At 35.0% G+C, this 70,304-nt stretch overlaps 8 protein-coding genes and 1 non-coding gene across 17 annotated transcripts; 6 read left to right on the forward strand and 3 right to left on the reverse strand.

Moving 5' to 3' along the window:
• The first annotated feature begins 2,047 nt into the window (after window positions 1-2,047).
• On the forward strand, window positions 2,048-3,695 carry LOC116012477 (glucan endo-1,3-beta-glucosidase 12). Its single transcript, XM_031252017.1, has 3 exons — window positions 2,048-2,200; window positions 2,308-3,354; window positions 3,449-3,695. The coding sequence occupies exons 1-3, from the start codon at window positions 2,077-2,079 to the stop codon at window positions 3,478-3,480; spliced, it is 1,203 nt and encodes a 400-aa protein (XP_031107877.1). The 5' UTR covers window positions 2,048-2,076; the 3' UTR covers window positions 3,481-3,695.
• A 1,025-nt stretch (window positions 3,696-4,720) lies between these two features.
• TRNAM-CAU lies at window positions 4,721-4,792 on the reverse strand. The gene has a single exon. It is a non-coding gene; the product is annotated as a tRNA-Met (tRNA).
• Window positions 4,793-22,432: 17,640 nt separating this feature from the next.
• On the forward strand, window positions 22,433-26,608 carry LOC116013659 (BTB/POZ domain-containing protein NPY3). Of its 4 annotated transcripts, XM_031253537.1 has the most exons (6): window positions 22,433-23,009; window positions 23,109-23,146; window positions 23,521-23,876; window positions 24,214-24,283; window positions 24,440-25,618; window positions 25,747-26,608. In XM_031253537.1, the coding sequence occupies exons 3-6, from the start codon at window positions 23,815-23,817 to the stop codon at window positions 26,323-26,325; spliced, it is 1,890 nt and encodes a 629-aa protein (XP_031109397.1). In that variant the 5' UTR covers window positions 22,433-23,009; window positions 23,109-23,146; window positions 23,521-23,814; the 3' UTR covers window positions 26,326-26,608. The 4 variants fall into 4 exon arrangements, with proteins under 4 accessions (XP_031109397.1, XP_031109398.1, XP_031109401.1 ...); XM_031253538.1 differs by having other exon boundaries at window positions 23,004-23,146; XM_031253541.1 differs by lacking the exons at window positions 22,433-23,009; window positions 23,109-23,146 and adding an exon at window positions 23,160-23,269.
• Window positions 26,609-27,090: 482 nt separating this feature from the next.
• LOC116013660 (casein kinase II subunit alpha-2-like) lies at window positions 27,091-30,389 on the reverse strand. The gene is made up of 10 exons (XM_031253542.1): window positions 30,061-30,389; window positions 29,832-29,961; window positions 29,415-29,609; window positions 29,067-29,224; window positions 28,634-28,724; window positions 28,409-28,474; window positions 27,816-27,898; window positions 27,643-27,706; window positions 27,495-27,563; window positions 27,091-27,381 (listed from the first exon to the last, which is right to left on the reverse strand). The coding sequence occupies exons 1-10, from the start codon at window positions 30,372-30,374 to the stop codon at window positions 27,322-27,324; spliced, it is 1,230 nt and encodes a 409-aa protein (XP_031109402.1). The 5' UTR covers window positions 30,375-30,389; the 3' UTR covers window positions 27,091-27,321.
• Window positions 30,390-34,813: 4,424 nt separating this feature from the next.
• On the forward strand, window positions 34,814-38,743 carry LOC116012842. The gene has a single exon (XM_031252518.1). It carries the CDS (start codon window positions 34,814-34,816, stop codon window positions 38,741-38,743), a length of 3,930 nt encoding a protein of 1,309 aa, XP_031108378.1.
• Window positions 38,744-39,210: 467 nt separating this feature from the next.
• LOC116014111 (queuosine salvage protein-like) lies at window positions 39,211-42,235 on the forward strand. Its single transcript, XM_031254108.1, has 7 exons — window positions 39,211-39,368; window positions 39,499-39,642; window positions 40,338-40,436; window positions 40,799-40,875; window positions 40,983-41,091; window positions 41,209-41,537; window positions 41,962-42,235. Exons 1-7 carry the CDS (start codon window positions 39,299-39,301, stop codon window positions 42,052-42,054), a joined length of 921 nt encoding a protein of 306 aa, XP_031109968.1. The 5' UTR covers window positions 39,211-39,298; the 3' UTR covers window positions 42,055-42,235.
• A 304-nt stretch (window positions 42,236-42,539) lies between these two features.
• On the reverse strand, window positions 42,540-47,462 carry LOC116014110 (formamidase-like). 2 transcript variants are annotated; one of them, XM_031254106.1, is made up of 7 exons: window positions 47,218-47,462; window positions 44,984-45,221; window positions 44,701-44,891; window positions 44,243-44,478; window positions 43,638-43,881; window positions 43,428-43,535; window positions 42,540-42,867 (listed from the first exon to the last, which is right to left on the reverse strand). In XM_031254106.1, the coding sequence occupies exons 1-7, from the start codon at window positions 47,434-47,436 to the stop codon at window positions 42,745-42,747; spliced, it is 1,359 nt and encodes a 452-aa protein (XP_031109966.1). In that variant the 5' UTR covers window positions 47,437-47,462; the 3' UTR covers window positions 42,540-42,744. The 2 variants fall into 2 exon arrangements, with proteins under 2 accessions (XP_031109966.1, XP_031109967.1); XM_031254107.1 differs by lacking the exon at window positions 47,218-47,462 and adding an exon at window positions 45,459-45,795.
• On the forward strand, window positions 46,635-50,687 carry LOC116014112. 5 transcript variants are annotated; one of them, XM_031254109.1, is made up of 6 exons: window positions 46,635-46,996; window positions 47,827-47,880; window positions 48,089-48,208; window positions 49,399-49,449; window positions 50,013-50,197; window positions 50,408-50,687. In XM_031254109.1, the coding sequence occupies exons 1-6, from the start codon at window positions 46,949-46,951 to the stop codon at window positions 50,436-50,438; spliced, it is 489 nt and encodes a 162-aa protein (XP_031109969.1). In that variant the 5' UTR covers window positions 46,635-46,948; the 3' UTR covers window positions 50,439-50,687. The 5 variants fall into 5 exon arrangements, 3 of the variants coding, with proteins under 3 accessions (XP_031109969.1, XP_031109970.1, XP_031109971.1); XM_031254110.1 differs by lacking the exons at window positions 46,635-46,996; window positions 49,399-49,449 and having other exon boundaries at window positions 47,697-47,870; XM_031254111.1 differs by lacking the exons at window positions 46,635-46,996; window positions 50,408-50,687 and having other exon boundaries at window positions 47,697-47,870; window positions 48,147-48,208; window positions 50,013-50,196.
• A 1,641-nt stretch (window positions 50,688-52,328) lies between these two features.
• On the forward strand, window positions 52,329-53,574 carry LOC116014381 (LOB domain-containing protein 37). Its single transcript, XM_031254428.1, has 2 exons — window positions 52,329-52,741; window positions 52,838-53,574. Exons 1-2 carry the CDS (start codon window positions 52,558-52,560, stop codon window positions 53,317-53,319), a joined length of 666 nt encoding a protein of 221 aa, XP_031110288.1. The 5' UTR covers window positions 52,329-52,557; the 3' UTR covers window positions 53,320-53,574.
• The last annotated feature ends 16,730 nt before the right edge of the window (window positions 53,575-70,304 follow it).

The raw sequence follows: 70,304 nt of genomic DNA on the forward strand, positions 1-70,304 counted from the left end.
CCCCATCTGCTCTTTGTTTTGCGTAAGGTACGACGTCGTTTTGCCATTCTTCTTGTCTTCTTGACCACTGTACAGCTGGTTTCAACGAAAGGAACAAACAGAATTAAATATTGTATGTGCTATCGTTTTTTTACGTGTTTTTAATTTACGTGTCTGATTCGATTAACAAAGTTTACGTGTCTGATTCGATTAACGTATTTTACGTGTCTGATTCGATTAACAAAGTTTGATTGAACTTATTTTTAATTTAATTTTTCATAATGTTAATTGTTAAGTTTAATATTAATATACAAAATTTATATATTTAAAAACTACACTAAAAGTATTATTTAACACAAAAAATCAAATTTAAGAACAAGTAAAAAATAATAAAGAAAATAAACAAAGAAGAAAAAGTTAGTTTGACTAATGAATAGTAAGTAGGACAAATAAAATGGGAAATTTTTCTAGCTTATGCTAGACTCTTCATCCTATTAGCAATGAGGGTAACATTTGTATGAGACTGTTTCACGGGTCTTAATTCGTGAGACGGATTAGATTTTGATTAATGAGTCGGGTCTTGATTGATGGGTTCAATCTTTGATCACATTAATCAAAAATCCGACCAGTCTCACGTATTAAGACCCGTGAGATGGTCTCACACAAATTTTTGATTAACAATGTTAACTTTATTCTCAACTTATAGATTTCTCGCATCCCCATCTCAATGGGTTTCAAAATACTCGCACGATTTGAGTAATAGGTGCGGGAATAGGAGAATTTTGTATACTCTCACGATTATGGGGAGAGATATTGCAACCTTGCACTCGCACCCGCACTTTTATATATATATATATATATATATATATATATATATATATATATATATATATAGATGAGTTCAGGTGCGAGAACCCCTACTCCCGTGCGGTTAACTCGTTTAGACACACACACACACACACATATGATTACTAGTATTCACTTATCATATAAGTTTATGTATCTTTTATAATTAAAAATAAAGAATGAATTAAACTTCTTTATGGGCTAGTGCATCGGGATTCAATTGCATTAACATCTCATTGTCAATTTTTTTTTTTTGGTTGTTTATGTAAAACAATAAAATAAATAACGCAAACACTTAATACAACTTATATTATCAACACAATTTTAGTTCCAATTAAGGACTAACGTCACATTGTCATTGACTTTTATTAAATTTTAAAGTTATGTTCAAAGTAATAAAAAGAATTCATGTGATAATTAAATTAGATTATAATTTGTTTTATTAGATTTAAGTGTAATATTATTGATTAGAGTTAAGGGTTGGGTATTACTAAAAAATTCCCGTGGGAGACAGGAATGGGGTAGGAATTTTATTACACACGCGGGTGCGGGTGGGAGGAGTGGGTTGAGAATGCAGGTGTTGGGCAGATCTCTCGCCTCGTCTCTTTGCCATTCCTACATCCTTTCACTTTCATCTATGACTTAAGGTTATCAATCATTATGCTAGCCTCAAGGAGTGTGTTATTGATTTTTAATCTCTATATATTTGTGTAATGTTTTGGTTCATTCAAATGAAAAGTATGTCACCATTTTTTTTTTGTATAATATTAATAAAATTATGACATATATGACAAGAGTTTTATTGTGTGAGAGTTTTTTTTTTTTTTTTTAGAAAAAGAAATGAAAACATTATTTTTATTTAAATGTGTGCTTGAAGTGAAACTCATATTATGATTAAACTAATTTAAATTGTTTATTATAAACATACTTAAATTAATAAAAATCAGTAAACAATTTGACAAAGTTAGCTGGAGTTCGCTAATTAAAACTCCCGAACTTGTGAGTGTTTTGCTGTACAACTTTTTTTTGGGCCTTGGGCATGGCATGGTGCATTTCCAAGACCCTATGCATTGTTTTTGGTCCTTTTACTTGTCACTGCACATCACATAAAAATTTACTAGTTAGTCCTTGAGTTAATTTAACTTGGTAATTTTGTCCCTCTACAGTGTTGTATTGCCTTGGTTTGCACTCCAGACCCTTTATTACCTTTCAAGCTTTACTGACACAACTTCAGGTACATAAGACTGCAGAATGGCAAAGAAATTTCAGCTTTCAGCTTCATCTCCACATTGTGCACTCCCTTCCCATTTCCCCCAAAAAATGTTCAATCTTTCTTGCTTCTTCCTCCTCTTCCTTCTCCATTTTGCTGTCAATGGTAAACAAATTAATAGCATGCAATGCTGACATTTCATTTCCTTTCCTTTCCTTTCCTGCTTTAATTAGTTTTTGTTAGTTTCTGAAGCACTTTCTTGGTTTTTGCAGTGGGTGGTGATGAAGCAGTGGGAGTGATAAGTGTTGAAGATTCAAGCCCTGTGGCTCTGCAGGCTTTTTCTGGGTCTGGGGTTCCTGTAGCGGTGTCTGTGCCTGTTGAGAGTGTGGGTTTGGTTTCAAGAAGTGTTGTTGAGGCTGAAAGATGGGTGAGAAGCCATGTTCTTGCTCACTATCCGGGCACCAACATTACTACCATTGCTGTGGGTGAGAGTTTTTTGTGTGGGGAAGATAGGGAAGAGAGGGTGGGGTTAGTGTTGCCATCCATGAAGAACATTCACTATTCTCTTACTAGGTGGGGTTTGGGAGGGGAAATTAAAGTTTCCACTTCTTTCTCCCAAAGGTGTGTGAAGTACCAGAGATTTGCAGAGAGATATATTAAGCCTGTTCTTGAGTTTTTGCGGGAGATTGATGCTCCTTATTTGGTCAAACCTTCTTCTGAGTTGTCCATTTCAGAGTTTCTCAAGAATCTTGGAGGTTTTAGCCTCAAGAAGATCCATTTAATCCAGGAAAGAGCAAAACCCAGAAGGCTTTCGTTCTTTGAATCTTTATTTGCAGATTCAGTTCCGGGTAGGCCATGGCTAATAGCGCCGGCTCAACCTCCGACCGGTTCATCTTCACCGGCGTTTGCTGCAAAAAGCCCTCTCCCGCCACTTATAGGGAGTTTTCCGCCGCCCCCATTGTCTCTTCCGGCTCCGATGTTCAACCCTGCGACTCCGCCGTACGGGCCGCACTTGCCGCCGTGTAAGCCGTCCGGGGGCGAAGTGTCGGTGCCGGCGCCTGCGGCGGCGGCGCACGGTGGGCTGTGGTGCGTGGCGAAGCCGAACGTGCCGCCGGAGACTCTGAAGGAGGCTCTGGACTACGCGTGTGGAGAAGGCGGCGCGGATTGCGAAGCCATTAGACCTCACGGGAGCTGCTATTTCCCTAACACCATTGTCGCCCATGCTTCCTATGCTTTTAATAGCTACTGGCAGAGATCCAAGAAAGTTGGGGGCACTTGCGGCTTTGAAGGCACTGCTATGCTCATCAACTCTGATCCAAGTAAGCTTATATTTGGTTCAAAGTTTGAATCTTTTTAAGTTTCTCTGCTCTTATTAGAAAGCTACAATGTAAAGTGGGCTGGCGATAATTGCAGGTTATCGCCATTGTCGATTCATTCTTGCATAGTGAGCCACCAGAGAGGTTTGATTTTGGTGTTGAAGTGAGGATTTGAGATCATCGTTCGTCCGGCCGGGAAAAGGTGTATGATTGCCCCACAGTGGCATCCTAGTATCGTAGTTGTTAATAAGTAGGACACCTGGGAATTCTATCGTATGTATGAATGATTCAATTATAATCCTATGATTTTGGTAATTCTATCATTTTGCTTTCCTTTTTTTTAATGAGGAAAAGTCGCACCCATCGAACCCACCTTGTTACCCCTCGGCTCATGATGGTTAAATTAATGGCAATAGAAGATTATTAATTGATCCACTCAAAATCTCAAATCAAAGAAGGCTAATAAATCACTCACATAAACATGAAACTTGTAGTTGCCAATGTCCAACCAACTTCGCTTTCCCATGTTTTTAAGTTAAGTTCTTATGAAATATTAGATTAGTATGAATGTTAAATTACTAGGAATATTATATTCTTCTGCTTGGTGGATGGGTTGTTTTTTATGTTATAATAGTTATTTTACCATAATATCCTCAAATTGCAAACATAGAAATATGCCAAACTATAAAGTATAATGTTATTTGTTTTCTAAATTTATGTTTTCTCTTGTCTAGTCCTCTTTCATAAACATAAAATAAATAAAATAAGGTTCACAATAGCAGCTAAATAGTATTTTGGCAATAAGGGTAAGTTTCAAAACAAAGGACTCATATAAGTCCCATGTTTTCTGTACATATATTGCTACCAATACTAAACAAAAAATATATTACCTAAGAAAACGTAGGGTAGATTTTGTAAAATGGCAAGGGACTGTTATATTACCTAAGAAAAAGAAAGGTATCACATCCCCTCAAAATTAAGGAAAAAACTTATGTATAGGGTAAATACCATTCCATGAGAAAATTTGATAACTTTAACCAAATATAGGAATTTTGTATAATTAGTCAAATATAACATTAGTTATCCTAGATAACCCGAACCAAACGCCCCCTTAAAACTTGTATTAAGTTCTTATGGCAAAAGATACAACTTAAAACTTGTAGTTACCAATCTCTAATCAATTTGGATTTTCCATGTTTTAAAGTTATGTTCTTATGGTAAAAGTTAGAGTTATGTTCCAAAAATACAACTTAAAACTTGTAGTTTTCAAAAAAAAAAAAAAAACTTGTAGTTATTAATCCTTAACCAACCATATCTGCGGAGGTACTGCCGGGTAGAGTAAAAAGTGAAACGTTTTGGAAGCAACACATATCAGAGCCAGGTTTCGATCCTGGGACCTGTGGGTTATGGGCCCACCACGCTTCCGCTGCGCCACTCTGATTTGTTGTTTCATTCTCTGTTTACTGTATAGAAGTCTTTAGGCGACAACGGAAGTTCAAAATGGGTTGCTCTAATTCAACATGGGCCTCCGCTACTTTTAGAATCCAAGCCCAATCAAAACAAATTTTTTTTTATTGGACCAATTTCAGCAATCGTTGCACTACCACTGAGTATATTGAATTTTTTTTTATTGTATTACAAGTTCATTTTTAGTATGTTTATTTAATATACTACGTAAATATTTAAAAATGAATTTATAATATATTAAATATAAATTTTTAATATATTAAAAATAAACATGTATTCATGGTCCATATTGCAACGTTGATTATGGTATAATTAGCCCAATTATAAGATCTCGTTCATTCCATGTAATAGTAAGTAGTAACCATAATATTCTTTTATAAGGTTGATCGAGATCAATACAAATAGAATTGAATATAATTACATATAATATATTAACTTATTTGAGGTACATTTGATACCGATGATGATAATATATATATCTTATTATTATTATTTATTATTATTATTATTATTATTATTATTATGAGACGTATTATACAATTGCTTAATTATGAATAATTTTGGATATAAAGGGCATAAAAACTCATAAATGCTTTGTGGCTACCTTGTCTACCAATTTTTATACAATGGACTATGGTTCATAGTGCACTGTAAATTCTAGTGTATATTTATATGTCTTACATTGTAAGATTTTGTGTATTGCGTTATGAAATTCTGTAATTTAAGAGTGTATTATGAAAATGAAAACGAAGATGGCAATGATAATGCGCCTACTCTGAACTATGATGTGCAATTTAATCAGTTTGTAGGCCACTTTCTGACGGTGTGTATCTTCATGCGGTGATATTGTCAATGCACAGAAGAATGGAAATGAAGACCCAATTTATTAATGAAGCTTCAAGCTCCTTCAAGGAGCCTAGCTTTCAAGTTGTGAAACAGTCTGCATTTCAAGTTTTCTATAGCATAACTAGAGAAGTTATTTTTATGTCTGACTGTAAAGAATGGTTCACCATTCCTTTAATCTTTGTTCCTTTAATCTTCGTTGTAAATCGTTTTATGTTATGATGTAATGAATTAGCTATGTTTACCTTCAAAAAAAGAGTATGAATTATGTACATAAAACAAATTAGTAATTGTGTCTTATGTTATGAATTTTTGTGTCTTGTGATATGAAATTTTGTGCTTAATGAACGCAAATTATGTACCTAAATCAAATTTAAAAAATAAGAAAATATATAACATGTGTATATGTACTATATTGTGATTTTTTGTGTCTTGTGTTATAAAATTTTGTACTTTACGAGTATGAATTTTATGTCTCGTCGTTTCGATGTATGATCCATAATGCTATATGAACTCTGATGCATGATATAAATAAAATGTGAGTAATTGTTTTCATATTGATGGTATAGCACTATAGAGTAGGCCCGGTGACAACAATAGTTCATAAGACAATATAGAAGTCTAGCCCAAAGATTTAATCTTATCAAATTAACTATTGGAAGAATAATTATTAGTAATTGCTGCAAACAAAATGAGGGCATAAATCTCCATTAGTTTTACGATAATGGTCATACCCTGTATTTAAGGGGCATGTCGCATGAAGGCTAGTTACTCCACCAGGAAAGGATTATCAAATAAGATATTATTTCACTATAATGCACCACTTATTATCTTCTATTATAAAAATGGACTATGATCAGCGAAATGGAAGGACCATGGCAATACTTCCATCCTTGGGCTCAACCAAAATTTCTATACACTCCCATAAATTATATGAAATTATTCTTAGTCCAAGCTTTCTAAAGACAAATTATAACATGGACCATGGTTTACCTTGTATTGTAGACCCTGGTTTAAAAATACCTTTTAGATTTTATATCTGTAGTTGACACATTCTGTACATGTAGTTATCATGTTATGTATCATCAATTATCAAGTTATTTGTTTACATGTACATACACTATTAACTGTAGGTACAGAATGTGTTAACTGAAAGTACAGAATTTTTGTATCAGGATTCACGATACAATATAAACTCTGATCCATGATACAACAATTGAAATGTACATGTACAAATACTCCAAATATTGTAATGAAATTCATATTAACATCACCCAAAAAGTCCAATGATTTTCACGTGAAAATTACTCGTGTTTATTTATTATTTATTCATATGTTATTTTTGAATTTATGTTGAATCATCCTTACTAAAATCAGCATTGAGTACAATAATTAAAAAAAAAAAAAATTTGTTACATGAACCTGCTTTTAATCTAACACGTAGAAAATGAAAACAGCACAACAATAAATGAAAATATCATTTTCTTTTACTTTTTTTTTTTATATAATGAGAAAAAATCGTAATCACTATTTGAGGGAGTATATTATATGTAAATCACGCTTATTTATAATAGTTCGTAAATCAAATAAGAGAAGTAAATTGTATTAAAAAGATTTTGTGTAATAAATTTAACTAAAATGATGCGAAAAAGAATTGAACTCATGATCTTTAAATATGATTTTTTAGTTGAGTGAGCATGATAAATCTTTGAAATATATTAGTGAAGTAACTTCATTCAATTGGACCCCTTTTTGATCTTGAAAGAAGGCAATGGTTGAGGTTGGCAACATCCTTAAATCAGGTAAGTGTCATACTAAAGTAAATAGCATAAGCCTAATGTTTAGGCTCAATCATTTCTACTTATTATTTGTAGACTTTGGACCACTTTGACTATAAAAAAAGGTATGGTATTGAGCCTTTCAATTATAAGTATAGTCCAAAACCTTTGCTCATGCCCTCTTTGTACACTCTTTTTATCGTTGAACTTTCGTTTTCCCCTTTGTTAGTGCTGAACTACCAAACTATACATCATGGCCGGGTGAATTATGACAACATTTTAACATGTTTATTAATCAAAGAAACTATTTATTTAATTGACATGATTTTTCAATTATTGAGATATCCATTTAACATCCACATTTGGTTCTCCAATTATCACATTGGTGGTCAGGTAACAAAGTTTGTTAAATATCTTGGTCGTAAATATAGTCCACCAATTGTTATCAAGGACGGAAAAGACTATATTCACCACTGAGATAATAATTGAGAGATTAAATGTGAAGGTCTCAATAATTGGAGACTAAATCAATTATATTTTCATAATTGAAGATTAAATAGGTCATTTTCCTTTAAAATAAAAAATAATAAAAAGAAAAGTATGTTTACATATATATAGACACACAGTTTATATATATATATATATATATATATATATATATATATATATATATAGGGAGTGGATCAGGTGCAAATATATCTTCTCGTGCGATTGTGCGGTTAACACAAAAAGAAACACCTTAAGCATTCAAATGGCGCACATTAAGTACACAAACCACGCACCTTATGCACACAAACAAAGCACCTTAAGAACACAAACCACGTACCTTAAAAAGAAAAATCATGCACCTTAAGCAGGAAAACCATGCACCTAAAGCTTTAGATCAGTGCACTTAAGTTTTCAACCCCGACGCACCTTAAGCCACATAGTACAAAAGCCACGCACCTTAAATTTGACTTAGATGCAAAAAATTAAATTGTCACCGCGCATTTTTTTAATCACTGTTAATATTGAACGTCGATTTAGGCAAGATCAATGGCTCAAATTTAACCACACAACTGCACCTGAGGTAGCCAACTGCACGAGAAACCATATATATATATATATATATATATATATATATATATATATATATATATATATATATATTATATAATGGATTAAATGCAAAACATTGCTAGGTAAAATAAAAGGTTTAATCTTATTCGTTGATCAAATTTAAATCGACAGTCCAAAATGAAGATAATTAAAAACAAATACGGTGGCATTGTTTTAAAAAAAAAAAAAATACGGTGGCATTATGGCAAATAACTCGAAGTAAGTTCAGATGGTCTTTATCTTAAGTGCATATTTTTCATTCTTCGAGTGTGCAGTTTTCTTCTTTTGAGTGCATATTTTCCCATCATCAAGTGCATTATTATGGGTTGTGTATATTATGTCTTTTGTCTTCTTTGCAACAATGTATAACTAAATTTCTAATAAATTTGTGTAATTTATAAACAATTTGTATGAGTAATTGCTTCAATAACACTTAAATTGAATAATTCTATTTTTAGTAGAATAATTGCTTCGATTTCGCATCTTTCTGCCTTCGTGTACAAAATTTTAACCTTCAAGTGTACATTTTTGTGCCTTCAAGTGCATTATTATGTGCAGTGTTTATCATGTCTTTTGTCTTTTTTTTTTTTTTTTTTTTGCAACAATGTATAACTAAATTTCTGATAAAATTTGTGAGATTTACAAACGATTTGTATGGTAATTGCTTCAATAACATTTAAGTTTTGCAACATATTTATGCCTTCTAGTGCAAAATTTTGGCCTTCACATGCACATTTTTGTGCCTTTAAGTGCACATTTTTGTTGCTTCAGGTGCATAGTTTTGTATAAAATTGATCATATTTGTTGCACGGAAAGTTCTCTTCGCACCTGATCCTTAACACACACACTTTTATATATATATATATATATGAAATAGTACTTTTTCATCTTTAAATTACACTTTTCGTCCCATGATTATCTGCAAAGTGAATTTTTTTATCACTAAATTTTATTAGGCTTTGGTTAAAAAAAGACACTTCATGGACTATAGAAGGACAAGAAGTGGTGACTATATAATTGAGTGGCAAAAATGTTATTTTCCTTGCCAACCCCTCCTTGGTCAAACCTATCGTATAAAATCTGTCTAATGTGACTTACCTCTCAAATGTGATTTATGCACTAGTACACAATAGTGAAGTTTACTTTCAAGTAATAGTTGCAGATTTCCTTCATCATCATAATAATAGTAATAATAATCTATTTTCATATAATTTATATGTGAAAAGTATCATTGGTGACCACATTTTTAAATTGAAAAATGTTATAGAAAATGACAACTTTGTCATTTAAGATAAGTTACTTAACTGTTGTGCACTCATGTTCAATAACTAACATAGAGAAACAAATTTGGTTACCGAAAATTAGACCGGATGGTCAAATGTGGCAAGATTTTAAAAATTGTGACTTATCAGACTAAATGTGAAAAATTAATAATCGGGGACCAAATAAGAAAACAATCTAATAATTGTGAAACTGAATATAAAAAAATTATTAGTAAGAGACTAGATATGAAAGTGATCCAATAATCATGAAACAAAAATTAGGCGAAAGAAAACCTCAAATTTATGTATAGTTTAATCCTTGAAGAGAACAATCTTTTCGGGAATAGTTTCCAAAAAAGCATATGGAAATATGGACAAAACACATATGCCCATCGATTTCATTTTAGCAGTTAGCACTCTTCTCCATATGCCTCTTCATTATATTTGAAAGGGAAAGGAAAAAAGGGAATTGAAAATGGTATACAGTTCAAATTGTATACCCTGTTTAATTTTATGTGATTGAATCAAAATATCATTTGTAAATAGAATAAGGGTGGATATGTCATCAACTATTCACGAAATTGTAATTAGATAATTTAATTTGTTTATAAAATGTAATTAGATACCTGACAATTATAACGAAAGTGACATGTTCTCATGATATGATTCATGCTGCCATAGTGATTATCCCATTAAAAATTAATTTAAATAATTTTAAATAAAATAAAATAAATAAAAACAAAAAATATTTTTAATTTTCTTAAAAAATTCTATTTTTTAAAAGACAAACCAGATAAACGAATTAGATTAAGGAACTCAAAAAGTCTAGGGGAACATCAGTCCACACGGAATGAGACAATCTAGCTCCCTCAGCTTTGGCTAAAGCATGGACAACTCGATTTCTATCTCTACGGATGAAACTAATAACACAACTATCTAAAGAACGGAAGAAACAATTACAAATTTACAATCAGCAGTAACCTGATCCTACATAAGAGCGGTCAGACACATAATTAGAAAGGCTTGAGCATAAGATTAAGCAGCCCGTTTTGAGCCGGACGTTGGTGAGACCTTGATCTTTGATCCACTTGAGTGCTTCCCTAGCCGCTATAGCTTCCGCCCAACAGAGAGGGTTACAAATACACTGCAATGGTCCATTCCTAGCAACTCTGAATTCACCATCCTCATAACACTTTCTGTTTAATTACATAATTTTGCATATTTGAAGTACCCAATTACAATTATTTTGAGTTGACAATTCAATTATATTTTTGCATATAGTTTAATGACATTTGATCTTTATAAATCATCAATAAATTTTAAAAGTTCATAAATGTGTGATAGATATTACGGAGCATCATTTAATATATAATTTTGAAAAGGGAGAATCTAGGAAGAAGTAAATTGCATGTGATACTATATGGTCAGGCAGTGTAATAATAAGAGGAAACGCATCTTTAGATATTCTTCCATCCTATAATATTGTCGGGCGAGTCACGACATTTGCTGCTCAACAATCTGCCCAGTAGGACCTCCTTGTTCCCACTCTTTTCTATATTATAAAAACTTTTCAGAAAATTAATATTATTCCATTTTTATTAATTAATTAAGGAAATATATTTAAGATGTCGGGAAAATTAAGGTGAGAATCCAACTTTCATCTCCATACTCGTTGGCTCACTCATAGCCTTTCGTTTTGAAAATTAATTTTTTTTTTTGAGAATTTTGAAAATTAAATTGATGTGTTGGGTATTGGCGGTCTAACACTCAATTGGCCTAAGTGTGTGTCTGAATAGAATGAACTCATCCATTTTTAACCAAAAGTCAATAGTTTGATCATTAACTTTGTTATATGAAGCAATCTTAAATCTCCAAGTCAGTTGTCGGGGATTGTGGAGATTACCCGTTAACTGAGTAGGTCGTAAAACCAACATAATTAATGCAACAGAATCTCAATGGGAACTCTCCTGCAGCTTTCAAGATTGTATTTCCTAAGACAGCTTGACAATAAAGAGATTTTCATTTTTTTTAGGGATTAAAGTAGTACGTACGTGTCGACCGAACTAAAAAAAAAATGTTGTTGGAGAAAACTAAGGAAAAGAAAGTAAAGTGACGAGGAGATTCGAAGCATGATGTTGTTTACAATTGAAATTAGTTGTAAAAATGTGTATATTATGATAGAAAGGATTGGAGCAATAATGATGGATAGAGTTTCATGAAAAGGAATAGCATTATAACTCATCTCTCCTTGGCTTTGGTCCCCGTCCAAAAGAGGCTAGTACCTTACCTATACTAAAATCAATCAATGAGATGCAAGTGTAGATAGATTGGAGTTGAGTTTATTAATAATCATAATGTATATATAGGTCAAATCGATACAATGTTATATACAAATATACAATTAAAGAGTTCATCTAATACTCCGTAACTTATTTTTTCTATCTAATTTTTGATGTGGAATTAGGGGTGCAAACGACTTGAAACACTCATGAGTTGCCGGTTAAAATTTGATTCAAACTCAGTCCAATTCAAATTTTGATATCGAGTCGACTCTTTAAGTAATTGAGTCAATGTCGAACTTGAATTTTTTCCGCTTGTTAGCTTGTTGAGTTGTGCACACTCACTAGTCACTAGCATGTATACTATTATATATATGTAGTTCAAACTCAAACTTAATTTGGGTCAATGGCTCGAGTCTTATAAGTTACGTTGAACTCAAGTTTAAACTTTTAAGTTTGATATATATAGCTCAAGTCTGAACTCAAGTCACTAAAATTGTTTCAAGTTCAAACTTGAGCTAACCTAGGTTACGTTTGCCGCTCCCCTCTGTTTGTTTGCATGCACTCCTATGTGGATCTATTTCACCCGTAAAGAGTTTTTGTCCATTTATAATGGTCAACATAAAGATAAGAATTTTCATTGAATTTTATATACTTGGACAAAAATGTTCTATGAAAAAAATATACATTATAACTTTTTTCACTAGTGAGATTACTCGTGAACTGATTGATCTTATAACAAGTACAAGGTAGAATAGTAGCATATATAATTTCCGAATTAATAATAGAGGGAGTTCTTAGACTTGAGTTGTTAAAGGCATTGTTTATTAATGGCGTTGAGCCGTTGAGTTGTTTTAGGCTTTTGGGGAAGTAATATTAAACTTTAGAAAGCTTAATAAAATGGCTATGGAGTTGTGCTTTTCAGTTTGCAGGCGATCGTGGGAATAATAAAATAATGAGTTGAAGATTAACATTTTTTTTGGTTACGAAGAAAATTTATAGTCACTTTTCAATGTTATATACATGTAAATCTCAGTATCATATCCACGTATAATAATTTACAAATCACACATGCAAATAAGTCCTGATCCTACAAAGTATACCAGAAAAGTAAATTGTATTATAAAAATTCGGGAAAATTACATTTTTCGTCCCTAAGTTATAAGGTAATTGCAGAATTCGTCCCTAAGTTATGGTATTACTCACTTTTCGTCCCTAAGTTCTCATTGACGTTGCATTTTTCGTCCCTGAGTTATTCAAATTGCAAATTTCGTCCCTAAGTTATCATTGCGTTGCACTTTTCGTCCCTAACTTAAGTTTGCAAACTTCGGTAAACTTTCGTTTTAAAAAATTTTTAATCGAACTCTTTTAGTAAACTTCGTTAAAAAAATTGGCATTGAACCGGAAAAGTTCGATTAAAAATTTTTTAAACGAAAATTTATCGAAGTAATTTTCGTCCCTAACTTAAGTTTGCAAACTTCGGTAAACTTTCGTTTTAAAAAATTTTTAATCGAACTTTTTCAGTAAACTTTGTTAAAAAAATTTGGCATTGAACCGGAAAAGTTCGATTAAAAATTTTTTAAACGAAAATTTACCGAAGTAGTTTTCGTCCCTAACTAGTTTGCAAACTTCGGTAAATTTTCGTTTTAAAAAATTTTTAATCGAACTTTTTCAGTAAACTTCATTAAAAAAATTGGCATTGAACCGGAAAAGTTCGATTAAAATTTTTTAAATGAAAATTTATCGAAGTTTGCACACTTATGTTAGGGACAAAAAGTGCAACGCAATGATAACTTAGGGACGAAATTTGCAATTCGAATAACTCAGGGACGAAAAGTGCAACGCCATTGATAACTTAGGGACGAAATTTGCAATTCGAATAACTCAGGGACGAAAAGTGCAACGCCAATGAGAACTTAGGGACGAAAAGTGAGTATTACCATAACTTAGGGACGAATTCTACAATTACCCTATAACTTAGGAACGAAAAATGCAATTTTCCCTAAAAATTCAGATACAAGAATTATGTTTCACCTACTTACTGGTACCTTTCAATGCAAGATTAACATATTATATTAAAAGCCATAAAGCTCGAAGGCTGCTGCCCAATATCCGCGTATGCATTATATTCAACCAATCTGTGGCTTCAACCCTAATATTAAAACTGCAACTTTTGAAACTGGGAATCGTGATGATTATCCATGCATGTGATCATCTATCTATCGTACATCATATCGCCTTATATATGCATGATCGAATATAATTGAAAGCCCGTTGTTGCAACCACTGACTATAATCATTACGTATACCATATATATATATATATATATATATATATATATATATATATATATATATAAAGTGTTAGATTTACTCAAAGTTCGCAATCGCTATCTAAATATACATTTTAGATAAAATTTGTTTTGTATGTAGTCTTAATTGTAAAGAACCACAAGGATGTTTCAAGTAGGCCAATAGCTAGACAGTTCTCACCAGAAGTATAATTGAACTTAAAACTTTGTAGTTATTATTCTCTCTCTCTCACACACATATATATATATATATAAAGATTGTCGAGAATTTTACATTTAACTTAAATTATTCATATGAACTAAACATCCTTTTATAATAACTTATGTAATTTATTCCTTCTAATTTTTATTACCACGTTGATCGATCAGCACTTTATTATACATTTGATAAGTGTGATGGTGTGTCCAAATTTAGCTTATTTTGGCTGTGCTTGGCAGAGCTTATTTAGGAGCTTATAGCTTATTTTAAGCTACTAATAAGCTATAAGTTTTGTTTGGCAATGCTCCCAAAATAAGCTAGTAGCTTAAAATAAGAGTTTATTTTGAAACGCTACTTCAGGTAGCTTTTCAAAAATAAGCTAATAGCTTCTTAACTTTTTTCCATCATTATCCTTATTATTTTAAATAAATGACATCATGTATCTCTCCCAATTAAAACTCTTTTAGCATTTTTTTCTTCAATATGTTTCGTTGTAATTTTAATTTGATATTTGTGTTTGAACAATAATTTTTGTATGAACTAATTTTATGAATTATAAACATTTTGTTTTACTTTATATATTTTTAAATATATGTTCTTACTTTATATTTTATTAAATTATATTGATTTCATTATTTTATATTTTAATAGGTAAACAAATCTATTTAAATTTAAAATTATTTAACTTTTATGTAGATGACCTTTTTAGTCTTTTTACATTTATCAACTTATCAAAAAGCTAATTTTACAAAACACTTTTAAGCATAACAGCTAGCTTAACAGCTCTTCAGATTTCAGCTTCGAGCTTATAGCTTTTCAGCTTTCAGCTACCATTACAGCTTTATACATATAAGCAAGATCTGATTAACTTCCCATTAAACTACACTTTACATTGATTTATTTTCTTTTTACCATAATTTTCTAATTCTCTAATTGCATTTACTATAATTATTATATGAGATGATGCCCTACATAATCTTAAAGTCACGCATGAAAGACAAACTGACGAAAAACTTGGGAGGAGAGTGGGCACTAGTCAATCCCCACTCAATCATCTTTTGCGTCGATGTTGTCGTGCAAAATCCATGAAATTTAATTATTTAAAAAAAAAAAAAACATATATGCATGAATTAGGTACCATCAAATCACTAATCTCAATTACAAAAACAATTAAAAAAACGAAAAGACGTTTGTCCCTTGCAACACACGCATAGTCACAAGTGGCAAAGAGATATTCCCATAAGATCCTCAAAAGCCAAATTAAAAAAAAAGTTGCCAAACGACTTGAAGTGAGTACACCCACGAGTGTAATTTTTATTTTATTTTATTTTTTTGAAATCACAAGAAACTCACAAGTTAAACACTATTCGTAAGTGTATAGGGAGTAAACTTCGCTTTTTTTTTTCTTTTTACAAAAGATATGTAGTAGTAGGATAAATAATGTATCATTACCAAGACAAGGAGTGTGCCATTATTTAATTTACTCATTCCAACTAATTCCCCGCAAATATGACACTCCACAAGAATAGATCTTCTCCCGACTGATGCGTCGGCTTACCTTGGAACGTTTCTACGTCCCAAGCCAAGCCAGAGGTCGGGCTGCCCACTTCTTCCGACTCCCCTCAGCTTGGCCCTTGCTTCTTGAGTTGGGTCCGATATATCCATCATTGGGGAAGATGAGACAAACTCGAATCCACTATTCAAATGTGTGCACTAGGTAAACCTCGCTATTTTTTTTAGATGATTGAGAAACTCGCAAGCACTACTCGAATGTATGCACGGAGTAAACTTCTTTCATATGTAATAGCTCACAAATCATATATGAGAAGTAAATGTACTAAGAAGATCATGGCAATAATTAATTTATGACTTTTTGGTACGAAAATTATGTTGCACTCATACAGTTATCTCTTTTAAGGAGTAAGTCTCGTTTTTATGTAATAACTCACAAATTATATTGTACCTAAAATGGGTTTGGGGAAACTGATAAAACTTGAGACAATTTATGGGCACCAATCCGACCAGCTGTCGTGGATAGTATCTTGCCCAAGATTTTGATCCAAAATCCTGTCAGCTTGAACCACTACTTGTTTCTGCTCAACGCAGATTTATTAATTGGGCATTCATATTATATATTATTATGTGAAGAATAACCCTTTTCTCTCTAAAACCAAACGCCTTTCTCTGCTACTCAACTTCGGCTTCCACCACCGGCCTCCGGCCGGAACTCTAATGAAGCTTTGAGCCGGCGGTTTTGGTCACCTTCTACGTTTGCTCTCGCTCTTCTTCCGCCTCGACTACCATCGCAGTTCTGTTCGCCTCTGACCACGGCCACAGATCTTATTCTTCCGTTTTCAATTCTTTCCCTTTGAATAAAATAATAGTAGGTAGGTATTGGGGTTTGTGTTTGTAGTCTTGAACTCCCAACCCTACTTTGACTTTACCACTTTTTATTTTCTCTATTATTGTGTTTCCTCTCGTTACTTTCACGGGCATTTTTCCTCTCGTTACTTTCACGAGTTTTTCATTATCATTAGCATAAATTGTTTAGTTTGGTTTCGGCAAGTGTTGATCTTATCCTGGGCGAGCAAAAAAGAATGATGACAAAAACCCAGATCTTTGATGAAGCTTTAAGCTCCTTGAAGAAACATAGCTTCCTAGTTATGAAACAGTCTGCGATTCTAGTTTTCTATAACATAGTTAGAAAAGTTGTTTCTATGTCTGACTGTAAGGAATGGTTTACCATTTCATTGATCGTTGATGTAAACGTTTTATGTTATGAATTAATGGAATAANTGATGCCCTACATAATCTTAAAGTCACGCATGAAAGACAAACTGACGAAAAACTTGGGAGGAGAGTGGGCACTAGTCAATCCCCACTCAATCATCTTTTGCGTCGATGTTGTCGTGCAAAATCCATGAAATTTAATTATTTAAAAAAAAAAAAAACATATATGCATGAATTAGGTACCATCAAATCACTAATCTCAATTACAAAAACAATTAAAAAAACGAAAAGACGTTTGTCCCTTGCAACACACGCATAGTCACAAGTGGCAAAGAGATATTCCCATAAGATCCTCAAAAGCCAAATTAAAAAAAAAGTTGCCAAACGACTTGAAGTGAGTACACCCACGAGTGTAATTTTTATTTTATTTTATTTTTTTGAAATCACAAGAAACTCACAAGTTAAACACTATTCGTAAGTGTATAGGGAGTAAACTTCGCTTTTTTTTTTCTTTTTACAAAAGATATGTAGTAGTAGGATAAATAATGTATCATTACCAAGACAAGGAGTGTGCCATTATTTAATTTACTCATTCCAACTAATTCCCCGCAAATATGACACTCCACAAGAATAGATCTTCTCCCGACTGATGCGTCGGCTTACCTTGGAACGTTTCTACGTCCCAAGCCAAGCCAGAGGTCGGGCTGCCCACTTCTTCCGACTCCCCTCAGCTTGGCCCTTGCTTCTTGAGTTGGGTCCGATATATCCATCATTGGGGAAGATGAGACAAACTCGAATCCACTATTCAAATGTGTGCACTAGGTAAACCTCGCTATTTTTTTTAGATGATTGAGAAACTCGCAAGCACTACTCGAATGTATGCACGGAGTAAACTTCTTTCATATGTAATAGCTCACAAATCATATATGAGAAGTAAATGTACTAAGAAGATCATGGCAATAATTAATTTATGACTTTTTGGTACGAAAATTATGTTGCACTCATACAGTTATCTCTTTTAAGGAGTAAGTCTCGTTTTTATGTAATAACTCACAAATTATATTGTACCTAAAATGGGTTTGGGGAAACTGATAAAACTTGAGACAATTTATGGGCACCAATCCGACCAGCTGTCGTGGATAGTATCTTGCCCAAGATTTTGATCCAAAATCCTGTCAGCTTGAACCACTACTTGTTTCTGCTCAACGCAGATTTATTAATTGGGCATTCATATTATATATTATTATGTGAAGAATAACCCTTTTCTCTCTAAAACCAAACGCCTTTCTCTGCTACTCAACTTCGGCTTCCACCACCGGCCTCCGGCCGGAACTCTAATGAAGCTTTGAGCCGGCGGTTTTGGTCACCTTCTACGTTTGCTCTCGCTCTTCTTCCGCCTCGACTACCATCGCAGTTCTGTTCGCCTCTGACCACGGCCACAGATCTTATTCTTCCGTTTTCAATTCTTTCCCTTTGAATAAAATAATAGTAGGTAGGTATTGGGGTTTGTGTTTGTAGTCTTGAACTCCCAACCCTACTTTGACTTTACCACTTTTTATTTTCTCTATTATTGTGTTTCCTCTCGTTACTTTCACGGGCATTTTTCCTCTCGTTACTTTCACGAGTTTTTCATTATCATTAGCATAAATTGTTTAGTTTGGTTTCGGCAAGTGTTGATCTTATCCTGGGCGAGCAAAAAAGAATGATGACAAAAACCCAGATCTTTGATGAAGCTTTAAGCTCCTTGAAGAAACATAGCTTCCTAGTTATGAAACAGTCTGCGATTCTAGTTTTCTATAACATAGTTAGAAAAGTTGTTTCTATGTCTGACTGTAAGGAATGGTTTACCATTTCATTGATCGTTGATGTAAACGTTTTATGTTATGAATTAATGGAATAACTACGTTTACTTTCAAAAAAATATTATATATTATTATAACATTCATTTTGTGGATCCATCGCTTTGTTACGTAGCAATGAACTACCATATGCCAAAACACATGATACTTTAGCATTATATAAAAACTTAGTAAACTAACTTCAACATTATCAATCCACACCATACTTTTAATATATACATAGTCACACAAGTGCAAGTGTGCAACGGGTTATATAGATTGAATACAATTGACATTAATGTTTATAGTAATAAGTATAATTAGTTAAACTTACTTATTTATATCATATACAACATTATATCAGTCCGTCCCTACCACCCTACAATGATTCACTATTACAATGAATTTCTCAAACTTTTTAAATTAGTCAAATTCAGTTAAAAATGTCTAAAACACATTGGCCCTGTTTGATAAATGGCTGTTAGCTGATTGGGTTGGCTGTTTGGGTTAGAATGTATGATTTGTTGATAACATTAACTGATTGTAGAAAATTGTTTGATAAATTAGCTGTTAGCTGATAGCTGTTTGGTATAATTTCTTTTCTCAAAAAACTAATTGAAAAGGCTGCTTTGAGTAGCCTTTTGAATTTTAGCATTTTGGAGTTACAAAAAACTTATTATTTATCAACTAATAGTGGTCAAATAAACTAAAATTGACTGATAGGCTTATTATTTACCAAACAGGGTCATTATCAGTTCCACTAAAATTCACTCTTTTTTCATTATAGTTGCATTTCGAGTGTGTTGAATTGAATTTTACTGATTTGAAGAGGTATGACTACAAATAAAAATAAAAATATAATTATAATTGAAAAATAAAAGAAGAGATTTCAAATCTAAATTTGAATAAAGGATTGACATTTGATAGTACTCAAATATGGAGAGTTTGGAACTTGGAGCAGAGCATGTGAAAGGCTTGGGGGAATTAAAGCGATTTGGATAAACATAAAAGGAGATGTGGTCACGATTTATCCATTAGGCCAATACTGGATGTTCATTATTTCGATTGGACTACACGTCAATTATTAAAATAAAAAAAACATATTCTTGCAATATTATTTTTAATTTTTTTATTTTATCATTACAAAAAAAAAAAAAAAAACACGCAAAGTTTACAATTTACTTGGATTTTTAAGCGAAGTTTAATCATTTCAAAACGATTTAATTATGTTTGAAAAATTATTTTTCAACTTCGAAACTGCTTAAAATAGCATGTGAAAATAAGCTAAAAACATATTATTAAGCTAAAAATATAGGTGTTTTTTTGGGTGCTTACTAATAAAGATTTTAACATTCTCGATTATGGGTGTTTAATCTATAAATATATAAATAAAATAATATGAGTCTCTTCTGACTTTACAAAAATTCTCAATATAAACATAATTAATTTTTCTTAAAAAATACAAAAAAAAAAACAAAAATTAAAACTAATCACTAAAATAATGTACGGGCGTAATAATTAAAGAAGTTAAAATGTCCCCAGGACTTAGCATAATTTATCGTCTGTTTCGATGTCATGATTGAAGGTTACAATGTGAGAGTTCAAATCACACAAAAAATATGAATGAGGAAAAAGTTCAGAATGATAGAAAATTTAGACAATAATTTAACTAATAAACTGATTACGCGATTTAGGATTTATTTATTTTTTTTTTAAAGAATTAATTTCAATTTTAATTCTAAATTTATAGGTTACAATTTACTTCTAATTCTTTTTTATTAGAACACCTGCATTTTGTCTTAATGTTATTGTGGCGACATAATGTTTCTAACTTTTTTGTAATTGAAAAGTTATAATACTATGGATTTATGGACAAGTGATAATATTATGGACTCTTGGCCCGACTACGGTTGTCACGTGGGTAACTCATACTTCTTATCTTGGAATTAGGAGTCGATCACAGGCCATTTCAACTTCTTCAATTTTTTAAAGTATTATAGGTAAAAATTATTTTTAATCTTTTTTTTTTAATATCAATAACATTTATTTTCAGTACTATTGACTCTGTTACAATGTAGTGTCTCTTCATAGACACTTGCACAATGAGTCAACAATTGCCTCGAACCCACTCCCTCATTCATGTGGGAGTGTTAACGAGGACACCAGATGCCACTAAACTAAAAAGTCTTTGGCTATCAATAACATTTATAGTTGATCTTAATATTATTATAGTGTGACTAATTTTGTTTTATCTTCCATCAGTAATATTAATGTGACTCTTCCAAATGAGAGGTACATTCCTTAAGTTGAGAAAGTTAATAGTACTAAAGAGAATATATTATAATTTAGTTGTAGTCTCCATATATTTATAGCAAAATAAATATGATATTATAATTCTTTTCCTTAGTTTACACTCTGGAATATGAAAATGAAGTTTTAACTTCATATTCTTTCACGACAACATACAAGAAGGTGTAACGACGTTTTATCAAACATCATTCGTAGTAAGTAATCTCATGACAATTACAAGTGTCCTCATGTATCTATCCTGAAGCATAGTTTTCCGTGAACAACTTATCATGATTTTGAAACAACTTCGCTTAAGTTAGCTTAACAGTTTTTTTATTTTTTTTTTATTTTTTTTATAACAATTGATATATAGTAACTATAAGATTCCGATTTTTTTTGTACTACTTACTATGTTACAATGTAATATCTATTCATAACTAATTTCTCAATCTACTGAAGCACAAAGAGTCAACAATTGACTCCACTGAGGCTCGAATCCACCCCCATCATCCACCATGTGAGAGTGTTTTCCGGGACACCAGGTGTCACTAGACCACAAGGTCTTTGGCATAAGATTCCAATTTATTCAAACAACAACTAGCACACACTTTTAAAATAACTTCAATCCAGTTAGTTTAACAGTTAACTTGTAAACACAATATTTCAAATTTATTCATGAACAACCAGTAACTCATTTTTTTTGTAGCCGTCATGAATTTTCTTGTAAATCAAAACTAAAGTAGTTGGTTAAACCGATCAGGTTCTAATATAACTGAAAACTTTAGAATAAAAATTCAAAATTAAGGTGACAATTTGTGATTTACCTCCTTTAATAATCAGTAAAAAAAAAATGTAATAGTGGGTAGTAGAATAGTGAGTAGAGAATAGATGGATAGCATTATTATGAAAGTACGAGAGAGGAATAGATGGGTCGGTATCTCCCGCAAGAAGTAAGCGGGTAAAGGAGGCTTTGTTATTGTATTTTGAGCAAAGTAGGGACCAAACAAAGTAGAGTCTGTCAGATTGGCGTGCCCAGCAAAGCACTCTATATTTTCTTTCTTTCTTTCTTTCTTTCTTTCTTGTGAGATTGGGGAGGGAGGAACCACATTAGCCTTCAGCCAAAAAGCAACCCACCCACTTTGCGGTTGCAGCAGCAGCGCAAGAAAAAAGTAAAAAAAATAAAATAATATTAAAAAAAACCAAAGATTTACAGCTAGTATTTGTTAAATTCCTATGGGTTCGTGAGGGGGTGTACTGGGAATTCAGATTCGGAGTATAAAAAGATTTGAGTGGAGAAAAAAAGCGGAGTGGTGGTGGGGGCGGTGGTGCTGATTCTAAAGAGATAGAAGAGGCTTTGGGAACATTCTGCGCTTGGCTTTTTGCGAAAACATGGTGTTGCTATGGTGGCTGGCAAAGATTAGGGACAACTCATCTTTTTGATGGGTGGTTTTCTCTTTTCGTGTGTGTGTGTTCTTTGCTCGCTTGGGGCTAATCATCTTTTTTTTTTTTTTTTGGATCAGCTAAAGATAGTAGTATTTGCAGCAGCAACAGCATATTGTTGTGGTACCTACATTTCATTTTATCTCTAGTGCTTTTACAGTGTGTTTGCACTGTTTTGGCCTCTTCCCTCTTTTGTATTGATTCTTCTCTCTCGCTTTGCAGCTTGGACCATTTGCATTACTATTTACTAACTCTCTCATGTGAGTTCTCCAGAATCCAGATCACTCTCTGTGTATTTAAAGATTCCATCTTTTTCCAGTTCTTGTTCAATCTGGGTTCTGTAAAGATCTAATCTTTTTTTGTATGCATCAAGTGGGTTTTAGGTTAAGAGGCATTCATTATTATTTGTGGTGTTGGGTGGGTTTGTTTTTTGGACTGTTTCCCGGTTGGTTCATGTGGCATGTGGGGTGTTAGATTTTGCCGCTTTGTTTTCGTTTTCTCTGCCAGTTTGGAACATTTGTGTTGATTCTAGTGCATGTTTGTTGGCATATGTATCATAATCCATTGCTTGTTGTCTGCAAATTTGGGGCTGCTCTTCGCCTCTTACCGAGATCATGTTTGTTTTCTGTCACAGGTTCTCTATTTTCATTGGGCTCTTAGGTTAGGTTTCTTCAAGTTATTGTATAAATTTCAGTTTAGGAGGCACACAGATTCAAGAGGGGAATTGGGGGAGAAGATAAAAGGTGATAAAAACAAGGGCTGTGGGCTCTGCTATAACCAACTATAATAGCATTGCTGATAGCCTGATACAGTGATACACTTTTTTTCTTCAAGAACAAAATCGCTTCGTTTTCTCGGATTTGTTTTGTTTTCGGGATTTAATTGAGTTGGTGAAGGTGAAGAAGGTGAGGGTGAAAAGAGGATCAATATGAAGTTCATGAAACTTGGGTCCAAACCTGATCAGTTTCAGAGCGAAGGCGATAATATCAGGTTCGTCTGTTCTGCTTTTCTCGTGGTTTATCGCTTTATTGCATTTAGAATTTCTTTGGTTCCATTGTTAGTGTTCCATTTTCGAAGTTAGCTGTTCTAGACTGTCCCTTGCTTGGCTTTTCCCCTTTGAAAATGCATCCAACACAACTTATAGTTTCTTGTTTCTCATGTATCAAACGATTTAAGTTTTGGTTATAGAGAAATACAGAATGTGAAAAACACATATATTAAGCTGGTTATTTTGCCTGTGGATGGGTAATATAGTTATATAGTGATGTGGATAAATATTGTTTACAGAACTTTCATCACGAGTATGATATGAGAATTATTTGATCAGGTACGTAGCGACTGAATTGGCAACTGATGTGGTTATCAACGTCGGGGATGTGAGATTTTATCTACACAAGGTATGTTGTACAAGTAGACAGCCCGAGATGTAATTATTCTGACAAAAGAAACCCGGCTGCAAAGATTTTGAGTTCTTTGTTCTGCTTGCTTTACGTGTCATTGAGAACCTACGAGATCAGCACTAAAGCAGTACATTTTTTTGGTTTTTTTCGCAGTTTCCTCTTCTGTCCAAGAGTTCTCGCTTGCAAAAACTGGTTGCCTCTTCAAATGAAGATAGCAACGACGAGATTAACATCCACGATATTCCCGGTGGACCGGCTGCATTTGAAATTTGTGCAAAGTATTGTTACGGCATGACAGTTACCCTTAATGCCTACAACGTGGTTGCTGCTCGATGTGCAGCCGAGTACCTGGAGATGTATGAAACAGTTGACAAAGGAAACCTTATCTACAAGGTTGAAGTCTTTCTTACGTCCAGCATTTTCAGGAGCTGGAAAGACTCGATTATTGTTCTTCATACAACCAAATCTTTTCTTCCTTGGTCGGAGGAGCTGAAAATTGTTAGCCATTGCCTTGACTCCGTCGCTTTTAAAGCATCAATTGACCCCTCCAAGGTCGAGTGGTCATATACCTATAACCGTAAGAAGCTTCCATCTGAAAACCGGGACGATTCTCACTGGAACGGAGTCCAAAAGCTACACATGGTCCCGAATGACTGGTGGGTAGAGGACCTTTGTGAGCTGAGTATAGACTTATACAAACGAGTCATAACGAGTATAAAGTCGAAGGGGCAAACATCTGCTGACATAATCGGAGAAGCGTTGAAAGCATATGCTTATAGGAGGCTGCCCGGGTTCAGCAAGGGGGGCGCAGTACAAGGAAGCGATCCTGTCAAGTATCGGCACGTGGTCGACACGATTACAGGCTTATTGCCCCCCGAGAAAAACAGCGTTCCCTGCAGTTTCTTGCTCAAACTGTTCCAAGCATCCATCACTTTGGATTGCGGGGAAACACAGAGACGAGAGCTGATGAGAAGGATCGGGCTGCAACTGGAAGACGCTACCGTAGCTGATCTTTTAATTCAAGCACCCAAAGACGAGCAAACCGTATATGATATCGGCATAGTACACGACCTAGTCGAGCAGTTTCTGATGCAGGAACAACGTTTTCAGGTCGAATGCACAGCAGATAACGAGTTCCAGGATATGTGCCCCGTGTTCACTTCAGATGCTTCAAAGGCTAAGGTGGCTAGGCTAGTTGATGGCTACCTTACCGAAGTTGCAAAAGACCCCAATTTACCATTGTCGAAATTCGTTGATCTTGCAGAGATGGTATCTGGATTCCCCAGACCGTCACATGATGGAATTTACCGCGCAGTTGACATGTTTCTCAAGGTAATAAATGTAGTCAAATTATGTCAATTTGTTGCAATTATTGTCCTAAGATTACATAGATTCTCTGGACATATGTTGGATTCTCAATAATTCCTTAAAATGATCATAAATCATCTTTTTCATTGCAGGAACATCCTGGGATCACTAAAAGTGAAAGGAAAAAGATATGTCGGCTTATGGATTGTAGGAAGCTATCGGTGGAGGCCTGCATGCACGCTGTGCAAAACGAGCGGCTTCCACTGCGAGTGGTCGTACAGGTTCTGTTCTTCGAGCAAGTAAGATCTGCAACATCATCCGACGAGGGCAGCACTTCCACCCTCCCGGGATCAATCAGGGCGCTGCTACCGGGAGGGTCCCACGGGAGCTCGCGGACCACTACAACCAACACCGAGGAGGATTGGGACGCTGTGCCCACAGCCGAGGAGCTCAAGGCTTTGAAAGGCGAGCTCGCGACTCTGAAGTTAAGGGACGGAGCAGGAAGCAACGACGGTCAGGCTACGAACGATGCGAAAACCAGCGCTGAAAAGGCGGCCACGAACAAAGTAAAGAACTTAATCGTGTCGAAGAAGATCTTCTCGAAGCTGTGGTCGAACAAAGATAGGCACAGCGAAAACAGCAGTTCGGATACCTCAGACAGCCCTGCATCAACCACCGGGGACGAGACGAAGTCCACTCCGTCGAGAAGTAGGAGACACTCCTTGTCTTAGCAGAGAAGGGTGGGGATTCTATCGACATATGTAAATGGTATTGTTCCAGTTTACATTAGGAGTAGAATCAAATGATGTCTGCGAGCTAACAACTGTGAATGTAAGCAGTAGTTAACTTTCCCTATGTAATTCTTTAGCAGCATTAGTTTGTGTTTGTTTTCACAATGTAGAGCACAGCTCAGAACAGATATTTTCTGTCTAAGGTTTTGCATTGTATTTTGTTGTCCCTGCAAGAAATATAGCAGGTTTTTATCCTGTAGTTTAACTATCAGTTTAGGAGAAACACATCTTTCATTTTGGTATAAAAATTAATGTATTTAAATATTATATTATACAATATAAATGTGTAGAGGTGCAAAAAAGATCACATCTTGGTAACTACCAGACTGTTGCCTTCATAATCCGATTAAAACAAATAAAAGAGAGAATAATGAACAACTTTTAAGTCCCTAGTTAGTTAGGGATTGATTCGGTAACCACAAGATTCTTAGTTCAGAGCTTCCTAGTTCGACTCATAATAAGAGTTACCTATCGGTCAATTATAGGTAACCTAAATTAATTTCTCTGGAGTAGTATTTTACTATTCTAGTTAAATCACAAAACAAAATTTATCTGGACACATTGTTAAATAGTAATTGCGAGTTTCTCTCGTAAGAGGACTTCATAATAACTTCTTTCAAATTCCATCACTGTTTCAAGGCTTCAGTTTTCATGACCTGTTTGGCAGCCCCTAGTTGCAATCAGGCAAAAAGAAAAAGACAGACATTTCTATCTGTTGCAAAGAAACATAACTAAACAACCAAATCACTAACTTCTCAGCAGAAAACACCTCATGTTCAAGGAAGAATAAAAACCAATATTAAGGATTAAGTTAAGCTAATTGGAAAACAAAATATCCATACAAACGATCAACACTATACGCCATTGTTGCAGAATGATGAATGAGTACAAATATCACAAGATGCAAGAACGAAACACCAAAGTCCAGCAGTCATCCTACTGTGTACGAGTTCTGCTACTCTCGGCATTTCTTATGGGATAGAAGTATGGATGGGCCTGAAGAAAAAATCAAAATTGCAACATGTATTACGTATGTGAAGTCTCAATATATTTACAGAACTCAAATTCTGTACTTTTGTGTGCACTAGCCATGAAAAGAGGAATTTTACCATAGCTTCCTTTGCAGTTGGCCTTTCCTGGTGATCATAGCGAAGTAACTTGTCCACAAAGTCAATTGCCTACAAACAAGAGTGTGTATATTACAGCTAAGAAAACTACATTATTTGGATTCCGAAGCAATGAAAATGCACTTCCTACCTCAGGGACAGCTAAATGATGATTCTCAGAATTGATGAACTTTGTCCATGGTTTCCTGCTATGCCTGAAACCAATACACGCAGACACAAGTGCACAGAAATATTATATTATTATTAGTGGAAAATAATCTTAAGCAAGTAAATTATATATGACTATATGAGCTTCATACTAACCTGCCAACAAGGGCTGTGAGGTGTGGATCTAATTCCAAATGATACTTGGTTAGATAAGCATTTAATTCATCAGTCCCCAATACCTGTCCATCAAAATTCAAAATGAAGATTGTTAGTTTGGCAATAGTAAGAATTCGAAGTCACAACAAATTATGCCATGGGATGGCAAGGAAAGCCCTGTGCTGCTAAATTCACTGGCAAAATGTCGTCAGAATCCTATATATAATTCATCAAATTTAAAATTGATGAACTGTGATGAACTTTATGTACTACTTTGATGAATTTGACTAATGAAATTGACTTAGAATTGGATCATCTATTCACGTTGATCACCATGCAAGGTGAGCCCAGTCTCATAGTACATCAACTCTCAAGTCACCATCCTTCTCAAATTAGAGACCAGAAGCGTAGCTGGACATACTACTACAAAGATGGCCCTAGTGTTAATCCATGCAATGTCAACTGAAAGAATTCATATGGGTTTAGGCACTGTAAAATGGAAGACCACTGCAGGAAACCAGGTGCAAGGTTTACAAGATTATGGACAGTACTGGTGCAAGGCATATGAGATTATGCGCTGTAGAAACATGTACCTTAGCAATCTTGACAAGTTGATCATAATTGTCATGCCCATAAAAGAATGGTTCCTTGCGGAATATCTGTGCAGCAAAATTTTATGAATAAGTAACACAATGATAACTTACCTAAGAACTCATTTATAAACCTACTAACCTACCACACGTATTGATAAGTATTAAGTAGAACAGAAAGTATACTAGTGACTAACAAAAGAAATTCAATGAGGTTAATATGCTCACCATTCCTGCAAACATGCAACCAAGACTCCACAGGTCCAATGAGTAATCATAGTCTTGTAAATCAACAAGGAGTTCAGGGCCTTTAAAATATCTACAGTGATCAAAAAGAGAGTGTAAGAAAACCAGTCCAAAGGGGCCAAGTAAGCTCCTATCATCTACAGAAGTATAATCCCTTCAGGCTTGTATAGTTGTATTGCAAGAATAATGGAAAATTCTAAAGAAGAAAAAGGGACAAAACATATGAAGCCTAATCATCACATGCAGTAGATGACTAAATTGCTAATCTCTTGTTATGAAAACAAGTAACATTCTACTTAAAAAATACTTTGTAGTTTGTACCTCTAAAACTTTAGGATCCAAATTCTAAAGTGCTATTACCGGCAATGTATTTTAAAAAAATTACATAAAGCAAAATAATAGAAAGAAAACAAACCTAGAAGCCACGCGGACATTATACTCCTTTCCAGGATGATAAAATTCTGCAAGTCCCCAATCTATTAACCGAAGCTTCCGACGCTCATGATCAATCATAACATTATGAGGCTTCACGTCACGGTGCATGATTCCTTGAGAATGGCAATAATCCAATGCCTACATGTAATGATGCGGGTAGTTAATTTTTTTTTTAATACTTTCCGTTCAGAATAAATTAACCCAAACACAAGTTCCCACCTCCTTCTGGTTATAATTTTGAGTCATTAACCAGAGCAGGGGCTGGAGAAATACAATTTAAAGGCAGATAAATAAGAGCATTTGAAAAGGCATGCATACAGAAACTTGCCTTGAGAAGTTCATAAATATAATATCGAACATCAAAGTCAGACAGAGTGGGGTAAAGCACTTTAAAATCTGTGTTATTCACATATTCAAAAATGAGACTTGGAGTCTTTGAATGCTGATCCCTAACAATATCCAGCAACTTCACAATATTTGGTCCACCACATAGATTTTGGAGGATTTTAATCTCCCTCTTAATCTGCATACCAAAAACTAGCACATAAGCACACAAGTTATTGAGTACAAAAGGGGGGCAATTTTCAAAGTCCAGAAAATAACATGTCATGCAAGTAACAGACAGTCTAAAAAGCACTACGGCACACACTTCTTTGCAGCTACTAGTGAAAACAGGAAGCTTCTCAAAACAATTTTCAGGAATGTTGATATGAAATGAAGAGACAAATTATGGAAAAAATCAAACCTTTTTCTTCTTAACGGGCTTAAGGATTTTAATTACGCATTTCTCATTATTTTTGGTGTGGATGCCCTCGAAAACCTCACTATACTTTCCCCTTCCGACCTTCCTAACCACCTCGTAATCATCCTGCTCCCTGTACAGCCAATTAATACACAAAAAATAAAAACCTTATTAAGCTCAATCAATCGCTAAAACGAACGGATACTAATTCATATAAAACTCAATTAATTACCCCCATTGAACCGTAAGTGATTCGTAGTCCCAATACTCTTTGGGGCGGGTAACATTAACATCGGAATAAACCCGGGACTTTGAGGGCGCGCCCGGGCGGCGAATGGCTTTTCCTATCTTCTGCGCCAGCTTTTCCGACGTCGGCGATAGCTGTTTCGATTGAGGCGGCGGTTTGACCTGTTGGAGCGTGAGAGGAAGCGACGCCCTAGAAGAGAGAGAGCGGATGAGAGTGGACGAAAACGACGTCGAAATTGGAGGGAGATGACGGTTGCGGTGGTGGCGAGGAATGATGAATCCAAAAGGCCTTACGGCCATTTAACGGAAAAGGGTTATAAATTTGACGAATCACTACGGAGAAGGGGATGGAAGTATCTTCCTTTTTACATCCTCACCCCTCAACTTTTTTACCTTTTTGTTTTTTCACCCAATCTAATTAGTCAAGTCTACAACAAACATTGCTTGGATTGTTGGATAATTTTTCATTTTAAAAATTTAGAAACATATTTTTTAAAACTTTTCGAATATCTAATTCCATTTATTTATAATATACATTGCTTAGAGGATTTGGTCTTTTATTTTTAAATTTCAAAATGCTATGATTTTTATTCAAGCTCTCGAAACTGTACAAGCATACTTTAAGTAAATTCTCAAACGCCAAATAGTAATGTTACAAAAATAGTTCATTTGATACCACTCTAAGTTCTCGACATCTGTTAATTGGATAGCTATAGTTAAATATGATGGTAAGACCAATATATGCTTGTGTGATGCCACATTTAATGTTTATTAATGGAGTAGCTAGAGTTAAGTATAAATAACGACGCCAAACATATGCTTATGTGGTAATATCTGTATAAGGTATAGTCTTATTACAAAACTTTTTTCTGCCTGCGACCGCAGCAATTATTTTGTTGCGATGGCAACAAAAAAATTGCTTGAACATAAAAAGAAAAAATAAATAAATAAATAAAAAAGGAATGTATTTATGAAAGATTTGAAACGTACGTAAAATTGATGAAAAATTTGCCTAGTTTAGATAGAGGAAAAAAAGTATGTAGAGAATGTTGAAAAGTTTGGGGTTGGAGGGTTGGATTTCATCTATTTATATTAATGAAGAAAAAATTTATAGAAATACAGAGTTTGTGAAAGTCAGTAACTTTTTGAATACCAGTAGACTTTTAAAAACTAAGTCTGAATCGAATACATGTATACTTTTAAAGAGTTTTGAAAAGTTTGAATTTAATACATGTAGACTTTTAAAGAGTTTATAACAGTATAAAGTGAATACCACCAAACTTTTAAAGTTGATAAAAGTATTTAAAAGTTCATGAAAGTCGTGATTGAATACACCCCCTTAGAATCAATTGCTTATTCATCCAATATCTGTTTTGACTGTATAATATATCGAATTAAACATTTCACTTAAGAGAACTTGAATCAATGTCGACCAACCCAAAGTGGATATGGACCCCACTCTAAATTTTACCTCAAAAAATCATTTTATATGTCATTTTTAGCTAATTTGTCAACAAATCATAACTTCAAGATCGAACACAAATTGTACACTTTAAGTTTCATGATATATGTGAATGGAGTTTTGAAACGGGAGAGAGGCTTTCTCATAGTATCAAAGGATATATGACCAAAAAAAAAATAAAATGAAGTAGGGGAACTCCAATGTTGTATAATAGTCTAAAGGAGTAAGTTGCATTAAGAAGATTATGTACAATAAATTTGACTAAGAGTATTGTCAATAATTGAACTCGTGACATTCAGATGCGAAAATTATATCCTAGGCTCCCAGCTACTTGGACTATTGAATTTTTTTTTTTTTAGCTTGAGCTGGTCAGCTATGATTAACTTATAATAATTTAGTTCATTGTGAATTTGTGGTCTTTTACTAGTAAGGTCACAAGACATGATTTAACCAGTGAACACTATTAAATAGTAACTATGAATTTTTCTGTTGTCATTGAAAAAAGAATAAAAATTATATCTCACTTTGTTTTTTTTTTTGAAAACATCTCACTTTTTTTAGAGCATCCCCATGTGTACTTTTCATGGCTGTTTGAATAGTAAAAAGTTAGAATGTGACTTTTAAAATTTCTCTCTCGATATTTTAGATTTTTATGGGGCCCGCCATGTGAGAGAAAAGGGAAAAAAGCAGCGTTTTTGCGCATAGAGCGCAAGAATCACGCCCAATAGACACGTAATCGGGTGTTTTTTTTTAAAAGTTTTTTTTGTGTTTAATTTGTTGTCGGGTTTTTTGTTTCATTTTTTCTTTTTCTTTCTTTTTTCTTGCCGCCCACTCTCTTTCTTAATGACATTTAAAAAACCCTGTAAAATGCATGGTTGATGAAGATGCTCTTATGAGTCACGCCATAAATCAACGAACCAAAAAATGACAAATTACACCATAGACCAAGGTCCACAATATATTGTGAACTTTGATTCAAAATGACATTTAAATTTTGTGTCAACAATTAAAATATTATGTGTCGACATTTTATATGCTTATAAATAAATTGAAGACACATAATATGTTAACTAGATATTATGTGCATGTATTTAACATATTATGTGCATTCAATTTATTTACAAATATATATTATATTAACCTTAAACACATAATATGTTAACATAGATATATAAATTTTGAAATATGATTCACAATATAAGATAGATTGGCTTGAAATGTGGAACACAAATTCTATATTCACATACACTATACTCTACATTCACAATTTGTAAACTCCACATTCACACATTACAGGATTATATGTTTAGTAACTATATTACCACTGTTATGCATTCACACATTCAACACTCTATATTCACAGGTCCTATACTTCATATTCACAACTTGAGAACTCCACATTCACACATTACAGGGTTACAAGTTGCTAGAACTTCTTAACTTTATTATAGATTAACTAATTTAACTTTAAGACTTAACAAAACAACACGAATATAAAAGGTAACAGTTTCTTCCTCTTGTTCTAGTTAACAAGTTTCTTCCTCTTGTTCTAGTTAACAAGATTTGCCTTCTTCTGGTCTCCATCATCTTGGTGGTTGTATCCTCGTATGTTTTTTTGGTGTTGCATTGATGACATGAACATCATTTATGGCAAAAGGAAGGTTGGTGAACTATTAACTACAGGAGATGTTTTAAACACCCCCTTTGTCAACACTTTCTTTACTCACCAAACAGTACCCGCATCAAAACATTATCCTAGCTGCTCTTTCACACACACTATGGCCTCGAATAGCAAGGGTAAACAAACTTTGGAAGATCATTATGCGTCACTTAGTTTACAAAACGATGATGACGACGATGTTGATCTCCCGTTTGGAGAAGTGGATCTGGAAGAGACTGAGTCTTTCATGCTGGTTGGAACTCTTATCACTGAGAAGAATGTGAAGTTTAACTTCCTAAAAGAAACTCTCTCTACAGTCTGGAGACCCATGACGGGGATGGTGGCAAAGGAGATCTCTACGAACCTCTTTATTTTCTACTTCTTTCATGTGAAAGACAGACGTAGAGTTATGGATAACAGTCCGTGGTCCTTTGATCAAAGCCTACTAGTGTTACGAGAGCTGGAGCATAATGAGTCACCCTACAGTATTGACTTGACGAAGGCAGAGTTTTGGGTCCAAATTCACAAATTTCCCCAGAAACTCTCCTCCCCTCAGATGATAGAAGCGATTGGCGCTCTCTTTGGCCAGTTTGTCAAAGCTGACCTGACAAACTATGATGGAACGATGAATGCTTTTGTTAGGATACGAGTACGTATTGATATTACCAAACCTCTGAGAAGGAAAGTGAAGATCAAACCCCCTGGAGAAGAAGGAATGATACTGGAATGTAAGTACGAACGTCTACCAACGTTCTGCTTTGTGTGTGGGAAAATTGGCCATGCGGAGATGTTTTGCCCAGTCCAGTTTGAATCCCAGATCAAGCTGCCGAGGGCTTATGGCCCAGAATTGAGGGTAGCAGGGAGACGAGGCCAGAATAGCGGAAACAAATGGCTTATGGAAAATTTCCCTCCCAAGAAATCGCAGGCGGCCGGAGGGAGCTCGGATGATCGGAGCCGGGAGCCGGAGAGCATGCAAAACCCGAGGTACGAGGTTCATTCCAGACAATTCGCACAGGAGCCAACCTTTTACCCAACGGATCCTGGACAGACTGAGAAAAGGCCTGCTGATATTGACGCAGGCATTAACTACACCACCAGACCCATTAATGCGCATGCACAAGCGAATGAAGGATCACAGCTGGCCATGGGGGAGAGGGCCACTAATATGACAAGGAAACCAGGTGATCAGGAACAATTAATGCATGTTGACACAAATTCATGCAACAAGCTACCGGGTTATTCCTCTTTACTTCTTTCTTTGAACCAACGGTCACTATGGTCTACTCTTGATCAGGGACCCCATCATATTTTAGGGGAAACAAATACTGAGTTGGCAATTCCACTTGATAAAGATAAAAAGAGAAGAAGACAAGATACGTATGGGCCTGATGGAGCCCAAGTTGGTGTCTTGCACAATGAAGATGATTTAAGTTTTGGTCCAAAAAACTTGTTAGAGGCGAGCTCTGCTTCGCAGACCCGCCTATCCCAATGAGTCTTATATCATGGAACTGTCGTGGGCTGGGCAACCCTGCGACGGTTTAAGTGTTGGTGGACTTTGTCCATAAGAAGAGGCCTTTGCTGTTATTTTTGATGGAAACTCGTGCAAATTCAAACAAGATGGAGATTATAAAGAACAAGTTGGGCTTTGAGGGTCTACTTACTGTTGATAGTATTGGGCTTAGTGGTGGACTTGCCCTTTTATGGAAGCATGGGCTGGACCTTAGTATTGAGAGCTATTCAGTAAATCATATTGATGCCAATATCCGCCTCGATGACTCCGCTATTGTTTGGCGTTTTACGGGGTTTTACGGATGCCCTGAGAGAAATCGAAGAAGATGTTCCTGGGACCTTCTAAGAACTCTATCTACGCAAAACACACTGCCTTGGATTACGATGGGAGACTTCAACGATCTTCTATGCTCTAGTGAGAAAATTGGCAATGTACCTCACCCGCAATGGCTATTCCAAGGTTTCTCTGATGCAATTCAAACTAGCGGTCTGAGGAATTTCGATTTCGGAGGCTTTCAATTCACTTGGGAAAAGGGCAGGGGAACTCCAAACTGGGTTCGCGAAAAGCTGGATAGGATTCTCACAAATGATTCTTGGCTCGATTTGTTTGGTGAAGCAACGACGTACTCGTTTGAGGCCCCATGCAGTGATCATCTTCCTATTGCAATCTGGCCGATTCCGTCAACCCGGGTTAGCAGAAGGAAACGCTTCAGATTTGAAAACAGTTGGATAAGGGAGCCCCAATGTCGAGATATCATCAGTCGTAATTGGGTTCTTTCCGAAGGTATGAACTTGACTGCTAGGCTTAATATTTGCAGCACTGCTCTTTGGAAGTGGGGGAAGAACTTGAATAAAAATCTTCAACCAAAAATCGATTACTGGAAATCTAGGATGGAGAGGTCGCGTGGTAGAATCGACACCCAAGGATTGCAGGAATTTGATGTGGCTCAAAGGAATTGTATCAAACTTATTGAACAACAAAGCATCTTCTGGAAACAAAGGGCGAAAATCTTTTGGTACAAAGGTGGTGACAGCAACTCCAAGTTCTTCCATAACTCTGTCAGAAAGAGAAGACGTGATAATGAAATCCTAAGACTGCGCGACAACTCTGGAAATTGGATTGAGCGCGGGGCCGGTTTGAATAATCTGATTAGAGATTATTTCACAAATCTGTTCAAGTCCACTGTGGGTGACCACTATGCTGTTCTTCGCTGCATTGATCCAAAGATAACCGACATCCAGAACAGAAACCTTCTCTGTGAGTTTACCAAACAGGAGGTGAAAGAGGCCGCCTTTAGCATGCATCCTGATAAGAGTCCGGGCTACGACGGTTTAAATCCAGGTTTTTTCCAAACCTATTGGGACATCCTTGAGAACAGCTTAGTTATTCTTTGTAATAATTTTCTGAGAATCGGCGTTTTGCCGAGGGGTTTGAACACCACCCATATTGCTCTTATACCGAAGAAACCAAAACCCGAATCAATGTTGGACCTCAGACCAATCGCCCTCTGTACTGTTGCCTACAAAATCCTCACAAAGGCTATGGCTAACCGCATGAAACCAATTCTTGACAGTATTATTTATGACAAACAGAGTGCCTTTGTTCCGGGAAGGCTCATTACTGATAACATTATGGTGGCGTTCGAGATGCAACATTTCTTGAGAAGGAAAAAACAGGGAAGGGATGGTTTTGCGGCCTTAAAGCTCGACATGAGCAAGGCCTATGATAGGGTTGAGTGGCCCTTCTTGGGTGTTATTATGCTGAAGTTGGGTTTTGATGGTCATTGGGTAAAGTTGGTGATGGCTTGTGTTTCTACTACCAATCTGTTCGTTCTCAACCAAGGGGAGGAAATCGGACCAATTATTCCTGAACGGGGACTTAGGCAGGGGGATCCCCTTTCCCCCTACCTTTTCCTTTTAATTGCAGAGGGTCTCAGTGCTATGCTAACTCGGTTTGAACAGGAGGGGAAGATTCATGGCATCTCGGTTGCAAGGCTTGCACCATCCGTTACTCATCTTTTGTTTGCTGATGACAGTTATGTGTTCTTCAAAGCTAATCAGACTGAGGCAAATAATGTGAAGGAGCTACTGTCTATCTATGGAAAAGCTTCTGGTCAGTATGTCAATTTTGATAAATCTCTTGTCAATTTCAGTGCTAATGTGGGGGATGGGATTAGGGATGTTGTAGGCAATATTCTAGGTGTTAGAAGTGAGGGAGGAGGTGGCAGATATTTGGGGTTGCCTATGATGGTGGGTAGAAATAAGAGGGAGGTGTTGAGTTTTATTAAGAATAAGATTATTGCCCGTATGGAGAGCTGGAACCATAGATTTTTGTCTAGAGCGGGTAGGGCAGTTCTTCTTAAGAGTGTTATACAAGCCATTCCATCTTATGCTATGGGTGTGTTTCTCCTGCCAGTGGGGTTGTGTAAGGAAATTGAAAAAGTCATTAATTCTTTTTGGTGGAAGGGGGGTAAGAGGGAGAATAAGGGCATTCATTGGAAATCCTGGGATAAACTTTGTCATCCTAAGAAGTGGGGTGGGCTGGGTTTTATAAGCTTAAGGGACTTCAATTTGGCTATGTTGTCTAAACAATCCTGGAGACTTATAAACAATCAAACATCCTTAGCAGCACAAATCTTTAGGGCAAGATACTACCCTAACTCTTCTTTCCTGGAAGCGAAACTTGGCACAAATCCCTCTTTTATTTGGAGTAGTCTTGTTCAAACTCAAGACATCATCAGAAAGCATAGCAGGTGGAGAGTGGGCAATGGTTCTAATATAAATATCTGGACAGAGGATTGGCTCCCGGATAAACAAAATCCAAAAGTGTGTTCTTTCCCTTACCCACTAATGGAAGATGCAAAAGTTGCAGATCTTATTGTACCAGGTCAGAATAGGTGGGATGAAGAAATGGTCATAATTATTTTCTGTGAAAGGGATGCTAACCTGATTTTGAGTATCCCTTTACCCAAGCAGCAGAGTGGTGACAAGGTTATCTGGGCAATTGATGAAGATGGGAGATTTACTATGAAGAGTTGCTACAAAGCAATTAGAGGTGATTATCAGGATATTGACTCACAACCATGGTCTGCATTGTGGCAGTTACATATCCCTCCAAAGGCTAAGGTTTTCTTTTGGCAGGCCTGTACTGATAGTTTACCTACCAAAGATCTCTTACGTCAAAGGAAAGTGGAATGTGATGTACTGTGCCCAATCTGTGGTAATGTGGATGAATCTATTGCTCATCTTTTTGTGGAGTGTGTATATGCCAGAGGATGTTGGAGACTTTCAGGGATGCATGTGAGGGACTTAGCAGGAGACTCTTTTCAGACTTGGGTTAATCATAATTTTGGAATTCTGGACAAGGCTCATCAATGCATCTTTGTGCTTATCTGCTGGGAAATTTGGAGGCAAAGAAATGAGAAGTGTTGGAATAATTCAAATATCCTCCAACAGCAGCAACTAATCAGGAAAACTGAGAATTTTTTAACTGCATGGAAAGATGCTACCACACTGCATGAGTTGGCTAACCGAACCCTCCCTATCCCGGATCAAAAATGGACAAGACCTCAAATGGGTATGCTCAAGATGAATGTAGATGCCGCAATAAATAAGAACGAAGCAGCGATGGGTCTCGGCAGTGTCATACGAGACGAGGAGGGCAACTTCATTGCGGCAAGAGGAGATCAATGGAAAGGTATCTTCACGCCCAGGGAGGCTGAAGCCGTCGCCATCCGGGAAGCGCTAAGTTGGCTAAAAGCACATAACATGGATAATGTTCAAGTGGAATCAGACTCCCTCCAAGTTATTCAGAGCCTGAAGTCCAAGGGTGGAGTGTCCTCTTTTCATCTTATTATTGATGATATCAAACACCTTTTACATGATTTCTGTAATGTGTTCTTGTCCTTTACCAAAAGATCAGCGAATCAGACGGCCCATGTACTGGCTAGGCAGTCTAGTTCTTCGACTGATCACTCGGAGTGGTTTCATCACCCTCCATCTATCATTTGTAATGTGTTGATTTCAGATTTATGTTAATGAAAGTTTCGTTCTTGTTTTCAAAAAAAAAAAAAACTTTATTATAGATTCACACATGCATAACTCTACATTCACGATTTCTATACTTCATATTCACAATTTGAAATCTCCACATTCACACATTTCTGGACAACTCTACATTCACACAATCATAAATCTACATTCACAATTTCTATACTTTACATTCACACTTTAAAACCTCTACATTCACACATTTTTAGACAACTCTATATTCAGCAATATGTTTACTAATTAAAAAAAAAAAAAGAATGACAAAACTACGTATAACAATTGACCAAAAACGCCATCGGTGTGGTGAGTATTGCGCCAACAGGTTGACGGCATATCACGTGGGAGGCGCGCGACGAGTCAAAGTCCAAAAACGAGGAGAACGAACAGTGTGGACCCACGAGAAACCAAACAAAAAAGCGGGAAACTTCGGTTAGGGAGTGCTGCAAAACCACAGGTTGGTTTTCCCATCCACCACTAGGGACTAGGGTTTTAATCCTCTCTTCACACTTCTCAGCATTATCTCACATTCCTGCGGCTGCGGCAATGGAAGACGTTAGGACTAGCACCGCCTGGGTCGCCGCTCACTCTTCTCACGTCACCGTCGATTCCGCAGGTCCTTTTACGTTTTTTGTTATTTTCTCTCACTTTTCCTCTATCAATATGTAGTTTGTGTTGACTGTCCTGTTTCGCTGAGGATCTAATCACTAGTCTCTCCTACAATGGATGTGATTATCTCCGTGCAGGCATTGAGAAAGTCGCGGAGACAATGAAGAATGAAATACCCAAAGTCGAGTGGAACTTTGAAGGCATTCACTATTTCGACGATGGGCCGCTTACTGTCCAGTATCTTCTCGTTTTGGATGCATTGAATTTCTGTTTCTGGCCAGGTATGAATAAGTTATACGCATAATATTCAGCTAGTGTAAGAAGTAGCAGAGGAACATATTTAGAACAGATAAATAAATAAATAAACAAATAATTTCAACCACATGTATGCTTAACACTGTTCACACTTCCACCTGTTGTGTTCTCAGAGCATTTTAAAATCTTGTTATTAATGTACCTTTTTGTCAGACTGAAATTTCTAATACAGTTAGTTTATCTGACTGAAAATCTAGTACAGTTAGTTTATCTGGGGAGGTGTGGCTTATAGTTTATTAATTCACTCTGGCTTGTTTGAAACAAGTTGCTTATTCCAGGCAAACATAAATCAGGGTATGCATGGTACAGAGTTGCTAAAGGACAAAAGGTCCTTCACTTAGGACATATTACCTCTTTCTGCTAGTAGTTCTATAACTTTCCATAAGCATACAATACCAGTTTAAGTATCATAATTCCCTTTGTATCCTTCCATAATGTTTGGAAATTTTGGCTACACATTTGAATTCTTGTTCAAATCAGATCCTTTGTATGTTCTCATTGATAAATAATGATGGACCTTTTGTTTTGTTAGACTAGATGTTTGGATTATCAATGAAGTATAATTGATCTTACTTCATAATTTGGTGCCTTGCTATTATTGCCTCCATTCTTTGTCTGCAGTCCTTGGCTTCCTGATATATTTTTTTTACCTTAATGATAGACAAGGATTTAAGCTATGATCATCTGGCATCTGGACTAAAGGAAGCTCTTGAAAATGACAAATCAGCATTTGATGCGGAGCGTTTGCAGAAGTATACTGGTAACTAATTTTAAAAATCATATCATTGTTGGCATTCAATATTTCTTTCCCCCTCTTGACTTTTCGAGTAAGACAAGAACCAGTCTCATGTTTGAGGTTGGGGGACAAGTAGGTAAACGAATGAAGCAATAAGTAAACAAAGATAGTAACATTTTTGTACTGCAGTTATTGCGGAAGCCATGAGTGAAAATGGTGTTATGCAATATTTACAAGTCTGAAAGTTTTATAATATCAGACTTGGAATGCTGCTTTAGTGTACATAGTTCTCATTTTGGTCTGTGAACCTAGAGTTCATGATTTATATAATCTTACTAGTTATATATCTGTTAAGCTACCACAAATGCAGCCAACACTATTTTCAGGTCCTCAACTGCGGAAAATGTTGAAATGGACCAAGCCACTACCATTGGAAGATGAACGAGTCCGATTATTGCATGAGGTATCACGCTTAAATGGTTTAATTTTCGAAGCACTATCTCATGCCTTCCCATGAATTGACTTTCATCTTTAGCTTACCAGTTCTTCAAATTTAATGTATGACTTAAGGTTGGGCTAGAGCTTGAGAGAAGTTTTGATGGAAAGGCATCCAAACTTGTGGAATCATGCGGAAAATCAGCCACGAGACTTGTGGAAATAATCACAAGCCACTTTCCTGGTATTTTTATTTCCTTATTTGGTATATTTACTGTCTTTGTTGACCATCACATTAGCCGATGAACCTAAGTGCAATATGCATTGATGAAGGTGGCTTATATTATTCACTGCACTGCAGGCTTCCGTGATCACACTGTCTACAAGGGCCGCCAAACTTTCTTGTATAAACGAGCCCAAATATTTGTTGCAGATTTATGGGGTGCTTTTAAAGGTCAAGGATACGGAGAGTTTAGTGACATTAGCTCAGTAACTATTTTTGCTGATTATATTGTTCCAGCTGTGCTTCGTAAACTTGGAGTGCTCAAATATAGTTCATCTCTGGCCAATATAATCGAGACCAACAGTGAAATTGGTTCAGGCAGTGAGGAAGAGGTAGAATTGAGAGCATGCTCAGTATATGCAGTGGAGAAAATGAGGGAATTAATAAGCAAGAAGTCTGGGAATCAGGTCTGTCTTGCTTATCCTTTTTTTAAAGATCCAGTTGGTCTTCCTTTTAAGTCCAAGGGATTTAACAGAATAGATAAAGATGCCTTGAAGCTTGTCATACTACTGATACTAACAAGGGCTAAAAAGCTTTAATCTAAAATGATTTCCCATTGAGTTTGTGTTTATAGATTCACAGTTTTGAATTTTGATTGGCAAACTTATCTGTGTATGCTAAAGAACAGTAGCTTGTTTGGCTAGTTTTAGAATAATGAGTGATCTTTCACAAAGCACAATCCTGATATTTCAATTTTCAATTATTCCATCTCCGAAAAAGTGGTGAAAGTTATATACTTTCTCAAAACAAAACTTCTATTTTTCTTCTCCAATCACCAGAGAAATTGATGGTCTTTTTTTTTTTTTTTTTTTTTTTTTGGTTCTTTTCCAGGTACTGAGTGTGGAACTGGATCTGTGGTTATGGGCTTTTGGCATTCAGTGCACATCTCTTCAACACCACCGGACACTTTCCATATATTATTAAGTGGACTGCGTAGCTCAGATCTTATAGTACTATAGTAGTTTTTATTTTATTTGTAATGACCAAAGATTTGACATTTAAAAACTTTCAGATGTTACCATATAATCAATGCAGGTAGTGTTATATCAAACTTGTACTCCTTTTTTGTAATTCTATGATGCTCATTTCTTAAAGTATTCTAAAATCTGAATAGTTTTTTTTTTTTTTTTTTTTTTCCTTCACGGATCTAGTTTCCTCTTTGTATCATACAGACAAAAGTGTCTATCTTAACTTCCACAGAATAGACTACTTTGCTTCCAGGCTTGTGTTTCAAACTTTCAGAAACCACCTTGGCTTCATGCAAGATGGAAGCTGCTTCTGTGGTTTATTAAAGTTGACATAAGATCTTGGAATGTTCTACCTGCAAGGCTGCAACCTTAAAATTCCATTCAAAGTTGTGTAGAATCATGTTGAGTTAGACATGGCTCACTTTTTAGGTAAACAGTTGATTGTCAAAGTGCTTAGGAAATAAATGATCACTTATAGAATTTGCGGACAGCATGACAAAGATCATGGAGTTGGATGTCTGGAATGTTTATAGCTAAATGCATCCAAGGGAGTGTTGCTTTCAACTTACACTGTCAAATTTATTTCTACATGTTTCATTTAGTATATAATGCCCTGCTACTTTCCAGTTGCTTTTGAATAGTGTAATTATGTTGAAGCACATGGATTTTTAGTAATTGGCAAGTCTCCATCATAAGTACACTGTGGCAGTCCTGGATTCCTCAATAGCCGGGGTCCTACAGGAACTTTGTTGTTTTTTGGACGAATGTCCTGCATAAAAGAATTGAATACATTTTGTTAAAAGATGACCCAAGAATAGGATTGTAATGACAACTTTTAGGATTTGCATTTATCATTTTCATATCTGTGGATAAGGTTGGTTGATAATGTTATTCAACATTGTATTTTATCACTTCTTGTTAATTTATATCATGTGCTGAGTGGGCATATATTTGACTGTATTGAGATGCTTCCCGTTAATTTCCTAAAAGATATGAGCCCCTCAGATAGATCTTACATGGTATTTTCCAGTAAGGAGGAATAGGAGATAGTGAAGGAAGATGTCACATTGGCTAAAGTTCAGTCAGTGGTATGAATGACTGAGTTAGTTTTTGTCTTCTAAAGTTGGGGCTGTTATCAGGGTATAATATGTGAGTTTTTAAATAGTTTCATCTATTTGACCTGTACTTGTGTGCCCTATCTATGGCCAATGTATAGGATTTCATATTCTTAGCTATATGAGAATTTTCATGTTATAATAGTACTAGAGTAGTCTTAGAAGAAAATATCAAGGTAAATGCATATGCTAGTTTTCTTGAAGCTCACAGTACCTGGTCAAAAATGGCAGTGGGAATTGCTAGTGTGGCAACAGCATTGGGGGAATCAACTATTCCTGAAATCCGTCCTTCGCAAGGGCAGCATGAGAGTAAGAGATATACCTGATAATTGCCAGAAGTATCATTTTAGTCATAACATTGTCATTATTCACAAGTCCTGAGAGATTCTTATGTATTTAAACGTGCTTGAGTAGAGTTCCAAACCTGCTCCTTAGAGTAGCCAAATTTTGACAGGTAATCAATTGCGTTGAGCACTGCACGCTTGTAAGCAACAGTGGCATCAAGATAGTGTTGCCGCCCACTCTCATCAACACTGATGCCTTCAAACACCAACCACTCTGAGAACCTTGGCTCAACTGGTCCTATCTCAAATATTGGGTTGACATGCAGGGGAGTAGGACCCATTGGAGTGAGGTATTCTTTCATACCATTTCTTATTATTTCACATCTGAGAAATATCAGAACAAAACTAGATGAGATCTTATTGGTGGAAGCAAGTCCATTATTAAACAGCAGTGCATATGGCCTTTATCCTATTTTTACTTTTGGCTTATTTTCAAGATTACTTCGATTCGATGCAATATGGTTGACAAGTGTCTTTGCATCTAGCTGACAATACTGTGGTAGTAGACAAATTAATGTTGTATTTCAGATGTTGATTGGAAAAAGATTTTAATGTAACCCTATCATTTTCACCCAATTTTGACCTTTATCTGTCTTGAATGTGTTCTTATATTGATTTATCTAAATGTTTTCACAAAGGTAATTACTAGAAGGGAAAAGACAGTGAGATGAAAAATGAAATGTACTTGAGCTCTAGAAAACCACTCATCTCTATTGCCCCGCAGAAGGCAACCTCTCCATCACCCTGAGAAAAGTGCATGTCTCCAGTACTAAGATTTGCACCTTCTATGAACACGGGAAGGTAGATTTTTGAACCTCTACTGAGATTTTTGATATCACAGTTTCCTCCATTTTCTCTTCCAGGGATGGTCCTAGCAGCCTCCAAAGCAATTCTTTCCCACTCAGGGGTTCCGTCTTGAATCTACAGAAAACCCTGATGAGTTGGATAGTAAATATCTTTAATATACTGCATCTTTAGCTGGTTTGCTTTATAGATATATTAGTTTGTGCTAAGACATGCCACTTAGTTCTACTTATGATTTATATTAAACCATTAGGCTTAAATTTAACTTCCTCCTGGAAAGAAACATGCCAGAATGAATGAAGTGCTTTTTGGTTCCTTCCCTGCATGAATTGATCTTACCTTGCCAAGAACACACCCTTTAGTTGACGGTAGGTTTGCTAGAGGTCTTGAATGCAAAACCTCGCATAATTTCAGTGCTTGAGGACCAGTTTCTTCAAGCTCTCTTTCCCTGTCATTCCATATCTGAAGCAATTCTTTTGAAGGTGCTGTTCCTATTATCCCAGGGTGGGTTAAACCAGGAAACCTCACACCTGTCAGAGTTCCCAAGTTAGCAAACACCATAGGGTTCCACTCGAGATTTAATTATGTCTTGTAAGGATGACAAACTGGAAACAACTTTTACCTGGAATATGAGGTGAGTATGCATATATGCCTTCAAAGTACCAAATAGCCTTGGCCGCACAAGGAAAGTGATCAGTTAGAAATCCACCACCGTTCTCTCGGTCAAATATTGCTGTATAACCCCATTCATCCCCAGGGAGAGGCCCCAAATTGCAAATTTCAACAGCAAGAAGGTCACCTGGCTTTGCTGGGATTCCATCAGTGTCTACAATTCTGATAGGCCCACTGAGATAGTGCACCTGAACAAGTTTATAAAGATAACCATAGTTGTGATCTTTTGAATTTCTCACTGTTAAACTTAGATTTCAGGGCCCCCTTTCATAAGATGAATTATGAACTTTCTACATTCAGAACATGAAGAGAAGAAAAGTGTCTAATTGCATTGTATTTTCATTGAGATACACAATCTGGTTTAACCATAGTGAATTTGAGATGTCTTGTCCATGAACTATCAGCAGCTTTAAGTTTATACTCACAGTTGAGAGGTTTAAGGTTTTCACATCAATTGCACAGTTATTATCTCGAACTGCCCCTCCTGTCCAGTCAATCATCTCTACCCTGAATAACTGACCAGTTTCAACCTCTGCCACTGGTGGTATCTCTGGATGCCAACGGTTGTGGAGTGGTGGCACCTGTTCCCTTGGCTTCTTCTTTAGGTCTACGGACAGCACTAGCCTTGGAGTTGAAGGAGCCATGGATGAATGTTCTCACTAGTTTTCCCTAGTAACTGGAAGCTAGTTATTTTATCAGATGGGACCAGCGAGAGCTGGTGGTTGATTGAAATATGGATGCTAGCTGACAAATGAGTCACAATTGATTCCTCTGTTGTCCATTATTTCCTTGTGGAAAATGACAAAGTATTGGATGACTTTTTTATAGCATTTGTGGCTTTATTTTCTAAATGTTCAAAATGTCAGGGTTATATGGGAAGTTCTTTAGTGTCATTGTTGGTCCTCCTGATGGACAATGCTGAATGCTTTCAATTTCGTAGTATGCTATGGTGCTTTCTTATTGGATTTCAAGTTGTATTATCAGTTCAAATACAGGTCTGAAATTACATCACATTAATAGTGCACAAGAAACTCACACCCGATGGATCAATGGACTTTACATCCTCAGCAGTGTGTTTCGATGTTATGCTCCCTCCGCTAGCATCTACCATCTCCATCCTGAACAACTCCCTTACTTGGACCTCTGCAACTGCAGGTATATCTGGATGCCACCGGTTGTGGAGTGGTGGGTTTTGTTTCCAAGGCTTCTTCTTTACATCAATGGGCACAAGTAGTCTTGGACCTCGGAAAGCCATAGCTTAATGGCGGTATCTAAAATTCTCGTTAGCTGAGCTTTTGAATAGCGATTGGCATTCGAGGAATGCTTATAGAGATGAAGTGCCATTGCCGTGCTGAGCCAAGCTTTCGTTTTCTTACAGGTAGTTTAATTTAAAATTAATGATTGGCCGGCCTCCTGCTGTTGGAGGGACTAATTCATATTTTGATGAATGTACACATCATTAATTCATTATGGTCTCATTCTTGGCTGATTCATGTAAACCAAATGCCAAACGGCATATAGTACAGAATGGCTGCTTATAAAACAAGTAAAAAGGAACAAAGCCACAGGGCATCATTAAGGTTTAGAATTCTATTATTCTGAAAAATGAGATCCTAATGGCCAGGATACATTATCTTTTACTTTTACATCAGCTGAATTTTCAAGGTGTTCTTAATTTGGGAGTGGCTTTTCTTTTGTATTTTCCCACGGCTGTTTGCTTAGGATTTTTATCTATCGGAAACTGACCTTGACCACACTTTCTCTGTTCATTGCAGCTTAAACATTAAATGGAAGTTGCTTCATTACAGGTTCTTTGCATCTCCATCTATGGATGCTTCTCTGGATAGACTATTTATTGTTCAAGGGTTTCGATAATTACCTGACAAAATCATAACCAACATCTTGGAAGCTTAGCATGAAACTTGGCAGATTGGAGTCAGTGTTACTTCTCAAGTCCCAACAGGTTTGTCCTCAAATTACTCAAAAAACATTTCAAATAGACTATTCTAAGATATTATTATCCAGGCATAATCTAAGATAGCACATTTCAATCTTTTTTTTCGTATTGTGTTTCTAGTTGAATTCTTGATTATTCTGTCTTTACGGTATTGTAATTGCTTATATATATATTTCCAATTACTGGCATCAACATTGAAATGCAATAGAAAGGAGAGGAGAACTCACAATAGATTGATCAGCATACTTGATATCCTGAGCCGTGTATTGTGAAGTTATTCCCCCACCGCTAAAATCCACCATCTCCACCCTGAACAACTCCCCTTCTTTCACCTCTGCAACCGGAGGTATATCCGGGTGCCACCGGTTGTGCAGTGGCGGCTTTTGCTCCCGTGGCTTCTTCTTCACATCAATAGGCACAACCAGTCTTGGGCCTTGTAAAGCCATACCCAACCTCAACCTCAACCTCAACCTCTGCTGATTAACTTAGCTGAAGCTAGTAAGGAAGAATCCAGGGAGAGATTGAGGTGTCTATGGACTGTTATGGCATTAGGCCAATCCCTTCCCTTCCCTTCATTTTCAGACGCAAAGTTTGAATGACATTGATGGGTGCTAGGGGTGGAAGCCTTTTCCCTCCTACTGGTACGAATGGACCACCTTAGGGCTTTGGTTCACACCCATCTCCATTAGCCGTCTTGTCTTGGAGGGTATAATTGAATGAATATCACAATTGGATTATGACAGGCACTAAGAAAACAAGCTTACGTAGTGTATCTTCAAACCAGATCAACCATTCAATCATGGCAGAACAAGTGAACAACAATGTCAATTCTGCAGGTTTATGTCTATCCTTTCGCAGAGATCAAGGAACAATCCAGGTGGTATGATTTGGTTAGACCCTGCAGTCGGTATTTATTACTGTTTTTAATTTTTTATTAATTATTTGATGTATACTTGATCTTGACATTAGCATACTTGTCTAAATATGATTTGGTATCCAGAAGCACAGGTATTGTCTACTGTTTTACCTGCATTTTCCATTAATAAATGAAATGAATTATGATGGGTTTATGCTAAATCTAATTGTTCTTTGCCGCAGATAGCCCCACATATCCAAATCAGTGGCATTTACACTCTTGCCCCATGTTTCATTGCAGTTTATACAGAGAAATTTAAGAACGGTGCAGGGCTGCTCACGTTCATCTGCTTCACTTCAACTGTATGTTTCTCTTAACTACATGCTTTTCTAATTAATTTTCACTTATTATATACATAAAGTCGAATGTATACTCTTTGAGACTGATCACCTGTTAAAGATATGAAAGAATACATTTTGAGGGCTCAAATCCAAGACACATTTGGTTAAGCATGAAAAGACTTTTGTCTCTTTGAGGCTGACCTCAAATGATACATTCTAATTTCTGAGGGCCTGCTCAAACCCGAGATCTTTGATTAAGTTGGAAGAGACTTTTGCCGTCTCATTCACACTCTATTTCGTGTATATTTATGTTAGTTGTGACATAATATGAGCTTGGCTAGACTGTTCATCAGTCACGCTTGCTTGAGCTAAAATTCATGAAGGTCAGCAAGTCACTTCATGTTATGTTGGCCCTTATTTGACTGCTCATTGGTGAGGCTTCTTATCAAGACGACAATGTCAATACCTACTCTACGATGGCTTAGGTTTTTGATTGTTTTTATGAATTTGGAGCTGTTGTTTGTATTAGAGATGTTCGCTAAATACATGCAAGCTAAACACATGTTTTCATTAAAATAAAAAGTTTAGAATGTTAGGACAATGAATGTTATAATATTGAGTTTCACAATAATATTTATCGAAGAAATTTTCACTTATCTACATATATAATGATAAACCACTCATAAAAAGAATGACTTTTTCCTCGACCATTTGAGTTGTTAGCATTAGGAAGCAAACAAGTTGAACTGTTTGAGAGCAAAATGTGAGGTTGTTTAATCAAATCTTGGTTTGATTTTGGTCAAATTTAAACTCAAGCAGCTTGTTAATTAATCGAGCCAAATTCAAATTTAAAGCATTTTGGCTTATAGTTCAACTTTTACTTGAGCTTTATTTATATAGCTACAATTTGATCTTGAAAGTTCAATTCAAACTAATCAGAACTGAGTTCACTATTATGAAAATTAATTAGTTGAATTTGAATCTAAATTTTAAAATTTCACCTAACTCAATCAATTATAATTATTTCAAATTTAAACTTATGTGTCTATATTTAATCTCGGTTTGACTCATTTTTACTCCTATTTGGCAATCAAAAATGCACCCTCGTTTTTACCCCTAATTGGCAAATAAAATTGCACCCTCAAATAAGCCAATGCTAACCGTGAATTCCAAGGCAATAATTGAGTAGCATTAAATACTATTCCGTGCAGGATTTTTATTGTCTCTCAGTATCCCAAATGTCCACAACGCAATTACACAAGGTAAAAACCAAGGTGATTATATTGATATGGGCGTCACTGTTAAAAGTTAACGTAGCTATAATAAAAGGTTTGTAGTTGGAGTCTTTTTAAGTGTTCTGGTTAAAAGAAAATATTACATGAACTCTCACTTCTTTCTTTGATGTTAAAAATATCTCATTCTTATTTGACACGTTATGAAATAATAAAATAATAAAGTAAAATTTGAGAGTACATGTAGTAAAACTCGCTAGTAAAATTGTGAGTATGAAAGGGATGTAGCTGGGGATGGATAAGATCGCCACGGCAAAGGGTGAGAGAGTGACAGTGCACTCTCCTTCTTCCTGTGCATCAACTCAGAGAGGACCTCCTTTCTTCCTACTTTTCTTTCTTTTTTTGGACAATGGGCGCAGTACACCCACACCCACACTTTAAAGCTTATTACGTATCAGACTTCTCTTTTATTTTTTCATTTTTCCCTTCCCCAGTCCCCACCCGTCTCCTCCGATCCTCAAGAATATCTGTCCTTTTATTTTGTTTGCTGACATCCTTTGAAATTTCCGCCTCTCTGTTTGATAAAATGGTAGATGCAAGTTGCGATGCCGTCAGAGTCTGTTTTGTACGACTGCCGGACACTGTCATCCATGCACCTTTTACTTCTTACCAGCTTTACACTTTGCTCAAAAAAAAACAGCTTTGCACTGGGAAAACCAAGTGGTGTACGTGCGTCCCTAAATCTTCAAATATCTGTATTCAGATTTATATCCAAAAGGTAAATTACAAGTCGTTCAATTAATTTAATGACCAACTTTTAGAATGACCCTTAAAATTTTACTTTTTCTTCAATTTGATTAATGATTTTTAACTAGAATAATTTATATGTTTAGAAATTATAGTAAAAGTGCTATTAAATTAGAAATTATAATTTAACTTGACAAGAATCAAACTCTTGGCATTTTGATATGGGAATTATACTTCACAGGTTCACCCATTCAGCTATCCTTTCGAGGTGATATAAAGTCAACTTTAATAAAGGGAATTATATGCATGTTCATTTGTAGTCAATTAGGGAGTGTATGTGATGTTTAATAGACGCAATTATGTTAGTGCGTTATTTTAGTGCACTCAACTCAGTTTTGTATGCTTACTATACATGAAAATGCTAGCTAGCTAGCTACCTAGTTGTATGTATCATTACCCTTTAATTTGAATTCTATGAAGTAAAAAAGTGTAAAGGAAAATAACAGTTCCTCCCATTACTATATTGGGTTGCATTTTTTGCTAAAGTTAATAATCATGTCAAAAAGACACACTCTACCTACTACCTAGCTTCCTTATCCTAATAAGGTTGACAAGGAAGTTTCAAGAGATCTAAAATATATCACCCACTCATCATTATCGCAATAACTACTTTCAACGCCACTATAATTTTTTTTTATCCAATACTGTATATTTACATGTTTTTATAATCCGCATATTTATGTACCTTTAAACTAAACTATTTATTCACTATGCACACTACCATCTATAGACATACCAACATAACACTTTCTTAAGTTTTCTAAATACAAATTATATATAATTTCATTCATCATCACCGATATTATTATTACTATTTATAAATTCATACATCACACCCACATTACACATATATACCTTCAACTACCTACCTACCCTTTCACCACTATCATCTACATATTACTAACTAATAGCCTATTACCACTACATTCAAGTTTCAAAAATAAAAAATAAGAAATTACCACTACATTCATTAGAATCTTCGTTTTTTTTTTCACCCACAACTCCCAATTAACTACCTATATTTAATTTCTTACACTCAATTATCAATATTTATCACCGCCTATTTATTTACCTATAAATTTATTTTCCTCGTCAATTACTGTAGTATGAAATGTCCTTAAATAATAAATATAATATGGTGAAATTTTTACAAACTGAACATTTTAAACTAAAATATATATTTTTAAAAGAAATAAAAATAAAAATATAAAAATTGATAACTAAAAGCATAAGTATTATTATAGTCCATCAATTAAAAGTGTAAATGATTTTATACAAGGAGAAAGTATTTATCAAAAAGCTTGTTGAAAAAAAAAATTGATACAAGAGGATCGACCAATAGGAAAGAAGAATGGTGGGTGAAAAATATAAAAAAGTGATAGTGAAAGGGTATGAATTGAATCAGCCTATCCTGTCAAGAGAAAAGAAGGAATACAATATAACAATATAATAAATATAAGAAATTAATAAAGCAAGAAAGAAAGATAGAATCAACGGCAGAGAGACAGCCATTCGCGGGGACACGGAGCCGCTATTGCCCAATACTTTGGAATCTAACCCAACCACACACCCTCCCTCCTCTTTTACCCAACCACCCACCACTATCCATATTAACTAACCCTCCCTTTCACCCTAGTTAACCACTCCGGTAAAAGCAATAATGAAATCATATATTCAATTCTTTCTCAAACCCTAATAGGACGAGTTCGGGTGATTGATGTTCAAATTTGAGATGATTTATTTTCAAAAAAAAAAAAAATTTTGTCACAATTTCATGTCAGATTTGGAACAGTGAAAATCTTATACGATATAAAGAGTAATGTGTGTATGTCATCTTATAATAATTGAATAAGAAATACAACTCTCTGTATAAATGGACAGTGGTCTACCGATTGAACATATTGCACTTGAATCTGGAGATAAGTTACACTAGTTATCTTAGTCGATCTCAAGGTTATTAAAAAAAAAAAGAAAGAAATGCAATAATTTAAAGAGGGTTAAGATAAACTCTAGTTAAACTAACCAGAAGGTACAAAGTAGATAAGGGGAAAAAAGAAGAAGAAAAAAGCTTGAAGTTCACTCCTCCTTTCACAGCATTCTTTATATATACACCCCTTCATCTTTCCAAACCAAAATTCTCTCTAATATTCTTCTGATTTCTCACCTTCTATTCCTTCTAAGATTTTGTTTATAGTTCTGCGCTTCTTAGCTTGTCTCTCTCGTCTTCTTCACGCTGGGTTGACGACGAATTGAATATATATGTGAATATATATAAACATTTCTTTGTATATATACATATATAAAGCGCACCAGTCCCAAAGAATCTGAAGTATGAGCTGCAATGGTTGTCGAGTCCTTCGAAAAGGATGCAGCGAGAACTGTATTCTTAGGACCTGTTTGCAATGGATTGAAAGCGCTGAAGCTCAAGGCCACGCCACCGTTTTTGTCGCCAAGTTTTTTGGCCGTGCCGGCCTCATGTCATTCATCTCCGCCGTGCCGGAAAACCAAAGACCTTGTGAGTTTTCGTTGGAATTTTTTGGGGATTTTTTTTTTATATTTTTTATTTTATTGTGTTTGGGGGCTTAAAAATAATGTATGTGTTTTGGTGCAGCTTTGTTTCAGTCTTTGTTATATGAAGCTGCGGGGAGGACTGTGAATCCGGTGAACGGAGCGGTGGGGTTACTGTGGACGGGGAATTGGCACGTGTGTCAGGCGGCGGTGGAAACCGTGCTCCGTGGCGGCGCGTTGCAGCCGATCCCGGGAGGTGCGGAGGCTTCGGAGTGCACCGACACGTTGAAGCTCCAAGATCCCGCTCAAAACGCGCGATCCAAGGTTCAGAAACGGCGCCGTTTACCCGACGGACCGCCCAGCGTTTTGCAGCTCGCCGATCTTGATCTCAGCTTAAACCCGGGTTTTCAAGGCTTCCATCCCAAGGGCTATGGAAATACCAGTCCGGCGCCGGAGAAGCGACGCCCGGGGACTCCGTCTATGAACTCCGAGGAGTCGGTGACGACTACGTGCTTCGACAGTCAGTTCGCCGGCGCCGGAGATCAGGACGGAGGAGAACCCAAGCTTCTCAGCTTGTTCAATTAGCTTCTAATTAATCTTCTATTATTAGTTAATTAATTGTAATATTTCTCTTTTTTTGGAAGGGCCCGATTTTCCCGGAAACTATTTTCCGGCGAGTTTTTGTAAAATCATTGGCGCAAGATTCCCCTTTCTTCCACTATTTATATCTAGTGGAAAAAAACAATAGGGAGAAAATGAAAGTCTGCCAATTCATATCGTGTAATGAGTTCAATCTATGTTGAAAATTAATAATTCCAGTACTTTTAATTTATTTGACTAGTAACTCTTCGTTCTTTATTAATGTCTCAACTAATTAAATTAATATGACATTGTCACAATTTGTATAATTTGTGAATTATGATTTTGTTTTGGAGGATGTAGAGAATTGGAGTAGAGCCAAAAACGATGTTATTACAGTGAAAATAATCATTTCTAAACAATTTAGTATTTGAAAATTTTATTATAGATAACTTTTGTTATTTATTAGTTATTACTACCTTGATTGATCGTAACGTCAAAGATTTATATAGATATGATCTTGTTTGGGGGCAGGAGGGTCAGTCAAAACGTGATTACGGTGGAATCAGGGAGCTTAATTGGATTAGGATGAAGCTGTAAAGTGGTGCCCAAAGTGACAAGATTAGGTTGATAAGATAAGGTTTGAGGTTGTCGGGCTTCTTCTACGTTAATTACACAGTCGTTAAACTCGAAACAAATTGCAGCAGCAGCGTAGCATTGTTGACCAACGTTTGACAAACGGAAGCCAACGAATATGCGACGGGGAAAAGAAAAAAAAAACATTTTGTTCCAAGCCCATAGGAGGAGGAGGAATAGGAATAGGGAGTGGTCAAACATTTGACCTACAAAAAACATGCTGACCTAGATTCGTCTCAGCTTTACGTGGCAAGGTTCAAGCCCATGTTTTGTGATTGGCAAGAGTGCATGGTTATCCGTAACAGCACTGACAGTATAGACGTATAGTACCGTTTCATTAGTAAAAAAAATAATAATAATAAAAAATAGGGGTCTTGGTATAAGTGTGAGTGGCTTTTATTGGGTGGATTGATTGGGACAAAACTTATACCGATACGGCAATTAATAATAATAAAAATATTTTTTTTGAGAGAGAAATGGGATATGAGGATATAGGCGTTGTAATGTGGACCTTTGGGCAGACAGAAAAGGTTGAGTTGTGTGTATGGGATTACGTAAGAGGGGTGGCGGCCTTTGGGTGATGTTAAGAGTCGTGCGAGGACGACAACATTAATGTATTGTAAGAATCAATAATCAATTTCTTTTTTTCTTTCCTTTTGGGTGGTAAAAAAAAGGGTGTTTTCTCTTGTGATGGCAAAATGTGGTTGTCTACTACTTTTTTTTTTTTTTTTTTTAAACTCGAACTCACCACCTCCCATATAAAGGGAAATGTTTGATGTCACTGGACTACAAGGTCCTTGGCTAGTTGTCTACTACTTTATCTTGAGAATAATACTTTTTTTTTAAAGAAAAAATATATACTTGTTTTAGTAAGTTGCATATATATATTTGGTTACTATGTAAAATTATTAATAGATAGGGAAAGTAATGAAAAATTCTCCTCATTATGCGAGTCTTAACTCTTAAGAAAAGTGTCAACATTAAGAATGTGTGAAAGAGTAAATATTAAAGGTATAAATTAAGAGTTCAAGTGGTATTTTAATTTATGATAAAGCCTATAATCATTAATTAAGTGTGTGTTTTGGGTGAAATACATATTATGAAACTAGTCGATAAAGGACCACAAGAAGGTAAATGAATCTAAATTATTAATAATTAACTGACTCAAATTAAGAAGACCAAATAAGCAGCTCACAAGTAAATCAAACTTTTTTATATTACAAATAAAAGAAGGGTAAGCAAACCACTTCATGCAATCACAATCATTATTGCATAGACCATAAATAAAAAGTAAATTTTTAATATATTAAAAGTACATTATTTTTGTACATAAAGTACATTATTTATATATACTATCAAATAATGTACCTTCAATACAAAAATAATGTACTTTTAGTATACTAAAAATGTACTTTATATTCATGGTCCACAAAATAATTTGCCATGCAATCAAGCATAGAAAGATATTTCATAGTGTTAGATATATTTAATATATCTAAGTATAACGAAATGTAATTGATAAGAGAGATGGAATGTAAGATGGATGCCAAATTTCTTCTCACACCTTGATATTGAAGAATGTTAATTATCACAAAACTATTTATAGGTAAAGAAAAAACTAATAAACCACTACCCCACTAACACGACCTACCACTAACCATTACCCCACTAACAAAAACCACTAACCATATCATTAACTAACAAAGCTTTATTTTCCTTTATAAAGATTTTATAATATGATAATACCTATCCATCAAATGGATAGTCATACAAATCAATTTTTAAGCTTGTGATTCTCAAGTTAATCTCCACCAAAACAAAGGGAGAAATGAGATGGGAGATTGAGGCCAATTGGGAGTACGGTCGGTGTCAGTGGCAGAGAGAAATTGATCCCATTTTATTTCATTGATTTTCTCTCTCTTCCCCCCACTTTGGGGCCAATGTTTTTCCTTACATTAACAATAATGCTCCAGCCTTTGAGGGGAGACCTAAATGGGCTCCACCTCATCTGTACATCTTTTATCAAGTGAGCTGTCTACCCAATCATCAATATCTCCCAATATCACTTTTTTTTTTTTAATCCATATCATTTTTTTTCCCTTTTACAAATACTCAATTTTAAAATATTATTATCAAAAGGCATTAAATTAAGTAAAAGATATATGAAATACTTAAACATAAATAAAAGATATTGAGTTGCTTAAATATGAAATCATAAATTAATGTATTTTTTTAAACAATGGATATCATATTTTAAAGAATTCAAGTTAGTATGAACACAAAACATCAATAAAAAAAGTATGTAGCTAGTTTGAAGTTTAAATGCTTACTCGTTTGTATTTGATAGCATAAATTAGATCCTGTGTTAGGAGTTTAGAGTTACACTACCAGATTAGAGAGTGAGAAATGAAAATGTGTTTGTTGCTGGTATAAAGGACAACCCGTCAATCCAGAGTGAATCAACACAGGTCCAGTATGCATGTATAAGGTGAAAATGCTTAGTACAATATGGAGAAGTAAGTAGGAGTTGGTGACAAAAAAAAAAGATTAGTCTACCCAAAGCTAGTTGGAGCAGTACGTGTGATTAGTGCACATCCCCAGGAGTCCACAACGGTTCCATTTATGCTTGAGATCATAGTTGATGCTATGATCGCTGGTGGTAAGTTGTGTTGGTATGGCGACTCTGGTTGGTGGACACAATCGATTAGTTAGGTAGCACATTAGACCTAGCTTCTAGCTACTTCGCTAAGCTCAAATTTGTTGGTCTCTAAGAAAATCTCATCAAGTAGTATGTCGATTCTAACTTTTAATCACTATTCCAATTGATTAGACGGCGTATGTTGGTCTTTTCAATTGATCAGAAGTTCAAGAGACTTTATCTCTAGGCTTGTTGTTTTGAACTTTTTGTTTAAATTATTAGATTAATTGGATTGCTGTAATAACCCATTAATATTTATTATACTAAGTACGCACATGAGGCATTCATCAATTATGTACAGAAAAAGACACTATGTGTAGTCAAAAGCTCTCTGTACACACAGTGCACTGGTAGGGTTCAATGAATTGGTGGAGAAATTTATTTTTATTTATTAATTTATTAATATGATTTTATTTTATTTTTACTATATTCAATATATATAGTGGCCAGTGGGAAGCTGCCTGCGTCTCGCCGCATTTGGGATGGCCCCACGGAACCTTCCTCTTATTCCTCTGATTTTTGGCTTCCTTCCACCACCACCTCATGTTCTATCCCACTTGCACCACAACACCCTTTGATTTTTTTTTTATATTTTTTTTCATTTTTGGTTGTTTTTTAAAATACCTTTAATTTTTTTGACATCATCAGATTATATCTCTGATCCCATGAATTTGCCTTAGACTTATGAGGACTGAGGAAGTAAGTTGAACTTGCTCCAAACCCATGACTCCATGAGAAGGTAAATCTAGTTAATCTAATTTTGAGACTCAACATCAAACTGTACACTCTTCTGCGCATAAGGAGTCCAATTCAACTCAAGCCAAACCCTTAATGTTCGTAAAAGGAATCAACTTCAACGCTGCAGCTAGAAGCAAGTCTTAAGTAATGCTTATCATCTACTAGACCAATGCTCAATTTCTGTTATGTGTAAATAAGTTCGATCAAAAGGATGTTGACAATAATTAAACTTATAACATTTTGGACTTGGTACAAAAATTATGCTACACCCACTTGATCACTCATTTTGAGGCAATATAAGTACAATTTGAATAATGTATTACGTTATGGTATAATGCTATGTTATAGGTTGCATTGTGAAATTTGAAGTTATATTTCTATTTGCATTTAGTATGCTGGCTTAAATTAAGTTATCACGGCCATGCATGATTTATGGGCTTTCTTTGTGGATGAATAAGTGACGATGGGGACTAATAATTGTAGAAAAGTGAAAATATTATAATGCATAAGTCTCATTATTTAAATTTAAAAAAAGGGAATATTTTCATTTCTTGATGATTGATCAACTCGATTTTGAATAATAATTTAAGGCATGTTTTAAAAATCTTGAGATAAATAGTAATTTTTACTTTTTGGTGTAACCCAGAGTTTTACCGTCGGACACAATGACTAATCCCCTCGCTAGATTGTAGGCTTCATATCCAAAGCCAAGGGTGAATGAGTCTCTTCCATTCAACCGCACCTTCCAAGTTATAATTTTTGCATTTTTATTACCACACTTTATAATTTTTAATTAATTTTTTAGTATAAACTATTTTCTGTTGATAAATTATTTAAAACAAATAAAAAAGAACTTGACAAATAAAACGGAAAATGTTACCTCTGCTTTAGAACTATAAACTATCATTACACGATTTGTATTAATGGGTCAAGTGAGTGAGAGAGAGAAAGATGTGCTTAATTTAAAAAAAAAAAATTGTAAGGTGTTGATTATATGTAGTATATCATGATGAATTTATACATAATTATTATTGAGTATGAATAAAAATCATTATCAATAAAATTTGTATATATAACATGATTATGTTAATTATCATCCAAATGTGTGTATATAGTCTCATATTGCATGAAAGGAAATTAAAGTTCTCCTTAGTACATGTAATTTATTGAAAACTTAAGTCCGACATCTCTTAATTAACAAGTTGATGAGTATTAAGAGAGTTTCAAGTCTGATTCAAAGTCCTTTCCATTGAGGCGTCATCTAATTTTTATCCTTGCGGATCAACACAAGCCAAGAATCTTGCCTATGAGGGTACGTGATGCTTAATGGTAGGGTAGTCAAATTGGTCTTACCAAACGTCCACATTAGATGACTAATGTTGATTGAACAGATGTAATGACACTTCACGAGTCATTTGTCGACCCAATGGATTTGACTTTTCGACTTGGTAGGTTGGGACAATCTTTTCTTATGTCAGAAAATACTATACGCACATTGTATAGTTTATCAACATCTATTTATAAATTATTTTTTTAAAAAATAAAAATACGGTATATCCCGATCATAATATATGATTGTATCTATTACAATAAGCGTAGATACACATTCAATTCACATTGTAATTTAAAAAAAAAAAATTAATAACCAGCCAACCTCTATAAAATGTGAACACAAAAGAAATTATAAGGAGTCGTACATGGCAGATCGGAAATGGGGATTGATCATATAAGTAGACAGTAGAGAATCTGATGACGTGAAAAGGAAATGATGAAAGGAGTGTAGCAGAGAAGGAAAGGTTATGGATGAGAAACAAAGACACATGGGCGTGAAGTGGAATACATAAAAGGAGGGGCCACCCTAATATGGATTGGAGTATCCATTTTAATTAGTGAGACTTATTTTGTTTATTTTTATGTCAATTCCAACTTGCTTAATTATACCACGACCAAAAAATCAGACATCGTACTATATTCCTTAATTAATTAGTTATTTTCGTTCCTAGTTCAATTAATAACATTTGGAATAAGGGCTAAATTGGCCACTGAACGTAACGCGATAATACAATCACATCACTGGACCTAAAAAAACGTTCAATTACTCCACTCAACCATGTTTTGCCTGAAATTGCTCCTTAGCTTAGTCGCCGTTCTCTTGCCATCCCTCTGACCCACAAACCAAAACCTTGGGCTTTTGCTAGCTGGATCTCTCCATCCGCATCCGAGTACGGGATCTCGTCTCTTGCCTCACGCTCGACAAGACGATCTCCTAGCTTGTGAACACCGTCGCCGCCATTCTCGCATACAGCTGGTGGTCAGAGTCGCCAATGTCGGAAAATGCATTTCGTTAATTGAGTGGCCCGATGAGTGCCTCCACCAGCTTTCCTCAAGTTATCCTCACCGCCGCCTCTTTCGATGAAGACCTCTTGTATCACATTGACCAGTCAATTTACAGATCCAACTCTCAGCTCTTTGTTGTTAACTACTGAAGATGATTGGAGAGAGGCAAGCAGGCGCAACCACACAGGTGGCTACTGGATAGATTCTAAGCTCAGACGTATAGTACATTAGTACGAGAGAGATATGAAATGGTTTGTGTCATATGAGTGTTTGTGTTTGGAGTTTGCTATATTATATATGGTCTGTTTGTGTAAAAGATAGTGGGAGCATAGCAGGTTTTTTGAGATAGCTGTTTTGGTTTTTTCTTAATTAAACCCAACCCAACCCACCTGCTATATTCTATTCTACTATAGATGGAGTGGGAGAGAGAGTATGGCGAGCTATACTTGGGAGAAAAGCTAAGAATAGGACAGGCAGGCTGCCATGGCCATAGTTGCAGCCACTGTGGTTAGGAGCGTAATCAGTCGCCACATCACCGGTGAGGCAGGAGTAAAGAAGATACACACACTAAGAGATTCTACCATTTTCGGCGACCATTCATCATCGTGAAGGTGGATCTGTGTTCTTACACGCTGGAAGCAACAAAAACTAAGGAAAATAAACAAAAAACAATTACTAATGTCATGTCATCAGCCATATCAGCAATCAACCGGAAGAAAGGGTTGGGAACCGGCTACGCGGTGAAATTGGAGGCATTTGGGCTGTTAAGTGGGGTAATTGCACGTTTTGTTAGGTCCAGTGGTCTAATTGCACTATCACGTTATGTTTAGTGACCAATTTGGCCCTTATTCCATAACATTTTATAGAGTTTTTAATTGCTAACTTGATTAGTCGATTATTTTTAATAATTTCACTAAGGATATCTCTGCATATCTACTTCTACTAATAATATAACAAATCTAATAAGAGCCAATAGAGTTAAACCTATAATGGAAACTAAAAAATATTGGTCAATTGTTTGTTGAAATGAATGGTTTATATTATTTTAATTTTATTATTTTTCTTACTTTACCATAAAGAAGATCTTAAGTTTGAATCTCATCCCAATCAGAATTGGCATAATTGTTGAACATATACTTTGGATATGTTAGATTTTATTAAAAAAAATACAATATAAAATTTAACATAAACTTTGGTAGGACCAATAGAGTTAAACCTATAATGGAAACTAAAAAATATTGGTCAATTGTTGTTGACACAAGTGTTGACTTTGGCAGGCCAAGTGATCAAAATAAAAACCTTAAAAGGACCTCCAAAAACAGCAACAATAATCGCTTCAAGAATGACAAAATTCGGAAAAAAAGGAAAAGGTGGTGGATGCTTCGTTTGGTGGAAGCATGTCCACTGTTCAGCTCAATGCTATTATCGCAAAGGCGTCATCAATCAAAACACACAAAAATCAAACAAAGAAGGGCCTAAGAACCAAGCTCACCTACTGGTAAATACGGAGAATACTAACGTAATAGCAACCGTAATAACTGAGGCCAACATTGTTGGAGATCCAGAATAGTGGGTTGTGGACACAGGAGCATCTCTCCACTTCTGTAACAGCAATGATATGTTAAAGGTGTTCGAGAGCCTATCATTGAAGGAGAACAAGTGCTCATGGAGAATTCCAGCATTTCCGAGGTAAGTGGTAGAGTGAAAATAGAACTCATGTTATATTTTGCGAAAAAAAATTAATGTTGCAAAATATGTTGTATATCCATTCCTTCCTTAGAAACTTAATTTCCGAAGCTTTGCTGAACAGGGCTAGGATTAAGTTGGTGTTTGAGTCTGACAGTCTGGTTATGACTCGTTGAGAGGAATTTCTTGGGAATGGATATCTACGTGGAGGGCTTTATCCCAAATTGGCATGGCCTAAGCAATAATAATAATGCTTCTTCTTCTGCTTATATCAATGTCTCTGTTAATGCTTAGCATGGTAGATTAGGACATGTTGGTGTAAAGTGTTTAAATAGATCAAAAAACATGAATCTGTTGCCGAACTTGTCCAGTGATTCGTACCCCCAATGTGAAATAAGTGCCGAATCCAAATTTGCTAGAAAATTCATTTCTGCTATAAATCATCATACTTCATCTGTGCTAGAACTTGTTTGCACTAACTTAGCAAATTTCAAAAACATTAAAAGTAGAGGTGAAAAACACTATTATATTACGTTTATTGATGACTTCTCTCGTTTTACAAAAATTTACCTTTTGAGAACAAAGGGTGAAGTCGAACAAAAATTTGTGGTTTTTAAATTAGAAGTAGAAAACCAATTAGATAAAAAGATCAAAATGCTTTGATCTGGGGAGGAGAGTATGAAACAAATTTCCTCAAAAATTTGTGTGAATCTTCTGGCAATATTCATGAGGTAATTGCTCCTTATACTCCCCAAAAAATAACATTGAGGAAAAGTAGAAATCTCAAGGAAATAATCAATGCTATGCTTATCAACTCTAGTGCTCCAGACTCTTTGAGAAGGGAAACTGTTCTAACAGCAAACCACATATTGAATAGAGTACTTCATAAAGGGTTTGAATAAACCCCTATGAGTTGTGGAAATGGCATACCCTTAACCTCAAATACTTTAAAGTATGAGGTTGTTTAGCAAAGGTGGGACTTTCGACCTTCAAAATGCTCAATTTGGGACCTAAAACCCTAAATGTCATATTTGTTGGGTATGTTGAGAACAATGCTGATTATAGATTTATGTGCTTAAAAAATCATTCTATGTGTGAATCTAGAGATACTATCTTCTTTGAACACATGTCCTTTAATGAATGCTTACGATTTTTCTGTTGATAGATTCCAACAAAATGATCATGCAATACTTCATATACCTAGTATTGCAAACGATTCTGATGAGCCTAGAAGGAGCAAAAGACCTAGAATTGAGAAAAACTTTGGTTCTGACTTCATAACATTTGTAACAGAGTTGAAAGATATAAATGAACTATGTAATTAGTTCATATGTCAATTAGTGTTAGAAGAAGAACCAAAAGCCTTTGAAGAAACTATGCGCTCGGTCGATTTTACATTATGGAAGGAAGCAGTTAAAAGTGAGTTGGACTCTATACAATCCAATCACACTTGGGAGTTGGTTAATCTATTCAAAGGGTGTAAATCAATTGGTTGTAAATGGATCTTTAAAAGGAAATTGAGACCATATGGGTTTATTGAAAGGTTCAAAGGCAGGCTTGTAGCCAAAGGCTAAACACAAAAAGTTTGTGAAGATTATTTTTATACATACTCACCAGTGACAAAAATTGCAATCATCCGTGTTCTATTTGCTTTGGCATCTTTACATAGGTTGATAGTTCACAAAATGGACGTGAAACAACATTTCTTAATGGTGATTTAGAAGAAGAAATCTACATTGAACAACTTCCTAGATGTCTTGCTTTTGGCCATGAAGGAAAGGTATGTAGACTCAAAAAATCTCTATATGGCTTGAAACAAGCCCCTAAGCAGTGATATGAAAAATTTCATAAAACCTTAATAGATCTAGGTTACTCTGCTAACCGGTCAGATGCCTGCTTATACACCGAAGGGATAAAGTCTAAAATTGTGATTATATGTTTCTATATAGATGACATGCTGTTTTTCAGTTCATATATTGAATTTATAAATGAGACTAAAAGAACTCTATGTGACAAGTTTGATATGAAGAATCTTGGTGAAGCCGATGTGATACTTGTCATAAATGTTACAAAAACTAGAAAAATGTTACATTTTATCCCAAAGCCACTATACAGAGAAACTTTAAAAGAAGTTTGATAGTTATTATGTAACCCATACTAAAACCCCTTATGATTCTAGTGTCAAATTTTCCAAAAATATGGAGGCTAGCGTGTCTCAAGACACAACCATACTCTTCCTTCGTTCATATACACAAATCAGTCCACAACAAAATCATACTTTTAAGTACAACATTGTTAATCTTCTTCCCAATTCGTATCTGCGAGCAGGGGCGGAGCTACCCCTTGGGGTAGGGTGGCCTTGCCCCCCCCCCCCCCCCCACAAATTTTTAGTAGATATCATATATGTATATATTATTATAATAATATGAAAAATGTACACTTTTGGCCCCTCCTATTGTTTAAAAAAAAATCTATTATGTATATATTAAATGAACTCAATATATATATATATATATATATATATATATATATATATATATATATATATATATAAAAGCCCAAATTCATTAAATACAAATAAATAAATCAAATAATCAAATTTACTATTTTCTTTATTAATTAGCTTATTTCTTTTGTCAAGATTTCAATGATGGAGCGCATTAAGTATCTAATTTAACTTCATTACTCTCTGAATTTGAGGTATATGTTTTAGTTTTATTAGTTGATTACTTAATTGGTAACTTATTGGGTACTTTTATTATTTATTTACACTTTTAGGATGTAAATTTCTAGGTTAAATTATTAGTCTTGAAGTTTACAAAAATTAATAATGATTCTTTATTCCACAATTTTGATTTTGGTCTTCATCCCTTAAATTTTGAAATATATATTCAATTAATCAATAAAACAAATATCAATTTATTATCGAAAAAGTTGTTGACCAAACAATTGACAACTTTTTAATTATTTGATAAAAGAGTGACAATGCATATTTAAATAAATGTGAATATTTTTGGGGAAAATTACACTTTTCATCTCTAAGTTATAGAATAATTGTAGAAAAGCCATGAAATCTGCAACATGAATTACGGAGTATATGTTAGGAACGAAAAGTGAGCATGATCAACAATTACAAACTAATTATACAATTACCCTATAACTTAGGGACGAAAAGTAATTTTTTTTTTCAATTTTTTACTATTGTATATATTTTGTGTTATGTGAAAAATTCGAAATTAATGTTTGACAACCTTAACGATCGTACTCATATAATTATATATTTTATATATTATTACATATAGTATAATAATTAAAAATAATTATCAATAATAATGGACACAATTATGTATGATATATATAATGATATTGTATGGTTGATACTAATGTTTACTAATATGATAAATTTCCTTTATAATAAATTCGGCCCCCTAGCCCGGACTTCGCCCCTGTGTGCGAGTCTGCTACACACAACATACCTACTGTTACTGGAAATGAAAATGTTTAATAAGGTAATATGTTATCCTTATAGTGGAGTAGTGGACACAGTTAAACATTTTTAGTGAATATATCTATATATCATCTATCGAACTTCCAAGCTTCTTGGTGCATGTGCAGACATCCTCTCTGGCTCGATTCAAATGTGTATTGAGTAGATTATTGTATGTTCACATAATATAATTAAAGGTGGCCTCTATTGCCTGCTATCACTTTCCCTTACTTGCCAGAAGATCCCACGCACCGCCGGGACCACGTACTGCATTAATTTAAACAAACAGACAATACCAAATAGCTAGTTAGGAAACCCATATTGCTGTGTTTTTCCTCATTATTGTCGAAAACCACAACTTGTCTCGCATTCCCTAAGCTTACATAATGATAATGCTATACCACTCTTTCCATTTTGTTTGATACAAGCTAAGGGAAAAGAGAATACAAGAAAGTTATATCACTTTGAGGTGAATAATTTTTACTATTTTTATAAATAATAAAGGCTTAACGATTTCGAGAAATTTTTTTTAAAATTTTGGAATCATATTTTGAATGTGATGGTGGAAGTTCACTAGTCGATGTGAGATTGTATATATCATTACTCACCCTTGAGAAGTTGATGTTCTTGGTGGTCGCTCAATATTCTAGACAACTCATAATCTGAACTTTTCTTGGCATCAAATAATAGTCTTTCTTTTTTCTTTTTTTTCTCTTCTTTGGAAGACTTCATTTCATACCTTATTAGGTCCGTATAGGTAGCCAGCCTTTTACTAAGCTCCGATCCCTCGCTCTAGGCCCACATCAACAAGCATATGGTAATTTACTATAAACAGCTTTCACTCTGATTTATATTTTTCTTGGCTCACTTTGAATCTTATCAAGCATTTGGTAGTTGTTTCCTAAGTTTCCGCGCATTAGGCTGACACTAGCCAAACAAATAGCTCTCACTCTTCTTTTTTCGGCTCACTTTCAATCTTATCAAGCACTTAGTTGCCTTGTTTCCGTCACATAGCCTCTCAATAAGAACATCAATGATATGACACTCAATCTAAGACCTTTACTCCACCACAAAATCTACCTCATAAATGAAGGTCTGACCCAGCCAGTACACGTGTTCACCTCACGATGAATATGTTTAACTAAACAATACGAATCTCTAGTTAGCTCTTTCAATTTTCATGGCCAATAATCTCTTCTCATAGTTGATGGTCATGCATGACCAAAAGAATATTTCCACCTCATATTAAAACCAACATAGTCATAAACAATCATATCTTAAACTTGACTTGCATGCTGATGAGGTTTAATTTAATTTATCAGTTAAGTTTCATAACAATTATCTTCACACGTACAATTTATTCCAAATAATGTAAAGAAAGGCAAAGATATTGTGGAGATTGGAGTAGATTAGGGGTAAATTAATGTGGGTACCCACCCAGATATTTGATTAGATTTTAATTGTTGCAAGTTGCCAAGCAAGTTGGGGACTACAAGATTAGCTGAAAGTGGATATGCATACAATAATACATATGTATATCACCTCTCACGTTGCTATCCTCTTATACTATTTTCTTCCTGCCTTTTTGAGATTCCGAATGTTGGCTAAGCTTTTCACTTCCTTCCTTTAACATGGGAATGATAAAATGTCTAGAGCCGAGATAAAAAATAATAATAATAATAATAATAAATCAAGAACAAATAGGAAATCAATGAAGAAGAACATATCATTTATGTGGTTCGATAATTCTTTTATTAATTATGATGATATATTCAAGTTACAAGTATCATAATTATATGTAACATTAACTTATAATACATTTACATAATTGCTTCTATATCGTACTATGAGAACTTTGATCTACTATGCTATAACACCTGTCATTTTCAGTAATATATAATATATACACAACATAAAATTCAAAAAAGAAAAAAAAAATACGCGTGATAATATAATGATGGAATAAAGTAGGGTAGATTTAGATTTTAGAATGCGCATAGGATTAGATTTTATATGTATACAACCTTATAATTCACACTGGTTTTTTAAGGATTGAAGAACGACCACGGCTTTTTCTCAGACAGACATTTGGCCCTTGGAGGGATTTTAAGGCCACTACCGGTTTTGCCCTCTCTCTTTCTCTCTTGTTCATTTGCCCTTACTCATGGTTTCCTGTCCCATCACTCTATTTACTTAAATATATTGCTTAAGTATACAAATATGAGTTAAATATATTGCTTAAGTATGCAAATATGAGTTAATTAATGCTATATGTGATTTTTGACTATATTGATTTTGTCACGTTTAGTATTAAATTTTTAAGTTGATCAGTCGTGGTTTTTCAGGTTTCGAATTGTTATCATTCATGGTCCAAATTAACTACCCATGATTCTTCAACTATCAAATTTTAAACAGGGAGGACCACCATTGGTTAAATTTTAAAAGTTGAAGGACAATGGGTGATTAACTTGGACCACCGATGATAACAATTCGAAAGACGAAGGACCACGCGTGATCAATTTAAAAGTTTAGGATTAAACATGCCAAAACCACTATACTCAGAGTACCCTAAATAATGATATTAACTCATACAAATATTTATGGCCTATTTGGTTTGTGAAAAATATTTAAGGAATGAAATTTAAATTTTATTTTAAAAAAATTACTGAAAAGATTGATTTCATTATTTGGTTGGTGAAAGACAAATTCTTGAGAATACTAATTCTATTATTTTGTTGAGTTTGAGACTCTGTTTGGCAGAGCTTATTTAGGAGCTTATAGCTTATTTTAAGCTACTAATAAGCTATAAGCTCTATTTGGTAATGTTCTCAAAATAAGCTAATAGCTTAAAATAAGAGCTTATTTTGAAACGCTACTTGGGGTAGCTTTTAAAATAAGCTAGTAGCTTTTTAACTTTTTTTTCCATCTTTATCCTTATTATTTTAAATAAATGACATCCTTTACCCCTCTCAATTAAAACCCTTTTGACATTTTCTTTCATTATGTTTGGTTGTAATTTCAGTTTGATATTTATGTTTGAACATTAATTTTTGTATGAACTAATCTTATGAATTATAAATATTTTTTTTTACTTTATATGTTTTCAAATATATGCTCTTACTTTATATTTTATTAAATATATTGATTTCATTATTTTATATTTTATTATGTAAACAAACATATTCAAATTTAAAATTATTTAAATTGTATGAATATGTCCTTTTTAGTCTTTTTACATTTATCAGCTTATCAAAAAGCTAATTTTACCAAACACTTTTAAGCATAACAGCTAGCTTAACAGCTCTTCAGATTTCAGCTTCGAGCTTATAGCTTTTCAGTTTTCAGCTACTTTTCAGCTTTCAGTTACCTTTTCAGCTAGGTTTGCCAAACATACCCTGAAATGATAAGGAACAGTGAATATAAAGACCAATATGTTCTTTCAAAAAAAAAAAACCAATATGTTCTTTCAAAAAAAAAGACCAATATGTTCTACACAACAACAACAACAAAAACAACAATAATAATAAAAGTAATAGTAATTAATAAAGCTTCATGGGGATAAAATAGTCAAGTCATATTTTTTGCTCAATTCCATGAAAAATAAAATATCATGGAGAATTTAATAATTTATTTTCTCAAATTTAAAGAAGGAAAATGAATTCCATGAACCAAACAATACAAAATAACATTTTCCTCAACCTTTTAAAAATGACTTTCCAAAAAATATTTTCCGTCCAACTAAATATGCTATTAGTATCCGATCCGAGGTGAGAGAAATATTCAGATTTATCTTTGTCACAAAATTGCGAGGGCAAGTGCAGTGAATCATCAGAAGTAAGGATTGGAGTGCAATCATTTTGATATATTGCTTTATTATAATTAAGAACTTTGTAGTACGTACTGCATAATATTATATTTTTAGAAATAAAAATAGTGTAAAATGGATAACTAATATTGAATAAGAATATTAGGGTGTGTTTGGTTGGTGGGTTTAGGCATAAGATATGGGTATTAACAGTCGTTATACTGTGGACCATGGTCCACAATGCATTATGGACCATGGGTCATGGTTGATACTGTAGTTGTATTGAACTGATACTGCAGTTGTATTGAACTGATACTGCAGTTGTATTGAACTGATACTGCAGTTGTGTTGAAAGGATACTGCAGTTGTGTTGAAAGGAAATTGTAGTTGCGCGGAACAGAGGTCGTGTCATCCATCTGGAACTGTAGTTGTGTTGAACGGATACTGCAATTGTATTGAAAGGATACTACGGTTATGTTGAACGGATACTGCAGTTGTGTTGAACGGATGAATGACCTCTGTTCCGTGCAACTGTAGTTTCCTTTCAACACAACTGCACTATCTTTTCAACACAACTGCAGTATCCGTTCAACACAATTGCAGTATCGGCTATGATCATGGTCCACAATATAATTTGCGGGGTATTAAAGTGATTGTTATTGTTTGGTTGATAAGTTTTTAGAGTATTACTATGAGTTTGGAATACCCCATTAATTGAAAAAACACATACCCTAATGAAATAAGGGTTTCATTTCCCTTCCTCTTTTCTTCTCTAACTATTAATAATCATTCTCATCATTCCACCATACTACCAAACATGTAAAATACTTTCACCAAAACCCATTACCGTTATCAAGTATTTGATACCTATACCGAATCTGATTCCCATGTGCGAACCAAACACACCCTTAGTTCTTTGCTTGGGGTTATACTGTTATAGTAATATAGTTTAATTTGAATATCTTTTCTATATTTACGGTGTTGTATGTAATAGTGGTGTGTGCGAATGAGAATTAGTCTGAATATTGTACGGACTTAAAATGTGTTTTTTACCGACTACATAAGGTCTACTCAAAACGTCTCGTGATCTAACAAATATATATATATAGGGTTGCACTCTCGTGCGTACTCTCGCTCAGGAGAGAATTGCGGACAAATCACAGTCGTCCACGTGTCCAGATCAACGAATCATATGCAATTTTAAAAAAATGACGCACTGGCATTTTCGTAAATAACTAGAACTTTGGTGCACCTAGTTTCACTTAAAAGTGGACCAGTTTCACTTACAAATGCACCTATTTTTGCACATATTTTCACTTACAAGTGCGAGTGATTTACCTTGTTAATATTCATGCACCTATTTTTACAAATATTTTCACTAACAAATGCAAGGAATTTACCTTGTTAATATTCATGCACCTGGTGCAACCTAGGTGCACCTAATTATAACATTAGGTGCACCTAGTTATAACATTAGGTGCACTTAGTATTGATGCTCAGTGTACAATTCACTTGCACCTATAATACATTTTACTTGCATCTGCAATACATTTTACTTGCACTTGTGCAAGTAATTTACTTTGTTAACATTCATGCACCTGGGT

This window comes from Ipomoea triloba, chromosome 3 (genome assembly GCF_003576645.1).
Source record: "Ipomoea triloba cultivar NCNSP0323 chromosome 3, ASM357664v1".
Taxonomy (NCBI): Eukaryota; Viridiplantae; Streptophyta; class Magnoliopsida; order Solanales; family Convolvulaceae; genus Ipomoea; species Ipomoea triloba.

Coding starts and splice junctions, on each gene's coding strand:
- LOC116012477 (XM_031252017.1), top strand. CDS start 2,077: ATGGCAAAGAAATTTCAGCTTTCAGCTTCATCTCCACATTGTGCACTC. Junction 2,201..2,307: donor TCTCCATTTTGCTGTCAATG/GTAAACAAATTA, acceptor TGGTTTTTGCAG/TGGGTGGTGATGAAGCAGTG. Junction 3,355..3,448: donor GCTCATCAACTCTGATCCAA/GTAAGCTTATAT, acceptor CGATAATTGCAG/GTTATCGCCATTGTCGATTC.
- LOC116013659 (XM_031253537.1), top strand. CDS start 23,815: ATGAAGTTCATGAAACTTGGGTCCAAACCTGATCAGTTTCAGAGCGAA. Junction 23,877..24,213: donor AGCGAAGGCGATAATATCAG/GTTCGTCTGTTC, acceptor TTATTTGATCAG/GTACGTAGCGACTGAATTGG. Junction 24,284..24,439: donor TGAGATTTTATCTACACAAG/GTATGTTGTACA, acceptor TTTTTTTCGCAG/TTTCCTCTTCTGTCCAAGAG.
- LOC116014112 (XM_031254109.1), top strand. CDS start 46,949: ATGAAACTTGGCAGATTGGAGTCAGTGTTACTTCTCAAGTCCCAACAG. Junction 47,881..48,088: donor AATCCAGGTGGTATGATTTG/GTTAGACCCTGC, acceptor TCTTTGCCGCAG/ATAGCCCCACATATCCAAAT. Junction 50,198..50,407: donor TTCAGATTTATATCCAAAAG/GTAAATTACAAG, acceptor TATACTTCACAG/GTTCACCCATTCAGCTATCC.
- LOC116014110 (XM_031254106.1), bottom strand. CDS start 47,436: ATGGCTTTACAAGGCCCAAGACTGGTTGTGCCTATTGATGTGAAGAAG. Junction 43,536..43,637: donor TTGGCTACTCTAAGGAGCAG/GTTTGGAACTCT, acceptor GGCAATTATCAG/GTATATCTCTTACTCTCATG. Junction 42,868..43,427: donor CCACTGCCATTTTTGACCAG/GTACTGTGAGCT, acceptor TCTTTTATGCAG/GACATTCGTCCAAAAAACAA.
- LOC116012842 (XM_031252518.1), top strand. CDS start 34,814: ATGGAGATTATAAAGAACAAGTTGGGCTTTGAGGGTCTACTTACTGTT.
- LOC116014111 (XM_031254108.1), top strand. CDS start 39,299: ATGGAAGACGTTAGGACTAGCACCGCCTGGGTCGCCGCTCACTCTTCT. Junction 40,876..40,982: donor GAGTCCGATTATTGCATGAG/GTATCACGCTTA, acceptor GTATGACTTAAG/GTTGGGCTAGAGCTTGAGAG. Junction 41,092..41,208: donor AATCACAAGCCACTTTCCTG/GTATTTTTATTT, acceptor ACTGCACTGCAG/GCTTCCGTGATCACACTGTC.
- LOC116013660 (XM_031253542.1), bottom strand. CDS start 30,374: ATGGCCGTAAGGCCTTTTGGATTCATCATTCCTCGCCACCACCGCAAC. Junction 29,962..30,060: donor TCACTTACGGTTCAATGGGG/GTAATTAATTGA, acceptor TTGGCTGTACAG/GGAGCAGGATGATTACGAGG. Junction 28,475..28,633: donor GTTGCATGTTTGCAGGAATG/GTGAGCATATTA, acceptor TTTGCTGCACAG/ATATTCCGCAAGGAACCATT.
- LOC116014381 (XM_031254428.1), top strand. CDS start 52,558: ATGAGCTGCAATGGTTGTCGAGTCCTTCGAAAAGGATGCAGCGAGAAC. Junction 52,742..52,837: donor GCCGGAAAACCAAAGACCTT/GTGAGTTTTCGT, acceptor GTTTTGGTGCAG/CTTTGTTTCAGTCTTTGTTA.